Genomic DNA, 72,089 nt, shown 5'->3' with positions numbered 1-72,089 from the left:
TATAAAGTGTGGGGCATAAAGATACCCAATGGTGAGTTAATGCGCTGAAATGTGGATGGACAGGGTTAGCAGTAAATGTAAACTCACATTATATTATTTGTATGCAATAGAATATTTTAATGAAGTGTAATAAAAAGTTATTAATAAATATGAAGCCGTATTTTCAATAATAAATATATTTAAATACAAACTCAAATTGAATTAAACACCGACATCTGTTTTGTTCCTTTTAACAATCCAAAGGGTTTCTTCAATCCTAGAATTATGGAAAATGTCAAGATAAATCATGTGAATAAATATCAGTGATTTCATTTAATATAGCAGCTAATGATTTATGCACTATGCATTCAATGAGTCCATCTGCAGTAAGCCAATCATAAGTGACTTTACAGTGCTTCTGACAATCATCATCATTATTTTGAAAGTATGTTTAGAGCAGTTGGGGGATCCTCTGTCCTCAGGATCCCCCAACAGTTCATGTTTTCCAGGTCACCCTGCAGGTGCACAGGTGCTCTTATTATTCCCTGACACATTCTAAAAGATCCACAGGTGGGGCTAATTACTTCACTTGTCATTCTGTGTGGAGACGAGGAAAACATGAACTGTTGGGGGTCTTGAGGACCGAGGTTGAGAACCATTTATTTTAATATAATATATATATATATATATATATATATATATATATAATAGAGGGGTTTCAGGAGTGGAGGGGGCCCTCTCCTCTCTGGCGAGAAAGGGAATCCCAACAGGGGTCTAGTACGTCTACTTATCTTCCCCCTGCCTCCTAACCCTTGACCCCCACACAACCGAACCCTAACTCTACCCAATAGGGCCTAGGCCTAACCTTTCTACCCCACAGCCTAACCCTAACACTCTGAAGCCTAACCCTAACCCCCCTTTCTTTGTGCCTAACCCTCCTTCCCCGCAGCCTAACCCTAACCACCCTTCTAATACCCCTTTTCCACTTGCAGTCCTGGGTCATACCCGGGAATGTGTTCCAGGATGCTTCCCGGGACACTACTCGGGAATATACCCTTTCACATTGCATTCAGACCCGGGATCGACCCGGGACAGCCCCATTCACACATTCCCAGGTATGAACCGGGACTGCAAGTGGATCAATACATGTAAAATAGACACCAGCACATACGAGCCTCTTGGGTCTGTCCGTCTGCGGCGGCGGCAGCTCCGGGGGGCTGCACTCTGCCTGTGCCCTGGACGCGCTTCCCCTCGGGGTGGCTTCCTCGGGGTCTGAGGACGCGCTGGTCTCCTCCACCAATGTGAAGTGGCTGCTGCCGGAGGTGGCCGGGTCGGAGGGGACCTGCTGCTCGCTCTTTTCCCCATGGCTCTGGGACTCTGGGGAGGAGAGGGGACAGCTGGAGGTGGCTCTGAACCTGCTCTCCTGGACTGGGAAGCCTCCCGTGCTCTCTCTATAGTGGCTGCTGGAAGCGGCTTCCCGGCTAGCAGTAGCGTAAAGTCCCGTGTACCCGATCGGGACCATTCACACTGACGGCATCCGTGTCAGGACCTGGGTAGAGATCCCGGAATGCTGAACACGGGATATTCCTCAAAGACCCTTTCACACTGCACTAAATCCCGGGTTGATACGCGTTCATGTGCAAAAACCCGGGATATTTTTGCAAGTGGAAAAGGGGTATTAGTGCGTAACCTAACTCTACTTACCCCTCCAAAGTTCTGCGATGATGGCAGTAACACTGCAGAAATGTTCACCGCATCCCTACAGTACTGCAGTACATCATCGCCCCTTACTCAGTCCCATCATTATCAATTATAAAGTGTTATCCATTAAGCAGAAGGTTTCATACAAGGCCTGATGTACTAAAAGAAAATGTTTTCCCAGACATGCATCATTGTGATTGGAATCTATTACAAATGTCCTAAAATGATGAATGAATGAGAAAGTATGTCTAGAATATGTAATAAAAGTCAGCAGAATTAGTCAAGAAGGTCAAATGAATACTACATTAAATTTAGCAAAGATTGCTCAATCCTTGAAACAGACTACAGGGCTTTTATATTTAATTAAGTTTTAACTGCTGTTTATGTCAATTCTGCTTGAAATCTTTATCAAAGGACTAGCTAAAGACATTCACACCTACAGCTAATTCATTCTGCCACTGACATTCCTGGAAAATAGCTGATTATAGTAAATTTAGCTGTGCTTCATTTGCAGTGTCTAATCAAATTGTTCTTATACTATTAGCTTATTTGATGCTAATAAAAATCAGCAACTGTCATATTAGATTTCCAGAAAGATTGTATTGCAAAAAAAATTTGCAACAGTTAGACTACATTATGCAATTCTTCAATAACAAATGATATACAGTGTGCTAACTATGTAGCTGTTATCCTGTTTTTGTATAAGAAGCAATATAATATATATGCCAGGATGTACTGGTTGTGAAATATCCATTGTTTCCCAAAAATCAGACATTTTACAAAGTTGAATATTATAATAGCACATACCTTCCAACATGATCCTCTCCTGGAGGGACACATTGCTCTGCTCCTACACTTCACTCAAAATGGGCGAGATGTACAAAGCCTTGAAAAGTGATAAAATGGAGAGTGATAAACCACCAGCCAATCAGCTCCTGCCAGACATATTTCAAACACAGCCTGTGATATGACAGGTAGGATCTTTTTGGTTGATGGTTTATCACTCTCCATTTTATCATTTTTGAAGGCTTAGATCTGGCCCAATGTATGATTGGCATCACCTGTGGTGAAGCACCTTTCTTATCAATTAACCTGTTCAACACAGATGGAGGTAATCATACAGTAGGAAGAAAGTCCAGGAGCAGAGCATTGTGTCCCTCCTGGAGAGGGTCATGTTGGGAGGTATGGTAGCATCACTAAAAGTCGTAAGGTTTCGGCTCTGAATAAGAGCTACCGCTAAAAACTCAGATCCAGATGCTTTCATCTTGTTAAACATACAACTCAGCCAAGTTTAAAAGTTGGACACGAAAAAGCTCTATAAAGTCAGACGTAATTAGAGCTGGTTTGTATGGATGAGTTCTATTTGGCATTGTTCACAATAAAAATATAGGTAATTAATGCATATTTGTAACACACATATTAAAAATGATATCTAACCTTAAGTAAAAGTGGGAGTGCGCATTGTTAAAGATATTGAGCATGCGCACTAGATGGGTGGCCCAGCAACACTACAACTTGGCCACAGATTGTTTACAAAACTACACACAGCTGATGTCCAATGAGCTCTGAGTGGGCTCAGCCAGGAGCTGACCTCATGTTCTGTTTGGAATTACTTGGCACTTTTCTAAGGCCCTAAATACCAGCAAGCAGGAGCTGTGGTCAAAAAGGGCCCTAAGGAAAACCAACAGCAAGTTGGTTGAAATGATCAAGGCTGATGCAGCTGATCCCTGTATTTTTCATGGACTAAATGTGAGTTTTTGAAAGTAAAAGCTGTATAAACATGAGTGCTGGTTCTTTTTTCATGAAAGTGTGTTACTAATCTACCCACCTAAGTAGGTTTGAATAAATACACAGCAGTTTTAATTGCAAATTTGAGACTAGTGAGTGCTTCCTAATATTTCTCTCTCTCTCTCTCTCTCTCTCTCTCTCTCTCTCTCTCTCTATATATATATATATATATATAGATAGATATATATAGATATATCTATATATATATATCTATATATATAGATATATCTATATATATATATATATATAGATATATATATATATCTATATATATATATATATAGATACATACACACAAGCATCACAAACACAGGGTCTCACAACTGCAGGTTACAGCATAGCAGGTTCAATCCCCATGCAGTCAGTATTACAGGCAGTAGCATACAGGCTCTCTCAGTATAGCAGACTCCTAAGAGGGTCCATTGGTCCCTAGGCTAACACCCCCGGTCTATCACCCAGGAAGATTTCCACCATCGAGAGCAAGGTGATTCTGCCCTGGAAACCCTTATATCAGGAATTCCCAGGTGCTGCTGATTACAACTGGGATTCTGTTACTGCTACCAAAACCTGGTCTGTATCCTCCACATAACTTTAATGTGGTGGAATGCTGGCTCTGCCACAGTGGACACATCTGTATTTCCCAACTTTAATTCCTAACGCCATTAATGAACAAAATTTTCTAATTTGTTCTTGGGGGGTGATAATTTATGTGTTGATTATACATAAGTTTTTCTACTATCCATTATGAGGAGACAAAGTATATTCTGGGTGAAATGTAATAGGATGAGAGATTCAGAAAGTGAGAGATTTGGTAAGAAATCTCCAGTTTTTTTAAAGCGGCAATCATTTACACTGCAAAATCAGTTTGATTTTGAAGTGTAACTAATTGCCCCTTTAAAAAAACTGGAGATTTCTTATCAAATCTCTCACTTTCTGAATCTCTTATCCTATAAAATGTCCCCCTCTGTTTCTGTCAGTGTGCTCATTAATAATTGAAATGTTATTTTAAACTAAGGTTTTTTTCTTTGCATACAAGTGTCATCATGTTCTTGATTGCTATTACAGCTAAATGTGCATAAAAGGCACCCTCCTATTGAGAACACCAAGAATGAATGTCACTGACTTCAATTTTGTCTTTCATCAAAAATCTTAATGTCACTCTAATGGCTTATGCAAAACTGTGTTAGGCGAAAAGTAAGTTGATTGTCTTTTAAGATTCAATTTTGCTGCAATAGTTGGAAATCATTAGTTTTACATTGGTAAGAAACAAAAAGTTTCATTTTAAATCACATTACTGTTATTTAGTATTGCAAAGGATACATTATTTAGCATTACAAATTTCACGTTGCTAAGGACCAATACGTTATGATGTAGGGGATACCTCCATTAGGTATTTGCCATATATATATATATACTGTAGTAACAGTGTAGCTTGTCTTAAAATCCTGTAAGAATAAAATTACACATTTATCGTTAAATAATGACAAAATATTGGTTCCGGTTAATAGCAGTACCGTGTCTGTATAGACAGTCGATAGGTCTTCCCCAAGGTCAACATGCAATAAGTTGACAGGGTCAAAAGGTCGACACGCAATAGGTTGACAGGGTCAAAATGTCGACAAGGTCAAAATGTCGACATAAAAAGGTAGAGAAATAACAATAAGAACAAGGCGCCCTATAACTACAGGCCGTAAGGCTATTGGTTAACTTTTTTCTACAGAGAAATAACAAGGTCAACATGACTTTTACTGTTTTTTTTCTTTTACGCTTGTCCTTCACCATCAATGTCAGCATAGAGGGAAAATATAATAGTGTGCCGAGATTTTGACCCTGTTGACCTTTTGACGCTGTCAACTTTTCCAATTTCGACCTTTTGACCCTGTCGACTTTTTGACCCTGCGGACCTATTACACGTTGACCTTTAGGGGGTAGATCTATTGATTGTCTATCTAGACACTGTGGGGGGAAATATACTAAGATGGGAGTTCTATTTCACATGGGATGTTGCCAGGGGCTGGCTGGCAACTTTCGGCCTAGGGGGCATCTACAAGCAAGTGGCCCTGGGGTTGAAGTATTCACACACGGTGTGATTTGGCCGCCGCCAATATCAATTCGATACTGGCTGCCGCCGGGGTTCTGGCATCGGCTGACAGGGAGAGAGGGATGGCGTGTGGGAGAGCAGTTGCCCTCCTTTAAGACTAGTAGAAATAAATTGTGCTGCACAGTCTATTTCTACTTTCAATTCCAATGCTGCGTTGCTGCGCATCTGGATTGAATGTGGCCAAACACATTGTGATTTTCACACCATGTGTACATACTTTTGGGGTTTCCTTTATTTACAGAATGAAAAAACTGGGCTCTACCATCCTGCAGTGGCCCCTCCAAATCCAATGACTGGGACAGTTGTGTGTCCAGAAGGCAGTTATTGGAACGGAAGGTCAGAAACAGGTAGGATTCTGGGAAAACTGGGATATAGTAGAAGAAATTGCTGGGGAAAGCAAGAAAATGAGAGAGACTGGAGGGGATAAGAATATAACGGGAGAGACCGCAGGAGAAGGGGAGATAAAGAGAGACACTGCATAAGATGGGAGACAGCGAAAGACCTTAAGGGAAAGAGAGACAGCTGGAGAGACCGCAGGTAACAGGAATATAATAAGATACACCACATGAGACAGCAAGAAAGAGCACAGGGGACAAAGAGACAGCTAGGGAGGGCACAGGGGACAGAGCGAGAGAGAGAGATAGTGAAGAGAACATGGAGAGAGCAACAGAGACTGCAAGAGACACGGACAGAGCGAGACCACAGGACACACGGACAGAGCGAGACCGCAGGGGACAGGGAGAGAGAGAGAGACTGCAGGAGATGCAGAGAGACCACAGGAGATGCAGAGAGACCGCAGTGGATGCAGAGAGAGCAAGAGAAAAATAAGAGAGAGTGAGAGAGACCGCAAGGGAAGTGGAGAGAGCAAGACCATAGGGGATGCGGAGAGAGCGAAAGAGACCACAGGGGAAGCAAAGAGAGAGAGGGAAAGAGACCACAGGGGACCTGGAGAGAGTGAAGAGACCGCATTGGATGCAGAGAGAGGTAAAGAGACCATAGGGGATGCAAAGAGGGCAAAAGAGACTTCAGGAGATGCAGAGAGAGAGCAAAAGAGACTGCAGGGGACATCGAGAGTGTGAAAGAGACTGTAGTGGATGCAGAGGGAAGGAAAGAGACTGTAGTGGATGCAGAGGGAAGGAAAGAGACTGTAGGGGATGCAGAGAGGGCGAAAGAGACTGCAGGGGACAAGGAGTGCATAAGAGACCCCAGGGGACATGGAGAGTGCAAGAGAGAGTGCAGGGGATATGGAGAGAGCAAGGGAGACTGCAGGGAACAGGGAGAGACCACAAAGGACTAGGAGATAGAGAAACTGCAGAAGACACTGACTGGGATATAAAGAAAGATACTGCAGGGGACAGGTGGTACCTTTTCTGTTGTGCTCCGCAGCTGGCAGGCAGAGTGCCAGGCCCAGCCTTCTTCAGTACAGGCCTGCAGGGCCAGTAGTATCAGCAGGGAGGAGAACTGAAGTTTCAGAAACTTTCAGGAGGAAGGGTTGGGGGCGGGGCTACTGCTCAGCACGGAGAGATGGAGAGCAGACCTAGTGCTGGGGGGTCCTGAGGGGGGATCCTGCCTGTGACAGGGCCTTTCCAGGGTAGGGAAGAGTTCTCATAATCTGGCCCTGCAGTAACTTCTGTACCTCCTTTATGGTGGCCCCATCCGGATCTGCCTTCTCCTACTGATGCTGGACACGCAGCAGCGTGCAGCCTCACATGACAGCCGGATCACAGGAGCAGCCTGGAGCCGTCCAGGCTGTCAGCTATGTGCAAACACACAGCTAACAGGCGGCCCTGTTACTGTAAACCTGCACTTGCCTGGGGGGCAGATGGCACACTGCCCCCCTGCCCAGCCCGCCACTGGATGTTGCTATGGGCAACCATCAGATACTACAGTATCTTTTATCTTCTAGGAGGTGCTAAGTAAATAAGAAGTAGATTCTGCATGGTTGCCATAGTGACATCCCATGTGAAATAGAACTCCCATCTTAGTAAATTTCCCCCTGTCTATCTATTATTCCACACCCACAAAATATAGATTTGTACATATAGAAATGGTCAGTATTTTTTTTTAAGAGATTAAACTGTATTTTTGTGATACCTCGTTCCACCAGCCTGTTGCTTTGCGCTATTGGCCATTGGGGTCAATCCAATTACGAGAGCATCGCATTGTGTCCACCAACATCAACAGATTGTAAGCTCCGCTGGGTCTGGGGCTGTAGTAAATGACTGAAATATTGGTAATATGTGTTCACTCTATGAATAACTGTTAATACATAAAAATAAATAAATGTTTGTTAGTACCATTCTACAATGAAGAGAAAGATAATGTGTAAGAGGAAGATGTTAAAGAACATTCCTTATACCATTTGAATGATAATATTATTATAATTATTTAGTTTAGTATTGTACTTATGAATATGCATTAGTATTTACCATTACTTGCCCCTCCGACAAGGCCACTAAGGTCACCATAATCATCTTCATCCTCCACATTGTTGCTGGCTGCCTGTTACTGCGTCATGCGAATGCGCGACGTGCAGTCTGCGCATGCGCATTAGACTTTCACATGGCAGCAATGCCGGGAAGGCTTCACTAAAGGTGGGAAGGCAGTTGCTAGGTCAATATTGCTGGAAATAAACTTTATTTAACATAACCCTTTAGCAGGGACTACAGTATGCTTTTTAATGGGGTCTTAAGCAGTGGCGGCTGTTTCCTATGCGGAGGAGGGGGGCTGCTGTGATGCCAGCCCCCCCCAGCTGCCACCGCTGCTGGTCCCTGCCACCGGTGTCCGTTGGTCCCAACTGCCAGTCCTGTCCCCCGTCACAGGGTAGAAGCTTCTTTAGTACTGCACATGCGATGGCTCCCAGCCTCTATGAGCTGCCTCGAGAGCAGTCCATAGAAGCATATTCACTGTCCCGGCACATGCGCAAAACCATATTTATGGGCTGCCGCCATAGAGGCGTCCCGGAGGGAGGGAACACCTCCCAATGGGACTGACTTGGGTGACTGACAGGTTGGACCTCCAGTCACAGTGAAGCCAGTTCAGTCTCACAGACTGTATTTGGCTTCTTAGTGTGGTGGATGTCACCTGGGGGGGGGCCTGCAGCCTTGCAGCCAATAGGTAAAAACCGCTAATGGACTCTTAAGTAATGTACTGTACCCTGAGGTCAATCATAAGTTATTGATTCTCTGTAGTCCATAACTGCAACATGAAGCAAAGGTATTGCTTTCAGAGTCATTACATAAAAAAATACAAATAATGACATACTGTATAGTAGCTATATTTCTCTTACATGTAGCTTGTGCAATCAGCCAGCAAGATTAGTACAAGGTGCTAAAGTGCTTTTGCAGAATGACTGCATTCTGCACCTTGAAAAGCTGTGTCTTTATTGTTTATACTGATATATTCTAAAATTAGGCTCCGTTCACCTCAGCAGACTACTAATATCATTCTGCGTACCATAGCTGAAAAACTGTCCAGCAGGCAAATTCTTCAAATTGGTTTAAGATCTGAGTGTCATACCATTGCAGAGTCTCATATATAATCACATGTTGTGATTAATAATCCTTTGAAAGTTCCCTACAAATAAAACAATTTTCTGTTAATGGTTCTACAAATGCATTCACAGATAAGTGCAGAGTTCACAGCAAACTGTCAATTCAGCATTCTATATTGTGCAGCATTTGTTTAAAGGATAAACTAGTTTAGTAGCTGTACCACTTTTTTTAAAGATTTTACTTTATTCTTAATTTATTTTATTTACAATTTGTGTTTCCATCAACATGAAATAAAAACATAATAATCACAGAGTGGGCTCAAAACAGAAACCTAAAACAAAAAGCTGAAAAGCAGCCCCCATCACAGTAGGGGTGACAAATGGACCTGTTGCATAGATGATGACAAACAAATACAGAAAGACAGGGATGAAGGAATACTGTATATGGAAGGAAGGCATGAGAACGAGAGAAAATGCACCTCTTCTGGTTAGAGATGTGCAGGTTCTGATTTACTCTGATTTGAAATCAGAATATTATTGGCTATCCCACATCACATGACAGCTGATAGCCAATGAGATCCTGCTTTGAAATCAGAATAAATCAGAACCTGTACATCTCTACTTCTGCTTCGAGTAACGGCCTGAGTTCGGCGGCAGTGCGGGATGCCAGCCAAACGGATGTTTTTTAAAAAGGCAATCACTTACAAAACCATGCCTTGTAAGTGATTGCCCCTTTAAAAATAAGTCCAAGTTCGGCCAGCATTCTGCACTGCCGCCAAAGTCGCCGGCATTACATTCCACCCATTGTCTCTCTAAAGTGAAAAAAGATTAAAAAAAACAGAATCATAGTATATAAATGTATAAACCCCAAGAAATAATGCCATGAAAAGGTCAACACAAATGCAGATCCATAAGGCCCCCAGACAGAGTGAATGGTAAACGGCTGATTTCTTAAACAAAATTCAGACCATAGGCGAATCTAGGGGGTGATCCGGACCACCCATTAGTCCATTTTGTAGCTAAGGGATTGGGCTTTCCAACGAGCCCAGCCCCATGTATCTAGCCCCCTGGGAACTAGAAATACTGCCAGGCAAAGCTGGAACGTTTTCCCTATAGGATAACATGGGACCCGCTAATTCTGACCCCCACCCAGTTCAACGGCTGCCAGTTCACCCTTCGGCATCACTGAAGCTCGAGTTTGATCTCAGTCGAACCCAAATCGCTGGGCCTTCAATCTGATACCAGGCTGGATCCATATGGGTTAATTGGTTCCAGGGATATTGAGGTTAAACCGTTTTTTTTTTTTCATTTCTTAAATGTAATTTCAGGACTGTTTATGTTCTTTGAGGGCAGATTTCTCTGGAACCAAACAGCCCAGTTTCACGGGACCAAAATCATTTGAAGCCAACTCCAAAGTTCTTCAATATGATACTGGTCTCATGTAAATGGGTCAGTTGGTTCTGAATATATAGCTGGTTGGTTAAAGGGGGGTAGGGAGAGGGGAGTGGTTGTCTCTCCCCCCCTCACACCAGAAAATGCAGGGACTAGGCTGGTGTAAAAGGGGTCAGCCTGGGAATGTCCCTGCATGATCCTGGGACCATATTCCCAGGTTAAACCCTGCATTTTCTGTTGTGAAAGGGGTATTATTTCAAACAGCCGTGACCTGCAGTGCTCTGAATACAGCCGGGCAGCCCCCTGCTCTCTGCCCACCTGCAAATGACTGTCACCCCTGCAGCTTCCACTCCAATTCTTCTCCCCGCTTTCACCTCAGCCCGCCCCCCTTTAATCATGTGGTGCCGGTGCCCGGCGTGCTCCCCCGACGTCACGTACAACAACAGCGCGCACAATATTTCAAATGTTCACTCGGCTAGAGGGGAAACCAGGAGGGGAGTGGGAGCGTGCTCTGCGCTGCGCTCTGCTCCTCTCCCCATAGAAGCAGCTGCACCGCTCTCCATCTCTCCCTGCAGCAGCAGCGAAAGCCCATATAAAAATTTACAGTAAGTTGCACTTTTGGGGGCATTGCTTAAGGGACGCTTAAGTGACAGTATGTGGGGGCATTACACATAATGTGTGGCTTAATGTGTAAGGGGCATTATGGTGTGCAGCATCATGTGTAAGGGGCATTATGTGTGCAGCATCATGTGTAAGGGGCATTATGTGTGCAGCATCATGTGTAAGGGGCATTATGTGTGCAGCATCGTGTGTAAGGGACATTATGTGTGCAGCATCATGTGTAATGGGTACTATGGTGCGCGGCATCATTTGTAATGGGTACCATGGTGTGCGGCATCATGTGTAATGGGTACTATGGTGTGCGGCATCATGTGTAATGGGTACTATGGTGTGCGGCATCATGTGTAATGGGTACTATGGTGTGCGGCATCATGTGTAATGGGAACTATGGTGTGCGGCATCATGTGTAATGGGTACTATGGTGTGCGGCATCATGTGTAATGGGTACTATGGTGTGCGGCATCATGTGTAATGGGTACTATGGTGTGCGGCATCATGTGTAATGGGAACTATGGTGTGCGGCATCATGTGTAATGGGTACTATGGTGTGCGGCATCATGTGTAATGGGTACTATGGTGCTATCAAGCAAGAACCCCCTAGCAATAAACACGTAGGTAAGCAGCACTTATGTGGCAAATATGTAATGGGCATTACGGTTTGTTATATAGTATGTAATGGGCATCATGATTTGTGGCACAATGTGTAATGGGCATTATGGTGTGTGGCCTTATGTGTTATTGGCATTACGGCGTGCGGCTTTATGTGTAATAGGTATTACGGAGTTTGCTAAAATGTGTAATGGGCATTACTGTGTATGGTCTAAAGTGTAATACCACACCCCTTTTTGTGATGCCACGCCTCCTTCCCATGAGGTCACGCCCCCTTTTTGCCACGCGGCTTAGCCGCGCAAAGGTCCTCCTGCTGTTATGTCTAGATCTGGGACCACCCATTACCATAATTCTAGATTTGCCTATGATTCAGACATACAGTAGAGGGAATGGGTATGGGTCATTAGGTTGACCAAACTAAGGTCGACATACATTAGGTCGAACACTGAAGGTCGACAGGCCTTAGGTCAACAAATTAAAATATAAACATGGCTTTAGGTCGACACGGTCATTAGGTCGACATTGAGAAGGAACTGCAAGAATCTGGGGACAAATAGTTACTCTTCCTAAATATTAACAGTCACAATTACCAAAAAGTGAGACACTCCCATTGCATATGAAGTGGTGTACCTACAGTATACCTGCATTACATCTATTGGGAGTCCCAGGAAACATCTTTGCTGAGATGATAGGACATCTGTACTAGCAGGGTTAAAGGTTATTCCTAATTTATATATATATATATATATATATATATATATATATATATATATATATACAGGTTGAGTATCCCGTATCCGAGTATCCGTTATCCGAATTATTCCGAAAACCATACATTCCAGAAAGTGAAAAAAAAATATTTTTTTTGCTAAAAACTCACTAGGGACATATGTAACAGCATCACTGGTGACATGATATGTAACTGGCACTATATATGTGCAAGATAATGATTGCTTGGCCTTCAAATTCAATATCTGAGATAGTACACAAATTTTGTTTCATGTTTTGAAACCTTGTTTTTTGAACAAATAAAATATATTTGTGTGTATTTTATGTGGTAATAAAATATATTTGTGTGTATTTTATGTGTTTATACAGCATACATGCAAGATACTTCAAAATACATCATTGAAATATTAAAATATTCCGAAATACGGAATAATCCGTTATCCAAAATTCTCCTGGTCCCGAGCATTTTGGATACGGGATACTCAACCTGTATATATATATATATATATATATATATATCTGCAGAAAAGGTACAGAGGGAAGCGCTTCTTAGTGCAACACCGTTTTTTATTTTAAAAGGCAGACTTCCAATTTATAAAAGATTCAATAAAATACATATGCTCGTGTATTTTATTGAATCTTTTATTGAATCTTTTATCAATTGGCAGTCTGCCTTTTAAAATAAAAAACGTTGTTGCACTAAGAAGCGCTTCCCTCTGTACCTTTTCTGCAGATTGTTTTAATCCCTTTGGATCCAGGGATTCCCCATGAGTTGGAAGCTGCGGTTCTAAATGAGAATCTAGTGAGGACTGTGAACTGTGACTAGACCCTAACACTCAGGTGTAGTGGTTTTTTAGAAAGACTTTGAAACCTAAAAAAACCAGCGCACCTCCCTCCTCCAATTATATATATATATATATATATATATATATATATATATATATATATATATATATATATCATAAGAAAATAATTTTCTCTCTTAATAAAAACCTGGAATTTTTTTTATAGATAATGAAAATGTATTTTAAAAATGCATTGAATAAAAATGTTGTATACTATTGCTTTTTATGATATCTTAATACAGGTATCTCACTATTGAATAGTGTATTAAGGTGCCCATACACGGTACAATTACTGGGTGCGATAAGATGCGTGCTCCCATCACAAATCTCATTGCACAGCTCAAAAAGTATGTGCTGCACATACTATATGTACTAGATCTCATCTCATTGCATCTCATTGCATTGCAAAACCATGTGATGCGATGAGATGCTATCTAGTCCAAATTGTATACAATAATTGTACCGTGTATGGGCACCTTTAAAATAATTACATTGTATTACACTGTTTTCTTTTCACAGAAATACAAACATGTTTTTTTTTAGCTCATAACATTCAGGGGAGATTTATCAAAGCTTGGAAAGAGATTTAGGTTCAGATTTAATATCACCGCCCAATTAGCTCCTAACTACCATTGTTCAAACCCAGTATGTGACAGTTAGGGGTTGGTTGTCAGGGGATACAGTAACAGCTACTTTATCACTTCACTTAGTATATCTGACCCAACCAGTCAGCTTATAACTGTCATTTTACATTTTGTTTGACAAATGATAGGATTTAATTGATTGGTATTGTTTCTCTCCCTGAGGAAGATGTACTGAGCCTTAAAAAGTGATAAAATGGAGAGCGATAAACCACCTGCCAATCAACTCCTAACTGCCATGTCACAGGTTGGGTTTGAAAATGACAGGTCGGAGCTGATTGACAGGTGTGTTATCACTCTCCAAATTTTCACTTTTCAAGCTTATTGCATTTGGCCCCCTATTTCTAAGCTGTGTTCCATCTTCCCCAATACTGTATCTGTTTTCAGAATTGAACGAAAATATGCACACGATTTGTACTTATTTAATTGATCTGTTTAAAAAAAATTTTGCCTCAAAACTATTTTTCAACGAATTATGAAATTGCAAGTAAGTAACTCTCGACCAGAAGCACAAACTTGTCTTGACCATAATTAGCTGTCTTGTTTTATATGCACAAATGTAAAAAAAAAAGTGTAAAATCCCCTAAATAAAAAAATACTCTAATAATTTTTCTTCTTCAATAATATTGAATGAAGGGTGAATATCTTTTTTTTCAACCTGAAACAAGTTTGTGCATTCCATTCCTATTTTGTTTTGAGAACTATTAGCATTTGTATTAGCATTTCTGTATTTGCTCCTAAAATAGGACAGAGCAATGAACAATCGAACTTACATTCTTCAAGAATTCCAAATCAGAATTCAGGAGACACTGTTGGCAAAACTGTTCAACTGGACACAAAATCCTCAGTATGGTTCTGAAACCCAACTCAAAACTTACTGCTCAAAATGTAATTGTTCATACATTTCCATGCTGAATACATAGCTTTGTTTATATAATTGATTTTAAAAGTTATGAGTCACAAAAATATAAATGGCAGATTGGCATTTTCATGAAATATTACGGGTGAATAATGCTATCATACTGTACATAAGTTTTGAAATTGTGGTTCATATAACCTTAGCCACTGTGGGTGGTATTTAATCCTGGCCAATATTTATGATCCTCGGAGATTTGGGCCATTTTAACAAAGAATAGATCAAATTGGCAATCGATCTATCCAATGTTCTTTTTTTTTTTTTTACTTTCAGAAACATCACGAAAGTTGAAAAAGATGTGAATTCGCAAATCCACATAGTTTTTTGCAGAAACTTACGCTAATTTACGCTTGATTTGGCTTTTCAAAGAGCCGAATTTGCAGCAGTGTGTTCCGGCCATTCGTATTCAGGGCCGCCAATAGAGGGGTGCTATGGGTACAGCTGTACTTGGCCCCAGCAGCTCATTTTGCACACTGCAAATTACCGACTGACTCCGCTGCGCTGCACTCAGTGCGCTGAACAAAGCAGGTCCTGGAGCACAGGCTTATTTAACCCAGGATGCCGGCGGGCAATTAAAATGCTGCAACGGCTTTTGAGCCAATCAGAGCTTGCTTACCGGCAGCCAATCAGAGGGGCTGCCGGTATGTGAGCTCTGATTGGCTCACCAGCCTGTGCTGCATTTTAATTGACCGCTGGCATCCTGAGTTGAAGAAGCCTTCGCTCCTGGACCTTCGGAGATGGGGGAGCAGGAGCCGGGTTACGGTAAGTCAAGTGAGGAGGGGGGCCAGGGGCCGGAGCAGAAATGAGTCCTGGCCCCAAAATTCCTGATGGTAGCCCTGCTGGGATTGTATAGTTACAGGCGGATATTTCCGTCCAGCGGTGAAGTTTGAAAACCTGCCTCTATACTTAATGCAATAGCAAATAAAAAAGATTAATATTAAAGCCATAAATGTTATTTTCAGTTCATTTAAATTTGACAAAAATGTACATAACTCACACCATTGTTAAATGTATACTTAACTGAACCCTGACGGGATTCCCGCCATCGGGATCTCATCATCGTTTTTCTGAATGCCGGCATCCCAACTGCAGCTCTTACGTATCCCTGAAAACAGAATGCTATACAGAAATACAGACAGAACTGTATTCAAGAACAATGCTTGTTTAATGAATGTAAATAATAAAAAATGCAAGTTATGTCTCTACAAAATTTTAGATGCTGGAAAAATACTTTTAATATCTATGGGAACCCCAGCGTAACGAATGACAGCGACATACAGTAATGGATGATACGTTTTCAAAGTCCACAGAAGAAAGTGAACTAGTAAGACCCACACAGCGACTTTCAGAATAATAATTACTATAATTAATTGTATAACGCATACCCACTGCAGTTATCAGAAAAGAAAATAACTTACAGTGTATAAAAAATTAAATGGAACAAAATAACAAGACAGTCAATGGGGTTTTATTAGACAAGCCATTTTTCCCAGCAGCACCAATATTCCCTATAGAATTTACTATCTAAAAGCCATGTACAGTTGTCAGCAAATAGCAAATGTCAAACCAGCTTCTGACAGGAATTCATATAATTAAATGGCAAAACTTATTATCAGCAGTAATGGAGTCTTAGATAAATTGCAACAATTTATTCTGGCATTCAAAGGGAAATATAAAAGTTGGAAAGGTTTAACAGAAGTTAACACGTGAAGCTGAAAGTACCAAACATCTACAGTGCAGAGGATGAATCTTCTATGATCTGTAAAAAAAAAAAAAAGTCCCCAAAGATTGAAGATGCTGTTACATTTAAAGAGCTTGGACGATTACATCATATAATACTGTCAAATGAAATTGAATGCAGGACATTTTTGGGGATGGGTAAGAAGTGAAATGATGGGATCAACTGATGAGCAGCTTAACCTCTTTAGGAGTCTATTTATCAAATAACTACTGTCCTTATAAAAAAATCAATGGTTTTATACCTTTTTCAAGGCCATCAGGCCCCACAGGTAAAAACACATTGACACCCACAGGAAAACAAACAAACCCATTGGCTGGACCAAAAAACAATGACACTGGTCCCCACAGGCAACCAAAATAAAATATAATGTCCCTCACATGAAAACAATAGACCAGTGAATAACTGTTGGTGGCTGTAAACTAGTGAGAACATCTCTAGCTCTGGTGGCACAATTGATAGCAACTCAAGGCACAGTAGTGCGCCACGGCACAGTAGTTAAAAAACGCTGTAATATATGGAAATAGCAGTTCCCACGTGTTTAAGGGCATATATAAGTGTTGCTTGAATGTAATAACATAGAAAGCAGTAATTTGTTTACTGTAGTACGTTCATATTCTGCAGTGCTTTATAGAGAATATTTAGCCAATCACATCAGTACCTGCCCCATTGGAGATTATAACCTATATTACCTGCCACAAACTGGAGGTTGATTTTTGTGTCTGGAGCAAATTAGCTTACAAGTATATAATGGAATGTGGGAAGAAATGGTATGACCCAGAGGAAACCCAAATAAACAAAAGGAGAATATATTATCTCTGTACAGTTAGAGCTGTGGTGGAAATTGAACCAAAGCCCTCAGTGCTATGGGCAGTATCCATTAACCCATCCATGCTGCATCGGAGATCTTCTGGTTTCTGGCCACCAGCCATCCCATTATGATCCATCCACATAGTTTTCTATGGGGATTGTATTTATCAAGATTCGCAAAAGCATAGCTTTCTGGATCTTGCATGCTCAGGCTAAAACTATTTTCTGGGCTTTATAAAGTACTTGGACATGTACCACAGATGCACCAAGCTCTAGAATGTAATGCATGCCTTGTTTAGAAGCCTGCTGTATGGGCTTGTTTCATGTTTGTACAATCAGATCCCTACTAACACCCCCAGTGGTGCATATATAACTAGGAAAATGTGCAAATGGACTCACAGGTCTTAAACCCAGTTAGTTTATTCAAGCATATTGCATTAATCAATGCTGTAATTCTTGTGACGAGTGGCAGGATGCATCACATTCAAAATGCAATGTGCCAAGCATTCCGCCCACTAACTAGGAAGTAAAGATGAGCAGGTTTGGTTCCTAGACTTACCTGATCTGAGGCCAGCTCAATGAGGGTTCGATCTTCCGTGCCATTTTCCAGATGGTGTATTTCAGGTGTCCGCTAACACGCTGCGGGAGGGGTGGCTACTGCTGCTGCGGCCTCTGATCTCAACCACAGGGGAGGGGAGGTTGTTACTACTCGCGCCCTCTACACTGGGGAAGCAGGCGCCACCCGTGGTTGCTGCTGACCTGCTCCATGTGGGCATGCGTGTGGCCGCCGCTGACCTGTTGCAGCGGGGGTGGCAGGTCAGAAGTTGGGGGTGTGCACTAGTCGCCACTGACCTGCTTCAGAGGGTGGGTGGTCGGGTTCTGGAAGTGTAAGGGACTCGGAAGACCTTAACTTTCCCTGCTCCTCACATGCCGGGCACCAGTGCTTTCCTGTATCTATAGAATTCTGTACTGCCCTCTAGTGGCCGGCACCCACAGGCAAATGCCTAAAGCTGCCTAGTGGTGGCACCGGCCCTGGGAGTCAGCAAGACATTTTCCACTGGGTTCCAGAAGCCCACTTGCAGTATGTGCAGCCTCTTTCATACTGGGCGGCTATATGGCTGCCCAGTGGGTGGTAGCATAGAGGAATCACCTGTTTATCCTGACGCACATTTACACCTGTGCCACCAGCCAAGGCGGGGTGGGGGTAGTGTGGGTGGAGTGGTTACCGCTTCACCCATATCATGCACTCCAGCCTGGATGCACTGATCTCAACGTGCTTCAGGCTCAGTATGTGATCCCAAATTGGCATAGCAAGATCTGTATCAATATGCCACACAGCAGGAGATACCTGGCGTGCATAAGCTGACAGGTCCTTTGCAACTAAGGAGTCTTTTTTGCCAAAATTTCATCTTAGGGGGAAATTTACTGATATGGGAGTTCGGTACTTATGTAGTATCTGGGCTGCCGATTTTGTGATTGTATGCCTTACCTTAAGGCATACAATCAGATGCGATGCGATTTTGCATAGGATTCAATGTTAAGAAGGTCCTGTTCATTTCCCCACTATCCAAGTGGGCATAGAGTTGATTTTATATAGCGTGGCGAGCGCAGCGAGCCACCGAGCACGAAGCGTGGCGAGCGAAGCGAGCCCCGCGAGGGGACGCATATTTCTTAAAAAGTATTCTGTGTCCCCTCGCGGGGCTCGCTACGCTCGCCACACTTCGGGCTCGGTGGCTCGCTACGCTCGCCACAGGTTTATATCCAACTCCATGCCCACTTGGATAGTGGGGAAAGGAAAAGGACCCCTTTTTCCCATTGAATTCTATGTTAAAATGGACTCAGACCATTTTAACATTGAATCCTATGGAAAAATCTTGACCATCGCATCGCATACGATTTGGTCGCATGCGATGCGATGCGAAGCGATCCGATTTCTAAATCGGACGCCCAGATACTACATAAGTACCGGGAGTTCTATTTCAGATGGGATGCTGCTATGGGTAACCAATCAGATGATGGGCGGGATGTTCTAACATCCGCTGCCCTGTATCGCCGGACATCGCATTATTAATAACCACGTATGCTCTAACATATGCGCTTATTAACGCAAGGGACAGCTCTTGCGATAAGAGCTGTCCCTTGCGATGCTGTGCCGGCACTGGACTTCCGGGTCAGAGACCAGGAGTCCGTCTGCGCATGCGCAGAGTGACGGCGATGGCGGGGGGCATGCCGGGAGGGATCCGTGACGGATCCCTCACAGCAGCACTGCGGTAAGAAGCCCATAGGCTTCAACAGGTAATCGCCAGCTTTTGCTGGCGATTCCCTCCGCAGTGCTGCCACGGAGGGGCCATAGAGCATACAGATATGCGGTAAAAGCCCCTATAACTGGGTTCTTACTGCATTTCTGCTTTAGAGAATCTCCCCCGATATCTCTTATATTCTAGAAGGTGCTAAATAAATAAGTAGATTCTGATTGGTTGCCCATAGCAACATCCCATCCTAATAAATTTTCAGGCATGTCCAAACAGGGGCCCTCCAGCTGTTGTGAATCTACACATCCCAGCATGCATTTTCATAGTTTTAGCATCCCCTAATAACATAACTGTTGCAATGCATGATGGGACTTGTAGTTTCACAACATCTGGAGGGCCACAGTTTGGACTTGCATGCCCTACATGATGTGTCTTTTATGCACCTGCAGTGTTTGAGAATCCACCTTCCATACTTTTTGTATTTTTTTCCCACAAAGGTAAGATCAGCCAGCGGTACTGGTGGGGAAAAGTGAAAACTCCTCTCCCGACACCACTGGTTTCAATTACAAATTCTATCCCCAAAGGGAAATATCCAGTAACTGCTTTTCTAAATTTACAACTAAACTCTTCTTTTTTTCATTGTTCTATCCTCTGGTTCTAAAAAAAATTATCCATTGTTATATTATAAAGCGCATTTATTTCTGAATCAATGAACACAGTAATGTGCTCTTTTCTAACAATTACTTGTGAGTTAATGGCCCGGGTGAGCTTTTACCTAACTTTAGTTCTATTGATTGTTCCAGTGCTTATTACTTTGTAAAATAACAGGAAAAATATTTGCAGAGCCCATATGGATCTTTATCTTATTTCTTGTCAGATTTCTGCTGGTGAGTGCAAAGAAATGACAATGCAGTGAGCAAGTACACAGAACAGAAGATAAACACTAGGAGGACAATTGCACATAAGTTAGGATGTGGGTGAAGTAGGTATCACTGCGGAAACAGCAGCTATGGCAATGATACTGTAACGCAGAGGGAGGCGTCACACCTCCTACTTGCATTAGTGATCCGAGTAGAGATGGGCCGTTCGCGAACGAACCGGCTCTTTTGAACGGATCCCATTCAAGAACGAATGAGCCGCCGATCCCAAAAAGGTGATCCGTTTCAGTTTACAATGTATTTTCCTGATCTCAGTGCTGCCACCTGTGGCAGCTGAGATGTACTACCTCCGTAGACTGAGTACAGTGCTGTGACTACAAGTAATAGAAAGATTAGCTGCTGCTGCTGCCAGGGATGGCCATCGGTGCAGACATCATCGATGGTTGCCATCGATGGCGATTCTGCACCCAGCCATTGATCAGTGTTTTTACTCGGTCATGTATATTCCCCCTTTTTTTAAAGCGAGCCAAGGATTCGTCTAAAAGATACGTATCTTTTCACCGCGAGATCCACCGAATCCCGGCTCAGCTTAATGATCCGGTTTGCCTATCTCTAGATCCGAGCTGCATCCTAGGACTCATAGGATCATCTGCCACATGATCGCACGGCTGCGTGAGCCATGGCATTGCACAAGCCGGCTGCTGCAGATGCAACAAAGAGGCCAAAGAATCTGTTCACTAGCTGCGGGAAAGGGATCATTTCAGATCCCTCCCTGCTATGTCCTCCAGGATCTCTGCATAGCCCAGCCTGTCTCACCTGACCTCAGTGAGGGGTAGATTTATTATAGCGGCGCCTATCGCGCCGCTATAACAGTTCCTGCTTCGCCTCATTAGCGAGGCGAAGCAGGAGGGGACACCGACAAGATCTATCTATTAAGATCTTGCCGCCGGAGTGGAGGAGCGCTAACTCCCCCCTCCGGTGATGTCCTTCCTGGAGACAGCGCATCAGTTAATACTGATGCGCCGTCTCCTTCCCCCCCGGCCGGCTCACTGCGCATGCGCGGGATCTCGCTAGTCTCAAGATCCCAGCGCAGCTCAGCGCCAGCAGCAGGGACAGCGCTGTCCCTGCTGTTAGGTATAGGGCATCGCCGCCTGCAGCTGGCGAAGTCGACAGCTGCAGGCGGCGGAAGGGTCAGCGATGCTGACCGTTCATAAATCTGGCAGGAGGCAGGGGCGCAGTGCAAAATATCGCCCCTGCGCTATGCCCCACACCGCCGGCGTTAGAGTAAACGCTCGGCGGGTGTGATAGATTAGGGGAAGCACTATCCCCTGCTATAACGCACGGGGATAGCACAGATTCCCCTGATCGCCTAGTAATAAATCTACCCCTGAGTGCCTTATGTTGCCTGGGCCTCTACTAGCACCAGTGTGCAGGTTTATACACAGCAGTGTGATTTATGGCAGGGGCGTCACCGTGAACAGACACTGGCAGTGGGCAGCTATGACTGGTGGTGGTTGGTTTACAAACAGTGGCAAGGTAACGGAGAAGGGTTGCACAGACTCCAGCCATGGTGGCAGGAGGTCTGCAGTTCTGGGCAGGGAGGAAGGGGGAAGCCACCAGAATTCAGAAATCCTTGCAAAAGTGACATTTCCGAAGAGCTGACTTTTCACAAAAGAGCAGCTATGCAGAAGTGATAGTTTAGTTAGTCAAGCATCATAATGTCTCCGAAAAGGCTTTTAAACTTGTGTGTCCTTCCTCATTTAGATTCCAAACACAATGAAACTTGGCACACTGGGTGCATGAAATCCAGCCAGCTCTGAGCATCTTAATCCTCCAAAGTGCATCTTATTCTTATCTCTATGTGAATTAGATGCACTAGCACACAATGCAGAATAAATGATATGCAGCATGCATATATGCTATGTGTAACTGCAGGTGCATCTGCAAACACAATGCAATATTACATTGTTTTCTTGGAAAATACTGTGATGTTTTGTTTGCAGATACTGCTATATTTGCATATACAATATATATATATATATATATATATATATATATATATATATATATATATATATATATAAATATATATATATATATTAGAATATAGTGTACTTCTTAGTGTTACTATTTGCCATGCTTATCTTAAAAAAAGTGAACACCATCTAATGTTTTGCAGAAGACACATAACAGCGATGCTGCTCTACTGGTGTTACACTTAACATTAATCAATTAATTCCAGCAAGTAGCTCAAATGTCATTCTCATCAAAAATGACAATGTGATTGCCATGTGGGGAAACAAACTAAATCTCATTTATAGTTAAATTGTCTTATTTATTACATATTTAATTGGAGAGGAAGCAAACAAGGGCACAAGTCATTAATATATCGGAAAATGTCAAGAATTGGCATACACTTAACATTTACTAAGACGTAAAGATGTTAATGAAAAATAAAATTGTCTAACAACTGCATTGTTTCATGAATCGTGCAGATGTACTTACCTAGTTATGAAAATATAATAGTTAAAGTGCATTCCCCATCCAAATAAGCGATGAACTAACATGGGCCAACTTCGAGAGAGACACAAAAATGTGTCTCACCAACTGGTCTTAATTTAGTTTTACTGCCCTTTGCAACTGCAAGGAAATACAATTGTAAAGGGTCTCTTTGGCAAAGACTGGCATTCTTCCTCTTCTTTAAGGAGCTTTTTAAGGTTGTGCTTATAAAACTCCTGCAAAAAGTATGGAAAATACTATCAATGCTTACAAGACTTAAAAAAATGACTCAATGTTAAAAGTGTTATTGCGTTTGCAATGAAATCAAAGTACCTGGAGTTTATAAACATACTGTATTAATAAGAGATTTGCTTATGATGTGATTTTGTTTTTATGATTTCCTGGTTTCAAAGTGGGAAAAAAATGTGGTTGGTGCCCTTCAATTAGGCTTGTTTGAAAAAAGATAATCAAATATTTTTACTGAATGTTTTGAAGTTTGAACATGTATTATATGTATTAAAAACTTCACAAAGGTGAGAGCATGAAAGATTCTAAAAAAAGTCTAAAAATGAAATAATACCTAAGTATTAAAGTGAGTGGCATAACTATAGGGGGGATGTATCTACTCTAGTGCCCGGCTGCTTGAAGGCCACAATGCCTAGCAGAAAATCTCACCCTCTTGAATTTGTTTTCAAGAGGGTAAAGAACAGATTACCTCCTAAAGAACAGATCACCTGGAGGTAATCTGTTCTTTAGGAGGCTTGTGCCTCTTCAGCAGTGCTGATCTGTGCTTGCTCCTGTTATAGTCACAGCAGACCTAGACGCTGATTCCGGTTATAGCATCAGCTTCAGTTCTGTTCCCAGATGCTAGCTTCCAGTTAGTAGCTTCTAGTTTCCCGTTACCTACTCTCAGCTTCCAGCTTCTTGTGTACTGCTTCCAGCGGTCTGGTTAGTTTGTACTATTTGATGTCTTATGTCAGAACTGCTTGCTGCCACAGCTTGCAAAAGTCAATGAATACATCCCTGTGAGGTGAAGTACCTGCAATGACCACTAGAGGCCACTGGACAGACCAAATTACTCCTTAACAGTGCAGGGACACTGATCTGTATTAAATTTGGTGGATAAAGAAAGAGGGAGCTGTGAAGACAAAGATTGGAGGCATTTGGTATAACCCCAACCCATCATCTGTGGGATTCTAAAGATACCTCTATGCGATTACAACTGTGATCGTACATGTGAGTACGGTACGACCCTATTCCAATCATCCAATCATACACGGAGGTGTTATGTCAAGCTCAAAGATACCTTGATGTGTTTGTACACCCATTACTCTGTGTGAGTGAGGGTACGATACCTGCTTGGCAACTAGTCATGTTATATTCATTACAATAAGTGACATAAATATCCCTTTATGATACCCTGAAAGTATACTGTATACATTGTAATGAACATAGGCGAATCTAGAATTATGGTAATGGGTGGTCCCAGATCTATACATAATAGCAGGGAGACCTTTGCGTGGCGTAGCTGCGTGGCAAAAAGGGGGTGTAGCCTCATGGGAAGGAGGCGTGGCATCGCAAAAAGGGGTGTGGTATTACACTTTAGACCATACACAGTAATGTCCATTACACATTTTAGCAAACTCCGTAATACCCATTACACATAAAGCCACATGCCGTAATGCCAATTACACATAAGGCCACACACCATAATGCCAGTGGCGTAACTATAGCTCCGGCAGCCCCCGCGGTGGGGGGGGCTGCGGGGCTATAGTTACCCGCGGTCTGACAAAAAAAAACCTGACAATTAGAAAATGGCTGCCCCCATACTGCAGACAGTTTTCTGTCTGCAGTATGGGGGCAGCCATTTTCTAAGAGTCCGTTTTCATTGTAGCAGCAGGAGCCGGCCGGGACCGTGACGTCAGGAAGGTCCTGACAGAGAGCCGGGCAAGACGCAGACCGCGGGTAAGAAGGGGGGGCAGGTTAGGTGTGTGGGGGCCGCCGAATAAACATGCGGCGGGGGGGGCGATAAATAGTTAGTTACGCCCCTGCATAATGCCCATTACACATTGTGCCACACATCATGATGCCCATTACATACTACAGTGGGAGCCACTGCCATCTATCTCTATAATAGGATTAAGTGAGTAATTGGATTACTATGCTAATCCCCTACTCTATTGATCTATGTATTGTATTGCAACTGAGAACAATAGGATAGCCATGGTGAGCCACGGTGAGCCATGGCCTAAGGAAGATAGATGAGATGGGCTCCTACTGTATATAACAAATCGTAATGCTCATTACATATTTGTCACATAAGTGCTGCTTACCTACGTGCTCATTGCTAGGGGGTTCTTGCTTGATGGCACCATAGTACCCATTACACATGATGCCACACACAATAGTACCCATTACACATGATGCCGCACACCATAGTACCCATTACACATGATGCCGCGCACCATAGAACCCATTACACATAACGCTGCACACATAATGCCCCTTACACATGATGCTGCACACATTATGCCCCTTACACATTATGCGTAATGCCCCCACATACCGCCACTTGTAGCATCCCTTAAGCAATGCCCCCAAAAGTGCCACTTACTGTAAATTTTTATATGAGCCTTCGCTGCTGCTGCAGGGAGAGATGGAGAGCAGTGCAGCTGCTTCTATGGGGAGAGGAGCAGAGCGCAGCGCAGAGCATGCTCCCACTCCCCTCCTGGTGTCCCCTCTAGCCGAGTGGACATTTGAAATATTGTGCGCGCTGTTGTTGTGCGTGACATCGGAGGAGCACGCCGGGCGCCAGCACCACGGGGGGGCGAGCTGAGGTGAAAGCGGGGAGAAGAATTGGAGCGGAAGCTGCAGGGGTGACAGTCATTGACAGCTGGGCAGAGAGCAGGGGGCTGCCCGGCTGTATTCAGAGCACTGCAGGTCACGGCTGTTTGAAATAATACCCCTTTCACAACAGAAAATGCAGGGATTTACCCGGGAATATGGTCCCAGGATCATGCAGGGACATTCCCAGGCTGACCTCTTATACACAAGCCTAGTCCCTGCATTTTCTGGTGTGAGGGGAGAGTTAACCACTCCCCTCTCCCTACCCCCCTTTAACCAACCAGCTATATCTTCGTAACCAACTGACCCATTTAAATGAGACCAGTATCAAATTGAGTTTGCTTCAAATGATTATGGTCCCGTGAAACTGGGCTGTTTGGTTCCAGAGAAATCTGCCCTCAAAGAACATAAACAGTCAAGAAATTACATTTAAGAAATGAACAAAAAAAAAAGTTTAACCTCAATATCCCTAGAACCAATTAACCCATATGGATCCAGCCTGGTATCAGATTGAAGGCTCAGCGATTTGGGTTAGACTGAGATCAACCTCGAGCTTCAGTGATGCCGAAGGGGAACTGGCAGCCGTTGAACTGGGTGGGGGTCGGAATTAGCAGGTCCCATGTTATCCTATAGGGAAAACGTTCCAGCTTTGCCTGGCAGTATCTCTGGTTCCCAGGGGGCTAGAGACACGGGGCTGGACTCGTGCACCCCCGGACCACCCCCTAGATTCGCCTATGGTAATGAAGTGTATCTACCAAAGTGTCCCATGTATTTACTTTGGCATAGTCTTTCTAAAAGTTTTTCATTCAAACTAAAAGTTTTCGTCTAGTACAATAAATGGCACATAAAGTACAAAGTCCAGAATCATGGAGTACACTTACTGAACAGTATCAGCTGCCTCCTGACACTTATAGGTCATATATTAGAAGTAGCTGCTCTTTAATAACACTCAGAGTATATATATATAGAGAGAGAGAGAGAGAGATGTGGAAAAGACTGCACTCTCTCCCAATAAAGCAACAGTGGGGTGCCCGGCAAGGGTGCATGCAAAAGCATGTACCCAAAAATAGTCCAGATTATCCACACACAACTGTGCGGAAGCGGAGCACTCTCCGAAATCACAAATCAGCCTTGTGATAAAAAGCAAAGGGGTATTTTAATCCAACCGCAGGAACAGCCTGGGTATGGACAGGGTCAGCCAACCTGGCTGGCTGACCCTATCCATACCCAGGCTGTTCCTGCGCCGCTGACTGCTAGATGCTTTAATGGAAAACGCTCCTTGATAAAGATCCATGTTGGGACCAAAACGTTGGAGCATACATACCTCAGATGTATATTACCTTGTTGAACCAGTTGGATTAAAATACCCCTTTGCTTTTTATCACAAGGCTGATTTGTGATTTCGGAGAGTGCTCCGCTTCCGCACAGTTGTGTGTGGATAATCTGGACTATATATATATATATATATATATATATATATATATATATATATATATATATATATATATATATATATATATATATATATATATATATTCTGCAATCTATGCATTTGGAGGTTTTTCCCTCTGAGGCGAGTTATATACAGATGGAGCCATCCTCGTCTAGCCCTTTAATAGGAACAGCAATTGGCATGAGTAGTGCCGGACAAAGTTTTACTGTTTATATGTGTGTGTATATATAGAGAGAGATAGATAGATAGATAGATAGATAGATAGATAAATAGATAGATCTTTTTTGTATATATATATATACAATATATATATATATATATATATATATATATATATATATATACAAAAAAAACAGTGTTGTAGATGAGCAGATTTTCATGGATGGGAATCTAATTTACTTCTTCTACACCATTATTTCCAATTACTTGGACTACGGTGAACTGCTTAGGAATACTTTAATGATCTATATAATCTAATTATAATCAAACCAGAAATGACATCGAAAATGAGAATATGTAGAAAATTGAATTGCAGGTAATTCCAGCCTTGCCATAAATCAGTTTTATTAGCCTCCAGCTGGTAACCACTGTAGCATTTCTAGGACAGAGCTTCACTTTAAATGGTAAAAAGGAAATAGTGAATTATGCCGTCCACATAACACTTTTATAATCATAGGAGACGGAACAACTTCCATAGATCTTACAAGATCTATATTATGAAAGGAGTGCTGGATTGTACATTATACATGGTCCCAATTACATGAATGATTACACATTTTTACAGCACTGAAGAATTTACCTGAGTGAAGCATTCTGTTCTGTGCCGATCAAAGCGATATTATTTACCTGAGTCCTTATAAGTGTCAGTCATTATATATATACAGGGGCTCAACACTCACCTAGGGGTGCTAAGGGTGTCTTACCCCCACAGTGTTTTTTATCCCCAGACAAGTCATATGTGTACCAAGTTTGGTGTAAATTGCTGCAGTCATTCCGGAGTTATGCTGGAGGGATGCAGTTACCATCCCGGCGGTCGGGATCCCGGCGTTCAGAATCCCGATGCCGGAATCCCGACCGCCGAAATGCCGACACTTTCTCCCTCCGTGGGTGTCCACGACACCCCTGGAGGGAGAATAAATTAGTGTGCCGAGCGTAGCAAGGCACCCCCTTGTCGGCATTTCGGCTGTCGGGATTCCGGCGTCGGGATTCTGAACGCCGGGATCCCGACCGCCGGGATTCAATACTGAATCCATGCTGGAACATACATATGAACGTACAGCAAAAATGGTGGTTTTTAATTAATAAAAAATGGACAGTAATCCATTTTGATTTCGAATTTTTCGGCTGTGTTTTAATACGCCTGTATGTAAAATTTCACGATCTTCCCTTGTAAACTATTGTATCAGTGGGTGTGATCTGTTATCTGTGATCTTGGTAATCGGAATGAGTGGAACGCAAAAATTGTTTTTTTTTTTTATTATTTAAAAATGAACTGTAATTTTGATTTTACATTTTTTTTGCCTCAACAGTGTTTTAATACGCTTGTATGTAAAATTTCATGATCTTGCCTTGTAAAATGTAGATTTGTATAGAAAGACAGACAGAAGCACACATTTTCACTTTTATACAGTAGATATGTATTGTATGTATTTATACTGTGTGTGTGTGTGTGCGTGTGTGTGTGTGTGTGACCCACTTGCATTGCTGCAAAACCCATGTTAGCCCCTGAAGCACTAGTTACTGTCTAACTATTGTCATTCAATCACTGTTTTCCCAATCTGCTGTCTGCAATTAACAACATTAGGGATGTTCAAGAAAAGCAATTGGAAAAGTCAACAGAAACGAGACCCAATAATAAAGTTTGGCTGCAATAGAAAATGTATTGCAAGAAAAATACAATCTACATTCCAGAAATTGTATATATGTGTGAGGACCACGCGCTGTGTGAGGAGCACGCGCTGTGTGAGGAGAGACGCTGAGGGACACGCTGTGTGACGCGCATCCGCTCAGCCGGAAGCCGGAAGTGCGGGGGGACGCGAGTCAGCTGCACGCTGCTAGCTGCACGCTGAATCTCGCTGTAGAGGGGGTCGTACAGCGGTACCAGGGCTTCGGGGGGGGCCGGGCAAAGAGCACCGGAAAAAGAGTCTGTACACGGAACCGACTGTACAGAGGCAGCGGCACCAAGGGGGTGTACGAGGGGCTTGCAGTACAGTACAGTGCAGTGCTGTAAGGGGGGGACCAGGCAAGGAGGACTGGTCTAAGGGGCTGATCAGTGGCACCAGGGGGACAAGGTGAAGCCCGGACACCCTCAGGCAGGAACCAGGCCAGGCCAGTCCTTCACTTCACCTTCACTTCACTGACAAACAGGCGCCATCAAACAGGTGCCTAACCAGGTTACCTAAGAAGAATCATCAGGGAGCCGGAGCAGGACTCACGTGTGCGGAGGAGGCGGTGAGGCGAAGAAAAGCAGGTCGGTCAGGGGAAGCAAGCACCAGGAAAAGGACGCGGTACGCTGCGAAGCAAGGAGCTGCACGATCAACTGAGGAAGCATAAAACCGCAAGTATACTGCATCAAACTGTATAAATTGTCTCTCTTGTCGTCTTTTGCAACTTATTGTACTGTTTTTTTGTTTTTTTTTCCCCTTCTTCTGTTTCTCAATTTGTTTGGTGCTTTTTTTTAATTATTGGGTTGCTTAGAGTTGTTTAGAGTTGTTTGGGAGTATTCTTTTCTTTTATTCTATAGGGTAGGTTCTGCATAGGATCACTGTTATAAGCAGTACATTTTTGTCTCCTTGTCTTTTGTCTCTTTTCTTCCTTCACTCTACACTACATATTTTCTTTTTTTTGTTCTGACTAAGGTATAGGTCCCATTAGTTTCCCCCAGTAACATAGTCCACAGATAAATAGTACTGAAATAAAATAAAAATAAAATTAAAATAATATAGCATATAGCACCCCCGTACGAAACAGCAGAACCCAAACTAATTAACCATGAGTGGGGTCGGCAATCTCACTCAGTGCGTGTCTTGCCAGATGTATGCGCATTTGGATCAAAAGATCCAGAGAGAATACATCTGTGTGAGGTGCGTAGAGATGACTGCTTTGGAAGCCCAGATTTCTGATCTAAAGCAGACCATCGAAACTCTGAGGGACATTGCCAAATTAGAAGAAAGTTTCCGCCTCACGGTGGAAACTTTGGAGGATCAGGGGGTTTTAGCAGTAGATGAGGAGGTAGAGCCAGCTAGCTGGGTAACAGTCAGAAGGGGTAGTAGGGGGAGGAAGAGGCAGGCCAGTGCTGACTTAACCAATCCCAGTAGATTCCCCAGACTGGATGAAGCTACTGCGGATGTTACTTCAATACTGGTGGGGTCGGATGTGACATGTACCTCTAGCAACCAGAGGACAGGCACATCAGACACAGCGGGGGCTAGAGAACCAGGGACCACAAGACAGATGGTGGTGGTAGGGGATTCTATCATCCGTAAGACAGATAGGGCAATCTGCTACCGGGACCGTGATTGTCGTACAGTCTGTTGTCTTCCGGGTGCTCGGGTACGGCATATCGCGGACCGGGTAGACAGATTACTGGGAGGGGCTGGAACAGACCCAGCGGTCATGGTGCATGTTGGCACAAATGATCAAGTCAGCGGCAGGTGGGGTGTCCTTAAAAACGATTTCAGGGACTTAGGACGTAGATTAAAAGCAAGGACATCCAAGGTAATTTTCTCTGAAATTTTACCTGTGCCACGCGCTAGTACAGGAAGACAGAGGGAGCTTATGGAGCTAAACGCGTGGCTAAAGGGATGGTGTAGGAAAGAGGGGTTTGGGTTCCTAGAGCATTGGTCGGACTTTTCAGACGGGCGCCATCTATACAGCAGAGACGGATTGCACCTGAATGGAAAGGGGGCGGCAGTGCTGGGAGGCAGGATGGTTAGAAGGTTGGAGGAGTCTTTAAACTAGATATAGGGGGGAGGGATGCAGATATAAACTATGGGCATATTAGACAGTACAGTGATGAAGGGGCATTTAAGAGATTGGAGGGTGGAGAAGGGGGTTGGGGAAAAAAACTAGAATCAGTAAGAAATCAATAGAGAAACGAGATCCCAATGTAACCTCAACGGTAGCATCTAATAATAAACACAAACTCAAATGCATACTGGCTAATGCAAGAAGCTTAGCAGGAAAAATTGGGGAACTAGAGGCAGTGGCCATTAGGGACGATTATGACATTATTGGTATAACAGAAACCTGGTGTAATGAGTCACACGATTGGGTGTTAAGCATGGAGGGATATACACTCTACAGGAAAGACAGGGAAAATAGAAGGGGCGGGGGGGTGTGCCTTTATGTAAAAAACGACTTAATATCTTGTGGGCAAATTATGATCTCAGATACAGAAGAAGATAACTCGGAGGCCGTGTGGGCAGAGATAATTGATAAAAATAAAAAAACCAATAATAAAATTTTATTAGGGGTATGCTACAGACCACCAAACGTGAACGATAGGGATGAGTCTCTACTCCTAAACCAAATAAAAAAATCATCAGATCAGGGGCAGGTAATAATAATGGGGGATTTTAATTTACCAGATATTGACTGGAAAAATGAGACATGTAAATCATCTAAAAGCAGTGGGTTCCTAAGCTTGCTCAAGGATCAGTTTATCACTCAAACGGTAGATGCTCCAACCCGTAATGGGGCACTATTGGACTTAGTATTAACTAATAACATAGATTTAGTTTCAAACAGCAGAGTAATTGAACACCTAGGGAACAGTGACCACAACATGGTCTCACTGGAAATCAACTTCCGAAAACCTAAATATAATACAGGACCGGGTAAAGTACTAAACTTCAGAAAAGCTAATTTCATTTTATTCCGGGAAGCTCTAAAAGAAATTAACTGGGGAGAGTTATTCGAAGGAAAGAATACAGAGGAAATGTGGGATACATTTAAAAATGTACTAGAATCACTAACTACTAAATACATTCCAAAAGTCAACAAGGGTAAATTTAACAAAAAAAAGCCAACATGGTTGGACAAAAAAGTAAGGACAGCGATCAACAATAAAACAAAAGCGTTTAAGTTCTATAAAAATAACGTAAATGAGGAGACGTTCATCAAGTATAAAGAAACAAACAAAACTTGTAAAGAAGTAATCAAAGTAGCTAAAAGGGAAAACGAAGAGCGTATAGCCACAGAAAGCAAAACTAACCCCAAGAAGTTTTTCAAGTACATAAACAGCAAGCGAATAATTAAAGAGAACATAGGCCCACTAACAGATATCAACGGTAAAAAATTTGCAGAAGATATTGAAAAAGCGGAAGTGTTAAATAAGTTCTTCTCATCAGTATTTACTAGGGGAGAGCAGTTAGTGGAAAGCACAGATACCTCAACTGGGACAAACAAACCGGACCTCAATATGGATCTCTCGACCGAGGATATAATTTTGAGGCTCAGCAAAATAAAAACTAACAAATCACCAGGGCCAGATGGTATACATCCTAGGGTACTAATGGAGTTAAGGGAGGAACTTGCGACCCCTCTATATTGCATATTTGATAATTCACTATCAACAGGTATGGTACCAAAAGACTGGAGAATAGCAGAGGTAGTGCCAATATTTAAAAAAGGTAAAAGGGATGACCCTGCAAATTACAGGCCTGTGAGTTTAACATCAATAGTGGGTAAAATATTTGAGGGCATTTTAAGGGATGGTATCCTGGAATACTTAGACCTTCATAGTTTACTTAGTAATAACCAACATGGGTTTGTGAAAAATCGTTCCTGCCAGACAAATTTACTGGGCTTCTATGAGGATGTCAGCAAAAACCTTGATAATGGAAGCGCAGTAGATGTGGTCTTCCTTGATTTTGCAAAAGCTTTTGATACAGTACCACACAAGAGGTTGATAAATAAAATGGTGGACCTGGGACTAGGTGCAAATATCTGTAGATGGGTAGGGAACTGGCTGTGTAATAGAGAACAAAGAGTGGTGGTGAACAGTGCAGTATCAACTATGATACCAGTACTAAGTGGAGTGCCACAGGGTTCGGTACTGGGGCCCATCTTGTTTAACATTTATATTAACGACATAGGGATGGGGATTCTCAGCGATGTATCCATCTTTGCTGATGACACTAAACTGAGTAGAATTATTGAATCAACAGAGGATGTGAACATACTTCAAAATGATCTTAACAAACTAGATGAGTGGGCTAAAAAGTGGAAGATGAGGTTCAATGTGGATAAATGCAAGGTTATGCATCTCGGGAGACGTAACCAGTGTGTAAGTTACAACCTAAGCGGGGAGGCATTAGGTACTTCAGCACTTGAAAAGGATCTAGGAGTCCATATAGATAATAAGCTGGGGTGCAGTGTTCAATGTCACATTGCAACAAAAAAGGCCAACAGAATTCTAGCATGTATTAAAAGGGGCATGGAAACTAGGGACTCAAAAGTAATTATGCCACTGTACAAGGCATTGGTTAGACCGCATCTTGAATATGGAGTACAGTTCTGGGCCCCACACTATAAAAAGGACATCATGGAATTGGAAAAAAACCCAAAGAAGAGCAACAAAGCTTATCAGGGGAATGGAGAATTTAAGCTATGAGGAGAGATTAAGCAAGCTAGGACTATTTACACTTGAGAAGAGACGTTTAAGGGGGGACATGCTCAACATGTACAAATATATCAGGGGCCAATATAAGGAACTCTCAAGCACTCTTTTTACTGCAAGAAAGGAAACTAGGACACGAGGGCACGAATTTAGATTAGAGGAAAGAAAATTTCGTTCCCTCAAAAGAAAAAATTTCTTTACGGTCAGAGCAGTCAAACTTTGGAACTCTCTTCCTGGAGAGGTGGTGTTGGCGGATACAATAAATACGTTCAAAATAAGGTTGGACAAGCATTTATTGGATAAAAATATCCAGGGGTACTAAAAAGAACCATAATCTGTCTTTTACAAGGGATAAGCTATTAAAACGTAGGTTGAACTAGATGGACGCAAGTCTTTATTCAGCCTTATCTACTATGTAACTATGTAACTATATAGAAAGACAATCTCAACTGCACCAGAAGCGAATAAAGAGGGGTAGATCCAAAATGAGATCACCAAATCTCTTAAAAATTATAACAGAAAGATTGGGAGTGTGATATACTCTTCAATTGCGCTCCTACTATTTTACCACATATAACAATCTGTACAGAATAAGTCTGTCGCACACTGCGCTCACAGCCTAAGTGTGGACCATAAATATGTGCACACAATGTTCTATCTACTTTCCTTTTCCAGGTATTTCTTATATAATTCTGGATCCTCTTTATTTCTCAGTAGTCTAGTATATGAAGGGAGCAAAAATCCAAAATGATGGCTCATGATCTGCTCACGATCTGTATCCAGCAGAAGGGATCGGTGACAAATCATGACTGCAGCAGGTAGGATCTCCAAAATGACCAAATGACCAGCGGGGATGCGCATTGGATCGGAATCAAATCTAAAACATGTCAAAACATGCCCAATTTATATACAAACGTCAAGTTTAAAGTTTTGTAGAGAGGTGGAGAGTCTGATGGGGAGAGGTAGAGAATTCCAGAAGTAGGGAGCTGCACGTACGTAAATAATTGTGGAGTGAGAGGAAATAAATGACAGCAAGTTGACGACGGACAGGTTGGAAGATATATATGGCATGGACCACAAATGTAGAGAATGTAAGCAATGGTTCTGGGGGTAGGAGTTAGTAGGAGTAGCTAGAGGGTAAAAGGACACCAACACCAGCAGAACCCTGTGGGAGCAGTGGGAGAATTAATGCCAGTGGGAGTAATTCAGGTTTCAGAAATGGCTAGGTGATGCAGTGAGTTAGAAATGCATGGGCCATGAGTAGGGAGCAGTTTGTTACAAACATCTGGCATTCCATAGGGCACAGAGTAGGGGATATGAGTTTGTGGGAGAGATGAAAATGGGATTACCAGTGTTGCTGTAGCAAAGGGTGTATTAATAGTGCTGGCTCCTAAATTAGGAGGGGATACTGCAGGAGTTGGGCATGGCTCATGTACAGTGTGATATTGATAAAGGTGATGTGAGGAGACAGGGAGAGGAGGGAGGGAGCAGGTCAGAGTGGTGGGGTAGAGGGTCTGTTGTGAGGCTGAAGTGGATGACTGTGAGCAGGGGTTAAAGTGAGGGGGAAGGGGGAGAAGGATAGATGGGCAAAATAAGGGATTAGGTAGATTGATGGTGATTGATGTCAGACGTTGTCCTACAGAGGTGTGTGAGGATTCCTCTTGCCACACACAAGAGAAAATAAGCAAAACAACCTATACTTAGTGAAAGTGGAGCTTTTAATTCCTGAATATAAATTCATTGGGGGATATTCAAATGTTGGTCTGTTCTTTTTTTCACCCCTATTTTCTCTTTTTTTCCACAACATTTATATGTCGTGATATTAGTTTGATATTCAATTCTTCCCCGTCTTTTAAAAGTTGACAGTTTTTTCAACATCTTTTACTTCACAGTCATTTTCAATGTACTTCGTATTGAAATGTTTGGTGATAAGTTTCAGGCCTTTTAATAGTTGTCTAAACTTGGTCATTTTCTCATTTTATTCACCTGGGTGTCGGGTGGTGATAAAAGTGTTACTGTTTTTTTTTTTTTTTTTCAATGAATGTTTTATTTAATGAGATTCCCTTTTTTATAAGGGGTTAAGGATAAACTTTAAAAAAAAAAAAATACAATAGAGCAGGGGTTCTCAAACCTGGTCCTCAGGACCCCACACAGCTCACGTTTTCCAGGTCACCCGGCAGGTTCACAGGTGCACTTATTACTCATTGACACATTTTAAAAGACCCACAGTTGGAGCTAATTATCTCACTTGTGATTCTGTGACACTAGCAAAACATGCACTGTGTGGGGTCCTGTGGATCAAGTTTGAGAACCTGTGCAATAGAGTATAGGCACACATCCCCCTATAGAGTATAGGCACACATCCCCCTATAGAGTATAGGCACACCTCCCCCTATAGAGTATAGGCACACCTCCCCCTATAGAGTATAGGCACACCTCCCCCTATAGAGTATAGGCACACATCCCCCCATAGAGTATAGGCACACCTCCCCCTATAGAGTATAGGCACACCTCCCCCTATAGAGTATAGGCACACCTCCCCCTATAGAGTATAGGCACACATCCCCCTATAGAGTATAGGCACACATCCCCCTATAGAGTTTAGGCACACCTCCCCCTATAGAGTATAGGCACACATCCCCCTATAGAGTATAGGCACACATCCCCCTATAGAGTATAGGCACACATCCCCCTATAGAGTATAGGCACACATCCCCCTATAGAGTATAGGCACACATCCCCCTATAGAGTATAGGCACACATCCCCCTATAGAGTATAGGCACACCTCCCCCTATAGAGTATAGGCACACCTCCCCCTATAGAGTATAGGCACACCTCCCCCTATAGAGTATAGGCACACATCCCCCTATAGAGTATAGGCACACATCCCCCTATAGAGTATAGGCACACATCCCCCTATAGAGTATAGGCACACATCAACCTATAGAGTATAGGCACACATCCCCCTATAGAGTATAGGCACACCTCCCCCTATAGAGTATAGGCACACCTCCCCCTATAGAGTATAGGCACACATCCCCCTATAGAGTATAGGCACACATCCCCCTATAGAGTATAGGCACACCTCCCACATAGAATGTAACACACTGTCAAAACTCGTATGGGTCATTGGGTTGACCACTGAAGGTCAACAGGACTTAGGTCGACACTTGGAAAAGGTCAACAAGGCTAAGGTTGTCAGGGTCAAAAGGTCGACATATGCATTAGGTCGACAATGGGAAGGTCAACAGTCAAAAGATTGACATGAGTTTTTCACTTTTTTTGTCCCTAATGTTGACATACAGTAGTCGACATAGACGCCGAAAAAGGGCCCTGCGAGCACTCGCCATGCCCTTAGTACACTATTATATTCTCCCTTCACGCTCTAGTGCAGGGGGTGGGGATACTTTTTTATGGCAAGGGCCATTTGTAATGTAAAAAAATCCTTTGGGGGCCATATGTAAAATAGCCACTTACAAATTCCCCGGCTTCACCCGTCCCATGCTGCTCTGGCGGCTACCGCTGAATAAGAGGGCTCTCGCAAAAACTCCCGACCTCTCACGAGAACTCTCCCTTCCTTGACTCCCGGGCAAGCCATCGGGCGGGTGGGCGGGCCAGTCGGATTGGCTACAGAGGCCGTTTACGGCACGGGGGCCGGGAGTTCCTCACCCTGCTCTAGTGGATGGTATTGCATGAAATACCACCTAACCATGAAAAACCATGTTGACACTTTAACTATTGACCTTCCCATTGTCGACCTAATGCTTGTGGCAACCTTTTCCATGTCACCCTAAGCCCTGTCGACCTTCAGTGGTTGACCCAATGCATGACGACCTTAATAGTGTCGACATAATGATTGTATACCGACAAACCCCACCTTCCCCCAACTCCTTCACACACAAGTCTCACAAGTGTGTGTGTGAGACAGACCCTGGTTGGTCAGTGGCTGCCAGTTATGGCTCTCTGCTCAGAGCAGCGGCTCGTCTTCTCTCCTGTGGGCGGCAGGCTGCAGCACACATTCTCTGCTCTTCGTCTTCCCTAGCGGCTCCCTGAATGTGGCATCCGCCTGCTCGCACATCTGCTTTTCAGAATCACAGTGCAGGACACATCAGGGTGTAGTTGGGAGAGGGCCGTGTGAATTAAATGGCATCTGCTTAATGGGGGGAGGGGCACCTCTTATAATGGAGACAAACTTGTGGGGGGCACAATTGGTGACACCTTCTGGCCACTGACCATTAACCTGCAGGGGGGCACGCTGGAGTATACTATTCCAATCCAGTGATACTGCCTCAATTTGGGAATGTGTTAAATTGCCTGCAGTACTCTGAGAAAGGCACAATTGCTGCACCTGCCGCATTCATTCACATATAGACAAATCTTGAAATCCCGTCAACTTGTGGATAATTATTTAGTGTTGTTTGCGGCTACCATACCTAGCAGCTACCCCAGCCCTCCTGTTAAAGGTTATACGTTTTCTCAGTGATCTTTGACTTAGCAAATAGCTACAGGCATATTGTGGGTCATATACTGACACCCTGATTAAGTGTTATAACCACCCTAAGGGCTACCCGATAGTGCCTACATAAAGTAATGTTGACACATTAGTCGACAGGATAAGATGACTCTTGATTTACATCCACCATAGTACACCAGCCACAACTAGTAATTGTTAAATTGTCACATTGATGCTTCTTCTACTAGATGTAATTCCAGCCAATACACAATATACATTGATAATTTTGTATCAGATACAGCTATCTCCATTCTGTGTGACACTGTTTCTACTGACAGGAAGAAGTCATGCACATGTCCTTGAAACACTCAATAATTGTATAGGATGACCTCCTAAATTAAATACAAAGGTATAAAAGGTGCAATTTTCCCAGTGGGAGTTAATTACTATTGGTGTACATCTGTGTTGACCTTTCTCAATAATTTCATACAAGTTTGTGGATTTTTGGTGATCTATATATACATATCGGGCCCACTAAATAAGGGCAGTCACCGATTGATCTACTTGGTGAGAAACTACTGACACTGGTCGACATCAGTGTCAACTTAATCAAAAAAGAGTCTTCTTTTCACTTGTCAAAGATCAGTAGCATCCCATGTGGATACCCAGACAGCCATTGGGACACTACTCCTGGGCCAAAGGAATTGTTTGTGGCCTGCACCAATATAATGTGTCAACCACACTAACCACCACACTATTATTAGCCTCCTGCACCTACGCACAGGGGAATGTAGCCAATAAGACACTAGCATATTGAACTCTATATATATATATATATTATTACAAAGAGTGTTGGCTAACAATACCTGTAAAAACGTATACTTACCTACAGTCAATATTTGTGTGGAGTCGGAGAGCCACCGTTTTTTAAACACATTTGCGTACATGTTTTGTCTGTGTGTTCTTATATTTCGCTATTTTAAAATTGTCAATAAAAGTCAATTTTTATTAGTTTGAGTCGCAGCAGGTGCACCACACCAGGACATACTTTTCTGTTTTTTTGTTACTTGTGCATATTTTGATGTCCAGTGGTAGCACACCCTTGATAAGAACCACTTAGGAATATATTTAGTGTATACATTTACTGGCGGTCCACCCACTATCCTCAACACCAATGAGGGTCCTGTGCGAATAGCAATCTTCTCTGTGTCTCCAGAGTGTAAAGTGCCATTAACGATTGGTGCCCTACGGCACATGTAACAGGGCCTCAGCATAAACATTGATGGGGCCCCTAGGCTCCAGCCTAGTAAGCCTTATCAATAACACAACCCTGTGTGTGAGTCGAGGAACTTGCCAATAGGCCACTTTTCTTGCAACCTGGCACCTGATTTTCAATGGTTTAGCTGCAGGATTTAGAGGGAGGATTATTTTCAATAAAAAAGCATGCTTTCTTTTTGTTTTTTAATACAATTGCTGAATAAGAAAACACAAAAAGCTTTGAAAAGTGCCACTTAATACATTTATGCTGTGTACACACGGTCCGATTTCCTTTCCGATGTTGACGATATAGTCAACATCGGATCGGCATCGGATCAACATCGGATGCAGATCGCAAGGGTTTTAACCCTTGCGATCCCGATCCGATCCCGATGCGCGTTCACGTATCTGAAGCCAGAAAGTCTTGGCTGCCTTGTCTATATAGTGCAGATCTGCACTATATAGTCAAGATAGGATGCAAATCGGATGTGCCTTAAGATCCTATCCACGATCCTATCTGATCAGATCGTGGATAGGATCTTAAGGCACATCTAACGTGTGTACACACCATTATAGCCTATGTATTTATTGATTGTAGTATTTATGTAAATACATTTTTGCACTTACTGTATAACAAAGTAAACATTTTTTTGTGTCAATGAAAAATTACCTTTATGAGAGGAGAACCATATTGCTCAAAGTAAGCATACATGTAAGCACCTTGGAAATATTGGAAGAGGATCACGAGGTGTAGGTGTGTGGAGTGGACACCCCTAAAAAAAAAAAACTTGATGAGTATTGCATCCATTTAATACATGTAAGCATACATGTAAGATAAAATCCCATCCTGGTACACGTGGTGTACCTTAAATAACATAGAAGAGCATCCGGGTTAAAGTGGAGGAATAGAATACCATCAACAATCCCCTTGTTTCTATGGACTCTATTTTGTTTGTCTAGATCATACTACTCATTGTTTGGTATACTTTCTTTGTTTAATTTTATGTCCATGGAGTACTGGAGGAAGGAAAGGCCAAAAGGGACATATGAACATTCAATTTATAGAAGGCTCTAGATCAGTGGTAGCCAACTCCAGTCCTCGAGAGCTACCGACAGTTCACATTTTCCAGACAACCTAGCTGCTGCAAAGGTGTAATCATTACTCACTGACACATTTTAAATGATCCACAGGTGGAGCAAATTACTTTACTTTATTATTATTATTATTATTATAATTTTATTTATAAGGCACCACAAGTGTTTTGCAGCGCCGTACAAAGGAACAATACAGGGAGACAAAACTTGGCATAACATTGAATAAATAACAAAAATACAGTACAAATAAAGAGCACCACAGTTCAATACACATTACAGCTTAAATGTAAGTAGTGAGGACCCAATCAACATACAACTAGAGGCTTGTGATTCTGTGAGAAGATCTGGAAAACATGCACTGTTGATAGCTCTCGAGGACTAAAGTTGGCCACCCCAGCTCTAGATGGTATGGTTGACCTTGATTTTTGAATTTTCCTCTCCATACTACCTGTGCATACTCCTAGTCCTAATCAATCTAGGCCCTCGATTGATTGATTGATTGATTGATTGATTAACAGAAAACCAATTTTTAAACAAGTAATTTATGGCCATTCAAGTTAATAAATGCAATTATACAGATAAATAAGACTTTCTATGTAGCTATGTATGCTCCAAAGTTTAATGTAACATGTTAGAAAATTCAGATAAACATATAACCCTAATTGAGAATGTGGTATATATTCCCTATAATGTTTCTGTGTATCGTAGATTTATGTAGAAATTGTACATGTATCAGAATACGTTGTGATAAAATATCCTTTTGGTTATCATTACTTTTCTACATACAGTACAGTAAGTAATGTTGTGATTTCTGTAACATGTACAGCTGTTAAAGAATGTATTTAATAAAGGAAAATGTTCAAAGCGTTATTATACAGGTTGAGTATCCCTTATCCGAAATGCTCGGGACCACGAGCATTCCGGATAAGGGAATATTCCGGTTTTTGGAATATTTTTTTTTTTTAGCCATACTACCTGCCCCTGGTGGGTCCCCGATGGTCCCTCGGCATCCATGGAGTCCTCCGGCGTCCACGGCAGGCCACCAGCACCGTCTCCGGCGTCTCCAGCGGTCCCAGGAGTGCTTTGCGCAAGTTCCCAGGCGCGCCGGTGACGTCACCGGCGCGCGTGCGAACTCGCGCAAAGCACTCCTGGGACCGCTGGAGACGCCGGAGAGGATGCTGAAGGCCTGCTATGGACGCCGGAGGACTTGGTAAGTATTAAAAGAGGGTTGGGGGGGGAAACAAAAAAAAAATTGAATTATTCCAAAAAAACGCGGTTTTTGGAATAATTCGGATACGGGATGCCCGGATACGGGATACCCGACCTGTACCACATTATTTCAGATTTCTGTAGGCAAGACATTTTATGTTGCTGATATGTATAATTACGCATAGTTATAGCAGTAAAACCTGCATTTCTCTACCGTAACTTAGCATGTGAGCACCTGTGTCCTGAGAATTTAGTTACAGTAATAAGAAAAAATGTGCCAGCTCCAGACCAGTGTTCAGTGTTCATTAAATCAATCCCCAGGGAAACACATAGTGAAATAAGATCCCATAAGTCATCCTTGGCCTAGGCGCCATTTATTACAATCGGAAAAATTCACACAATGCATGAAAAATTCAATTTATCATTCATAGCATGAGACATGAAAGTTTATATGGTCCATTGCTTCTATCCCAGGTTTATTTTTTATTCTCTTCAACACCTCTCTTATTTGGCTATGATGTCAGTCACTGTGAATGATACTACTGAAGGGCATTGTGGGAGATTTTGAAAAAAAAAAAAATATATATATATATATATATATATATAAAAGTATAATAAACCCAGACTTATTTCCAATGGCATCTTATGAAAATTGCAATAGTTTTATTGTGGATGTACTTCCAAGAGGCAAAGAAACAGTCATTTATGCTAAAATATACAGTGACTTGCAAAGTATAAAACTGTCACATTTTGCTGACTAAAAAAACATCCAGAACTTTTTGTATACTTTATATTTTCGCTTGCATCCAACATTCTGAAAATGACAATTTAGTTTAATGTAAGAAAATAAATTATTTAATATATATATATATATATATATATATATATATATATATATATATATATATATACATAGTTTGTGGAGTCGGCCTGGCACTCTCCTTAGTAGGCAACTGCCCGGGTGCCTTCTGGAACTGAAGAATAGCTGAAGTCGAAGAAAACAGCAGCGGCACTCAAGCGGGAACTTTTCAAAAAAAATATATTTGTCACAGCAAACGGACCTACGTTTCGGGGATTACACGCAATACTTGCTTTTTCACCTTGACAAAGGGGCGTGTAATCCCCGAAACGTAGGTCCGTTTGCTGTGACAAATATATTTGAGTGCCGCTGCTGTTTTCTTCGACTTCTGCTATAAATATACATATATATATCATATAAATTCAACAGTATAACTGCTCCAGAGCCCTACTCAATATATATAGATAATAAAGGCAGCACTTGAATGGGAAATTTACTAAGATGGGAGTTCTGTTTCACATGGGGTGTTGCTATGGGCAACCAATCAGTACCTACTTCTTATTTATTTAGCACCTTTTAGAATTGGTTGCCCATAGCAACATCCCCAACATAAATACATATATAACTTAGTGAGCCAATAGAGATTAGGTGGGTATTCTCTGATTGCGCACCTCGCTTACCTCCACATGAGGGGCGAGAAAGCTTATAATGGTTTCTTTAACCTCAAATATGGAGATATATATATATATATCTATATATATAGCTATATATATCTATATATATATATAGCTATATAGATATATATATATCAGCATGCAATGGATATGGCGTACCCCGCTCACAATAGGCCCAGTTAAGTCCCCTCACGTAGCATTTTCTTTACTTTCTAAATTTTCAACCTTCTAAAATGTACTGATGATAGATGTGCAACTTTAGGGTTAAATGCCGCGTACCATTACTCACACGGTGTATAGTGGTATAAAACACATCAAGGTTTCTTTGTCTCCAAAAGTTATCCCTTCAAGGTGTATCGTTTCCCAACAAATTATATGATGTCTCCAAATCAAGTAAAAATGAGTATTTAATGTACAAAAAAAATCCAGAAAAACACAGAGAAGTTCTTGCAGCCAAATTTAAGTAAAATTGGTGATATTGGCTGCTCACACGCTGGATCCGCTGACGCGTTTCGGTCTATGACCTGCGTCTTGTGTATTTATTCACTGTCAAAATGGCTACCAGGATGAGGAGTTACAGCAGAGCCGAGCTACTCATTCCGGTGAGATGCAGAGACATGACCCTGCCTACAAACAGGGACAAGAAACAGTGTATAAATGCCCAAAAAATTGATAACAAGTTATCAGGGAAAGTACGCTGTGTATAGGATGGATGGCATTGCCTGGAAGCAAAAAAAGACACACAAACTAACCCCTTTCCTTTACACAGAAGCAGCCCCCATATCCTCACACATAAATACTGTCCCCATATCCTCACACACATGCTACCCCCATAGCCTCATAAACACATGCTGCCCAATACACTCACACACACAGGTGCTGCCCCCATAGCCTCATACACATGTGCTGCCCCACAGCCTCACACATACACACACTGCGGCCTCCATAGCATCACACACACACACATGTTGCCCCCATAGTCTTACACACATGTGCCTACCCCATAGCCTCACACACAAATACACACACCCATACACACTGACCCCATAGCTTCACACACATGCACACTTGCTGCCACCATGGCCCAGCATGGAAATTACCTCCTCCTGCAGCCCATCCACAGCCTGAAATGCATAGTTAGGTGGGGTTGCAACCTAATAGCTTCAGAGTGGATGCCGGGTGGCCTCTGGATTCCCTGATGCTGATGGGTGGAACCAAGTTTGAACTGGAAGTTGAACCCTTGTATGTACTAGACTGTCCAGTCAGTAGCTGGGGGCGCACGGCTGTGCCACTCCGGGGTCTGGTGCTCCAGGTGACGGCCGTCACCTCTCCTGGATTTCAGGAATTCTTCTGGTTCTTGGAATCCGGATGACTGGAAAAGCCTGGACAGCCTCCTGCTGCAGCACTGTTACTGCCTGGCTTGCATTGGTGGTCACCAACCGACAGCATGCCACAGGCACATTCTGTCAGTGGTGGCCCATCCAAAATGGTCACCTTGAAGGAGACAGAAACTAGAGGTATGGGCAGACCTCTGATGTCTGTCTCTTCCAAGGTGGCAGCCATTTTTGGAGGGGCCGCCAACACAATGTGCATGCGGCCCGTTCTGCTGTGAGTTGAAGGCTGCCACTGGATGAAGATCAGAGAAGTGCGGGTCACTGACAGTAGAGGAGTGCGGCTCCATGAGCAATGTGCATATAAGTCCCCCTCTCCAGTGGTAATGTGAGTACCCCTCCCCCTACAAATGATGTGAGTAGTGACTGATCCATGTCCATTGAAGTTGGTTCATTCTTCTTAAAAGGGTTTAAATAAAGTTGCTGTGTATTTTGTATTGTGGAGAATGCAACAGGCATTTATGATGCTGCAAACTTTTTGCCGGTGAATATAAAAGAGCACCGCCGGAGATGTCTACACATCGGAACCGGCTTTTAGGAACACCAAAGGCACGCTCAATTACAGCCCTTGATGTTAACTGGGAAATCAGTTAACTGATCGAAAATCAAACAAACAGCGAAATCATATCGATAATCTATAAAACACACTTTGAATAGGTGATAAGATAAAAAAAAAATCTTTACGAGTGAAAACGGCAAACATTTTGTCAGTTTACACTTTTGGAACTACATTTAATATTGTCCTAAAAGTTCTTTCCATGTACTATATAGTTTGGAGCAGTCAAATATACCAAGGGTTTTACATTATTAAACACACATGGGATATGCATATGAATAGCCTTACAAATGAAAAAAACTAAGGATCAAACAAGGTTGAGATTACCTAAAGTATAAAAAGGGACAGACTAGGGGCCAAGTGCTATGTTTCTATGAAGCCCATTATTTACTTCATGTCAGATTAAGTCAAACATTGTTTAGAAATATACTGGCTTCCTCTGGGTTGTATTATTGCACTCTAATCACAATAATACAGGACCAAATTGGGGTATAAAGTCTTTCAGGGCCGGTGTAAGGCTTCTCAGCACCCTAGGCAAAACTTCAACCTACTGGCGACCCCCCCCCCCCCCCCATACTGCCACCAATAACCATTTTCCAACCCCTTAATGCATACTTGCCTAACATTCTGGAATGGCAGGGAGCCTCCCAAAATTCAGTGGTTCTCCCAGCCCCCCAGGTAGGTGGGCAAGACCCCTGCTTTCTCTGGAGGCCCCCAGCACCCTCCCCTTTGCCACCCACAACAGAGTACAGGAAGAGAGGGCAGCAAAATAGGGAAGTATGCCTCAAGAGAAAGGATGGAGATGAGGTTGTAGAGGTTTCACAGCAGCCGCCTGCATTAAGTACAACAAGGATCCTCACAGACATCCTTGATTTTTTGGTAGGCAGACTTGGTGGCACCCCCCTAGATCCTGGCGCCCTAGGCAGCTGCCTAAAGCTGCCTAGTGGTAGAGCCGGCCCTGAAGTCTTTCATTCATAGATTTTTCTTATTTCATTCAGGTAATGTTTTGACACACTGCCAATGGGATCAAGTAAGTACCATTGTGGTCACCAAATGCCAGGAGACCATATTTACTTACGACAACATCTAAGTACAGTACTCTTCTTGCAATGCTTGAAAATAACTATATAATGGAGTTGGTCAAAGAATTTGTCTCAATTACTATCAATTTAAAGTATTGTGAACATTTGTTACAGACTAGGGGCCAGATGTAGTAAGCTTTGAAAAGTGGTAAAGTGGAGAGTGATAAACCACCAACCAATCAGCACCTCTGTCATTCAGCCACTGTCACCAGGGGCAGCCTGCACATCCCGAACCTCCTGAGTGACAAATATGGGGAGTCAGGATGTGAGGCCTGTTTGTTTGTTGTGCACTATTGGCGTGCTTAATTGTTCTTGCTGTTGCAGAGGCTAGTGACTTCTTTATAGTCACTGTAATAACATATCTCCTTTATCCTTCAATCTCCTCTCTTTCTATTGAGACAATCGCAAAAAGGAGAAATCATATTAGGGCATTTTTATTAAAAAAAAAAAGAAGATATATATAAGTTAAGATATAAGGCAGGCTTGGAGAGAGATTCAAGTAACAACCAATCCGATCCAAACTGTAATTTTACAAACACAGCCTGTAACATGGCAGTTAGAACTGATTGATTAGTACATTATCTCTCTCCACTGTATCATGCTCCAAGGCTAGTATGTCTCCCCTGGCCTGGTGACCACATGTTATTCACAGACAATCACACCCAATATGAGACAAAATATAACATTTTCAACAAAAAAGATATAATGGGTGGAATTTAATAGGATGAGAGATTCAGAAAGTGAGAGATTTGGTAAGAAATCTCCAGTTTTTTAAAGTGGAAATCATTTACATTGCAAAATCAGTTTGATTTTGCAGTGTAAATGATTGCCGCTTTAAAAAAAACCTGGAGATTTCTTACCAAATCTCTCAGTTTCAGAATCTCTCATCCTATTAAATGTCCCCCATGATGTCCAGATCCTTGACTGCTTAAATCAGTGACACAATACTGTAGATTATTTTTCTCTTTAAAATGGTATGCATTATTGGGCTTGCATTTTATTCGGGTGTGGATCGTTTTGTCTACAGTACTTTGGTCGAGAGTCATTAGGTCAACACCGTTGGGTCGACAGGGGGGAAGGTCGACAGGGTTCTAGGTCGACATGGGTCAAGGTTGACAGGTGTTTAGGTCCACATTGGACAAGATAGACTTGGGTTTAGGTCGATATATGCGTTACGTCGACATGGGTTAGGTCGACAGGTCGTTAGGTCGACATTTGTTTTTTCACAGTTTTTTGACACAGTCGACATGGACACAGTTGGAAGTGAACCGCAGCCCCTCGCATCGCTCGCTTCACTCGCGATGCTTCGGGCACGGTGCCTTGCTGCGCTCGGCACACTATTTTCTTCTCCCACCACGCCCTAGTGGATGGTAGGGCATGAAACACTGCCTGTCGGCACATGACGGTTCAAAAAACAGTGAAAAAACCCATGTCGACCTAACCCATGTCAACCTAACGCATATGTGGACCTAAACCCATGTCGACCTTGTCCCATGTCGACCTAAACACCTATCGACCTTGACCCATGTCGACCTAGAACCCTGACGACCTAGAACCCTGTCGACTTCCCCCCTGTCGACCTAATGACTGTCGACAATACGACCGTATGCCATTTTATTTCTACATTGCACTTAAATTAAGCCAAAAATTCTGTATATAACAAAATAAAAAGCATTATTTTTATGAGCATTTTTTTATGTAAACTGACATGCTTCTTGTGTGCTGGTGGAGTAATGCCACAACAAGAAATACAAAGTATTTGTGATAGATAGATAGATAGATAGATAGATAGATAGATAGATAGATAGATAGATAGATAGATAGATAGATAGATAGATAGATATTTCTATACATTTGAAAGCACTGGGAAAGGTCTATAGTGTCCAATTTGAAAAGGTTGAAATCACGAGCTGTGCAACCTTCTGGATAAAAAAAACTACCTTAAAAATTACCTTCAAAACCAATCCTTTGAAATATCTGTCAGAAGGAACGATTATTGTATAAGGAAGTTAAAGAAAGTAAACTTTCTACCCTTCTGTAGGTACTGTTATATCTTTCCTCTAGAGATGTTTTCTTTATACTTCAAGATAAAAAGTGTGTCACCTTTTCTTCAGATTCTAACCAACTCTTCCATAATCAGTGTTGTTCAAGAAATCAACTGTATCCAATATATCTTTTTTGACAACTGTCTTCTTTCCCTCATAAGTACATTATTCTTTCTCTTCTGACTTGTCAGCCATGCTTTTTTCAGTTATTAATACCTCTTCCTCAATCATTTGATGATAACTCTAATCAAGGCGCATTTAATTACATCTTGCTCTCAAAATTCAATGAAATTGCTGCTTTTTTTTTCTTTGCTCCTTGAAGTCGTTAAACCTACCATCATATTTCTGTCTTCAGATCTTTAAACAAAAAGCACAATAATTACTTGACTTTATCATTTATATTGTGGTTACTTTATTGCATGTAAATTGTTTTATAATTGAAATAATTTAATAATAATGTTATGAATTTTTAAATCTGTATACATGGTGGCACTAACATATACAGGTGGAGTCTCCCATATCCAGAGATCTCTTATCCAAAATATTCCAAAAACCGTGTTTTTTTTTTAGAATATTTCGGATCTATTTTTCCCCCTGCCCCTTTTTTCATACTTACCAAGTCCCCCCATGTCCACATCGGCTTTCAGGATCGTCTTCAGCGGTCCTAGGAGTTCATTACGCGCTTGCGCGGGCGCGCTGGTGGCATCACCAGTGCACCTGCAAACTCACACAATGCACCCCTGGGACTACTGAAGAAGGTCCTGAAGGCCGCCGTGGACACCGTGGGACCATCAGGGGGACCAGGTAAGTATGTAAAAAAAAAATCCAAAAAACGTAAAACTCCCTTATCCAAAATGCTTGTGGTCCCGAGCATTTAGGATAAGGGATACTCAACCTGTATTTGGTATTTTAGGATCCCAAAGACAGCGCACATACAGTACATGACCTTTTCCATACAATCCTGCATAATGACTATTGCAGTTTAGCTGTTGCACTGTATATTAAGCATATCATACCGTGCGATATATTGTTTTATTGTCTCAGCTATATTGCCATTGTGAAGGCTGCATTCAAAGGATATTGATATAGAACTGGTGTTTGTAATACATTTTGGGATTCAGAATTTGGTCTACTCTAGAATCTCAACATACATTTGATTTAAAAAAAACTGCTACCCTTCGCAGTACCCTCAAGATGGCTGCCTTGACTGGTACATCTGTGGGTGAGATGAAAAATACTTTTTGCTCACTTTACCATTTTGTCATCTCTTCTAGGCATTGTCTCTTCCAAAAATGGTAACCAATCACAAAATGGCTGCCTTGCCTAGTACCTTTCATAGGTTGGTTATGTAATCTGTGGAAATTAGAACTCAAAATGGCTGTGAGCAATGCTGGCATTTTTAGCAGATATTTTGAGGATCTCTCACAGCAACATTTGGCACTCAAAGGGTTAATGTTTAAGGAATAATGGTTGAAGGGATATGTAGTGATAAATTTAATAGGTGGTTAGTGGAATTCCTGCAGGTGAAAGATGGTAATCAGAGAGCAGCCAGGCACAGGTATGTCTTACCACCTAATACTAAATAATACTAAGGCCAGTATTCAATGCTCCCGATTTACTATTTTTTTTCGGTAAATCGGGCTGATTTCACTCCTTGCAGTGAATATTTTTCACTGAAAATCTGATTCACCCTATTCAATGTTCACAGTTCACCGAAAGCGAACAGTGAATGCCGGCCAGTTCTCCGTTTCATGCTCGCTGCAATTCGCTGGTGTATTTTATTTTACGAGTGGGACCAGTGAAGCGGCTCCCTACCTCTGTCCCCTGCCAGCTCTCCGGGGGGGGGCAGCTTCTGCTGCCTGTGTCCCCTTAAGCTCTCCTCCCCCACAAATTCTGGGGCAGGCAGGGAGACTTACATCAGGGGTTAAAATTTGCCGTCAGGGGCAGCGAGCCCCTGCGGCTTTGAATAGGGTGACAGGGAGGGCTGGCAATGAATGCTGCAGCCCTCTGGAACCCTGCGAATGTGCCGCAAATCCTAAACAGGATTCGCTGCACATGGAGAAAAAAACTAATTGAATACTCCCCTAAGTATTACTTATGATTTGTATTGTAATTTTTTTTTGTAATATATATTTATTAACCCCTTCACGACATTTGACGTATATATACGTCATGGCCGGGAAGTACTTCCCGACACATGACGTATATATACGTCATGACTTTAAACTGTCACTGCGTCTCGAGACGCAGTGACAGAGGGACGATGTCTGCTGTCCCTGACAGCAGACATGTCCCTGCATGCCCAGGGGGGGCTGCGATGCCGCCCCCCCGTCGGCGATCGCTGTGATTGGCTGTTCAGTGTGAACAGCCATTCACAGCGTTTTCCTGTGTTACCAGCGAATCAGACGCTTGGTAACACAGGTGTCAATCACCGCCGGGCGTCAGGGGGCATGAGGGGGTCATCGGTGACGATGACACCTCACCCCACCCTCACCCCACCTGCCCCCAAGGCTGTGATTGGTCCGTGGGACCCACGGACCAATCACAGCCAAGGCGCGACATTTAAACTACCGGTGACTGCGCTGCAGACGCCATTCCGGTCTGGAGTAGCGTGCAGAGCGGTCACCGTGCCTATCTGCCGTGATACTGACCTGATCCTTGCTCATACTTACCTGATCCTTGCAAATACCTTACCTGATCACTTGATCACTGCTTGTAGCGTGCTGGACGCTTCCTGGATCTGACTTCCTGAGACTTCCTGCTGCTGCTGCAGTGTGATAGAGAGATAGAGAGATAGAGAGAGAGAGATAGAGAGAGATAGAGAGATAGTGACAGAGAGAGCTATATTTTGTGTCTGCTACCCCCCCTTTTTGGGGGTGCAGGGTTTTTTTATATATAAATAACTGTCGCTGCTGCTGCAGTGTCATAGTGATAGATAGTGATAGATAGTGAGAGATAGTGATAGATAGTAATAGATAGTGAGAGATAGAGAGATTTGTGTCTGCTACCCCCCCTTTTTGGGGGTGCAGGTTTTTTTTTTATATATATAACTGTCAGTGCTGCTGCTGCAGTGTCATAGTGATAGATAGTGATAGATAGTGAGAGATAGAGAGATAGAGAGAGATAGTGACAGAGAGTGATAGAGAGTGTATATTTTGTGTCTGCTACCCCCCCTTTTTGGGGGTGCAGGTTTTTTTTTATACATATAACTGTCAGTGCTGCTGCTGCAGTGTGATAGATAGTGATAGATAGTGATAGATAGTGATAGATAGTGAGAGATAGGCCCTTATTCTGATTCGGTCGGTACGGCCCGCGTGCGGCCGTACCGCCGATGTTTGGACTCTGCACATGCGCAGAGGTCAATCTGCGCATGTGCAGCCCCCTTCGCCGCAGACGTATTTCGTCCGCCGCAAAGGGGGCGTATAGGGGCGTGAGAGGCTTCATGCCCTCATTTCCCTATGTGTACGCCCCGCGTTTCATGGGCGTTCCCATGCAAACGCGGGGCGTATGCATGGTAATGAGGGCATGACGCCCTCATTACCATGACATGGGGGCGGAAAGCTGACGTCGCCGGATGTCAGCTTTCAGCCCCCATACAAGCTACCACACGGACGATTGTCCGTGTGGTCTTAGCTTGCGGGAGCTGCCGCGGCGTGCGGGCCTGCCTTCGATGGTCGACGACCATCGAATGCAGGGGGCAGCTCCCACCATGGTGGAGGCGTAGCCTCCACCATTTTAATGCGGATCGCCAGCCGTCCGTGTACGGACGGCCGTGGCGATCCGTCTGGTGGGCGGCCCTTGGTTTGTGCGGTCGGAGCCCCGTGTGCGGCTCTGACCGCACCAACCAGAATAAGGGCCATAGAGAGAGATAGTGACAGAGAGTGATAGAGAGTGTATATTTTGTGTCTGCTACCCCCGCCTTTTGTGCTGATCACTATATCTGAGGTGATCAGCAACTTTTTGGGGGCGCAGAGTTTTTTTTTTTATATATACCTGCCAGTTGCTGCCAGTTGCACCAAAGGTTGTGCACATGCTGCCCCTCACTGGTAATCAGTGTCGCATCACTGATCACCTTTTTTTTTTTTTTGTGGGTGCTGTGTGGTCTTTTTTTAATTTTTTTTTTACACACACTGTGATTTTGTGGGTGTCCTGTGGCCACTGTGCGCTGATCAGTGACGTACATCACTGATCAGCTTTTTCGGCACAGGGTTGATCTATTTTTTTTTTTTTTATCAAATTCCTGTTGCCTTTGAGCGCTGTTCAGTGACAGACGTTACTGACCAACATCTGTGCTCAATTTTTGGCGCAGGACCTTTTTTTTTGTTTTTTTAACCCCTTCAATTTTATTTTTTTTTAACCCCTTCAATTTTTTTTTTTTTAACCCCTTCAATTTTTTTTTTTTTGTATAAAGTATTTTTTTTTCTGCACTACATACACACAACACACTACATACCCCCCGGGTTGAAATAAAGTTTGTACCCCCCCCTACACTATACACGTGTTGAAACATTTCACTACCAGTAACACAAAAATAAAAATGTCATCCCAAATGTCATCCCAAATGTCATCCCAGTCATCCAGAAGAATGTATTCAGTGGAGGAGGCATATGCCATGCTTGCTTCTGATTCTGACACAGCCAGTGAGGCAAGCGGGGAATTTGAAGGATTCGTCTTAAGCTCCTCTTCCTCCTCTGGTGATGAGGGACCCCCTCAAAGACGCCCCCGTAGAGCAGCTGAGACCCCCCCCCCCCAATAATTGATCTCGTATGGACCCCACCACCAGACAATTTTGAGCCCCAGGTTCCTGAGTTTTTGGCCATGCCAGGAATCCAATTTGATTCCACAGGTCTCAGAGAAATTGACTTTTTCAAATTATTTTTCTCTGATGATTTTATAAATTTAATGGTGGACCAAACTAATTTATATGCCCAGCAGTTTATTGCTCAAAACCCCACGTCATCATTTGCTAGGTGGACCCCTGTAGATGCAGTAGAGATGATGACGTTTTGGGGTCTGGTGTTTCATATGGGCATAGTAAAAAAGCCACAAATTAGGCAATATTGGAGTACAGATGTTCTGTACAGCACCCCATTTTACCGTATGGCCATGACTCGGACTCGTTTTGAGGCAATCCATAAATTTATACATTACACCGATAATGCACAGTGCCCACCCAGAGATGATCCCACCTTTGACAGGCTATTCAAAGTCAGGCCGGTCATTGATCATTTCAGTGCCAAATTTGCAGAGCTGTACATCCCTGATAAATGTATTAGCATCGACGAGTCCCTTATACATTTTAAAGGAAGGGTTAAATTCCGCCAGTACCTTCCCAGTAAGAGGGCAAGGTATGGCATAAAAATGTATAAGCTGTGTGAAAGCACCACAGGGTACACCCACAAGTTTAGGGTATATGAAGGGAAGGATTCAAGAATTGAACCGCCAGAATGCCCCCCCTCCCTCGTAGGTGTTAGTGGCAAAATTGTCTGGGATTTAATGCACCCCTTCCTGGATAAGGGTTATCACCTCTATGTGGATAACTTTTACACCAGCATCCCCCTGTTTAAGGCCCTTGGTTCAAGAGGTACAGCAGCTTGCGGTACTGTGCGCAAGAACCAAAGAGGCCTCCCCAAAACGCACATTGCCCAAGTAATGAGAAGGGGTGAAAGCAGGGGAATATGCACCGAAAATATGTTGTTGGTCAAATATAAGGACAAGAGGGATGTCCTTATACTGACAACAATTCATGGAGACAGTACCACCTCCATCCCTGTACGAGGTACCAGTACCCACACCTCAAAACCAAATTGTATCCTAGATTACAATAAGTACATGGGCGGAGTGGATCTTTCAGATCAGGTACTGAAGCCGTACAGTGCCCTGCGGAAAACAAATATCTGGTACAAGAAGCTGGCTGTGTATATCATCCAGATGGCACTGTATAACGCTTACGTGCTATTCCGTTCTACCGGCCAGAGGGGGACATTTATGCACTTTCAAGAGGAAGTCATAAAGGGCCTAATATTTGGGAACCAGCAGGCAGAGGGCCCCAGTACTTCTAGTACTGGCCCCCGTATTGTACCAGGGCAGCATTTTCCCAACGAAATCCCCTCCACTGCAAGAAAGGGCAGGACACAAAAAAGGTGCAAAGTTTGCTATAAAAAGGGAATAAGAAAGGAAACTATTTTCCACTGTGAAACTTGCCCCGACAAACCCGGCCTATGTATAAAGGAGTGTTTCAAAATATACCACACATCGATGGATTATTAGGTTCATCATTTCACCGTCCATCGGGGGTCTTGCTAATGCCACATAGCACCCACCATTCATTCCACCAGAATCTGAGCTGCAAAATCCAAAAATTACTCCTTCCCTTCTGAGTCCTGCCATGCACCCAACTGGTATTTTTTGTTCTCATGTGAGGCATTGCCGTACTCTGGAGAAATGGGGGCACATATTTTGGGGTGCTTTGTCTCCTTCATTCCTTGTGAAAATGAAAAATTTTGAGCCAGAAGTACATTTTTGTGTAAAAAAATGTAATTTTTCATTTTCACAGCCCAGTTGTACCAAAATTGGTGAAACCCCTGGGGGTTTGAAATGTACACTATACCCCTAGATGAATTCCCTGAGGGGTGTACTTTGCAAAATGGGGTGACTTGTGGGGGGGTTCCACTGTATTGGCAATGCAACATAGCACCCACCATTCATTCCACCAAAATCTGTGCTGCCAAATCCAAAAATCACTCCTTCCCTTCTGAGTCCTGCTATGCGCCCCACTGGTATTTTTTGGTCACATGTGAGGCATTGCCGTACTCGGGAGAAATGGGGGCACAGATTTTGGGGTGCTTTGTCTCCTTCATTCCTTGTGAAAATGAAAAATTTTGAGCCAGAAGTACATTTTTGTGTAAAAAAATGTAATTTTTCATTTTCACAGCCCAGTTGTACCAAAATTGGTGAAACCCCTGGGGGTTTGAAATGTACACTATACCCCTAGATGAATTCCCTGAGGGGTGTAGTTTGCAAAATGGGGTCACTTGTGGGGGGGTTCCACTGTATTGGCAATGCAACATAGCACCCACCATTCATTCCACCAAAATCTGTGCTGCCAAATCCAAAAATCACTCCTTCCCTTCTGAGTCCTGCTATGCGCCCCACTGGTATTTTTTGGTCACATGTGAGGCATTGCCGTACTCGGGAGAAATGGGGGCACAGATTTTGTGGTGCTTTGTCTCCTTCATTCCTTGTGAAAATGAAAAATTTTGAGCCAGAACTGCATTTTTGTGTAAAAAAAATGTAATTTTTCATTTTCACTGCCCAGTTGTATCAAAATTGGTGAAACCCCTGGGGGTTTGAAATGTACACTATACCCCTAGATGAATTCCCTGAGGGGTGTACTTTGCAAAATGGGGTGACTTGTGGGGGGGTTCCACTGTATTGGTGCAACATAGCACCCACCATGTATTCCACCAAAATCTGTGCTGCAAAATCCAAAAATCACTCCTTCCCTTCTGAGTCCTGCCATGCGCCCAACTGGTATTTTTTGGTCACATGTGAGGCATTGCCGTACTCGGGAGAAATTGGGGCACAGATTTTGGGGTGCTTTGTCTCCTTCATTCCTTGTGAAAATGAAAAATTTTGAGCCAGAACTGCATTTTTGTGTAAAAAAATGTAATTTTTCATTTTCACTGCCCAGTTGTACCAAAATTGGTGAAACCCCTGGGGGTTTGAAATGTACACTATACCCCTAGATGAATTCCCTGAGGGGTGTAGTTTGCAAAATGGGGTGACTTGTGGGGGGGTTCCACTGTATTGGTGCTTTGGGAGTCTTGATAATGCAACATGGCACCCACCATTCATTCCACCAAAATCTGTGCTGCCAAATCCAAAAATCACTCCTTCCCTTCTGAGTCCTGCCATGCGCCCAACTGGTATTTTTTGGTCACATGTGAGGCATTGCCGTACTCGGGAGAAATTGGGGCACAGATTTTGGGGTGCTTTGTCTCCTTCATTCCTTGTGAAAATGAAAAATTTTGAGCCAGATCTGCATTTTTGTGTAAAAAAATGTAATTTTTCATTTTCACTGCCCAGTTGTATCAAAATTGGTGAAACCCCTGGGGGTTTGAAATGTACACTATACCCCTAGATGAATTCCCTGAGGGGTGTACTTTGCAAAATGGGGTGACTTGTGGGGGGGTTCCACTGTATTGGTGCTTTGGGAGTCTTGCTAATGCAACATGGCACCCACTATTCATTCCACCAAAATCTGTGCTGCCAAATCCAAAAATCACTCCTTCCCTTCTGAGTCCTGCCATGCGCCCAACTGGTATTTTTTGGTCACATGTGAAGCATTGCCGTACTCGGGAGAAATTGGGGCACAGATTTTGGGGTGCTTTGTCTCCTTCATTCCTTGTGAAAATGAAAAATTTTGAGCCAGAACTGCATTTTTGTGTAAAAAAATGTAATTTTTCATTTTCACTGCCCAGTTGTATCAAAATTGGTGAAACCCCTGGGGGTTTGAAATGTACACTATACCCCTAGATGAATTCCCTGAGGGGTGTACTTTGCAAAATGGGGTGACTTGTGGGGGGGTTCCACTGTATTGGTGCTTTGGGAGTCTTGCTAATGCAACATGGCACCCACTATTCATTCCACCAAAATCTGTGCTGCCAAATCCAAAAATCACTCCTTCCCTTCTGAGTCCTGCCATGCGCCCAACTGGTATTTTTTGGTCACATGTGAGGCATTGCCGTACTCGGGAGAAATTGGGGCACAGATTTTGGGGTGCTTTGTCTCCTTCATTCCTTGTGAAAATGAAAAATTTTGAGCCAGAACTGCATTTTTGTGTAAAAAAATGTAATTTTTCATTTTCACTGCCCAGTTGTATCAAAATTGGTGAAACCCCTGGGGGTTTGAAATGTACACTATACCCCTAGATGAATTCCCTGAGGGGTGTACTTTGCAAAATGGGGTGACTTGTGGGGGGGTTCCACTGTATTGGTGCAACATAGCACCCACCATTTATTCCACCAAAATCTGTGCTGCAAAATCCAAAAATCACTCCTTCCCTTCTGAGTCCTGCCATGCGCCCAACTGGTATTTTTTGGTCACATGTGAGGCATTGCCGTACTCGGGAGAAATTGGGGCACAGATTTTGGGGTGCTTTGTCTCCTTCATTCCTTGTGAAAATGAAAAATTTTGAGCCAGAACTGCATTTTTGTGTAAAAAAATGTAATTTTTCATTTTCACTGCCCAGTTGTACCAAAATTGGTGAAACCCCTGGGGGTTTGAAATGTACACTATACCCCTAGATGAATTCCCTGAGGGGTGTAGTTTGCAAAATGGGGTGACTTGTGGGGGGGTTCCACTGTATTGGTGCTTTGGGAGTCTTGATAATGCAACATGGCACCCACCATTCATTCCACCAGAATCTGAGCTGCCAAATCCAAAAATTACTCCTTCCCTTCTGAGTCCTGCCATGCGCCCAACTGGTATTTTTTGGTCACATGTGAGGCATTGCCGTACTCTGGAGAAATTGGGGCACAGATTTTGGGGTGCTTTGTCTCCTTCATTCCTTGTGAAAATGAAAAATTTTGAGCCAGAACTGCATTTTTGTGTAAAAAAATGTAATTTTTCATTTTCACTGCCCAGTTGTATCAAAATTGGTGAAACCCCTGGGGGTTTGAAATGTACACTATACCCCTAGATGAATTCCCTGAGGGGTGTACTTTGCAAAATGGGGTGACTTGTGGGGGGGTTCCACTGTATTGGTGCTTTGGGAGTCTTGCTAATGCAACATGGCACCCACTATTCATTCCACCAAAATCTGTGCTGCCAAATCCAAAAATCACTCCTTCCCTTCTGAGTCCTGCCATGCGCCCAACTGGTATTTTTTGGTCACATGTGAGGCATTGCCGTACTCGGGAGAAATTGGGGCACAGATTTTGGGGTGCTTTGTCTCCTTCATTCCTTGTGAAAATGAAAAATTTTGAGCCAGAACTGCATTTTTGTGTAAAAAAATGTAATTTTTCATTTTCACTGCCCAGTTGTATCAAAATTGGTGAAACCCCTGGGGGTTTGAAATGTACACTATACCCCTAGATGAATTCCCTGAGGGGTGTAGTTTGCAAAATGGGGTGACTTGTGGGGGGGGTTCCACTGTATTGGTGCTTTGGGAGTCTTGATAATGCAACATGGCACCCACCATTCATTCCACCAAAATCTGTGCTGCCAAATCCAAAAATCACTCCTTCCCTTCTGAGTCCTGCCATGCGCCCAACCGGTATTTTTTGGTCACATGTGAGGCATTGCCGTACTCGGGAGAAATTGGGGCACAGATTTTGGGGTGCTTTGTCTCCTTCATTCCTTGTGAAAATGAAAAATTTTGAGCCAGAACTGCATGTTTGTGTAAAAAAATGTAATTTTCCATTTTCACATCCCAGTTGTACCAAAATTGGTGAAACCCCTGGGGGTTTGAAATGTACAATATACCCCTAGATGAATTCCCTGAGGGGTGTAGATTGCAAAATGGGGTGACTTGTGGGGGAGGTTCCTAACTTTTAGCACTTATGGTGCCTAGAAACCTACATGGTGCCTAAAAAAAAATCTCATAAAAAGGAGGCTCCAAAATCAAGTAGGTGCTCCTTCTATTATGAAGCCTGTGGTTTGGTCAACGTGCACACTAGGGCCACATATAGGATATTTTTGAAAACAAAAGAATTGGGGGAATCAATTTTTAGTCACATTTCTCTAGTAAAATCTACTGTATTCGTTAGAAAAATGTATTAAAATTGAAACTCTGCAAAAAAAAAGAAATTTTGAAATTTCACCTACACTTTGTTTTAATTCCTGTGAAACACCTAAAGGGTTAACAAACTTCCAAGCTGCTGTTTTGAATACTGTGAGGGGTGCAGTTTTTGAAATGGCATCATTTATGGGGGTGTCTTACATACAAGTCCCTCAAAGTCACATCAGAACTGAACTGGTCCCTAAAAAAATCAGTGTTTGAAATTTTCTTGAAAATTTGAGAATTTGCTAGTCATATTTGAAGCCTCCTAGTGTCCAAAAAAATGAAAAGGAAGTTGAAATAATGATTGCTACATAAAGTAGACATATGGTCTTTGTTAGTTATTAACTATTTTGAGTGGTATGATTATTTGTCTCACAAGCAGAAAATGTGACATTTTGCATATTGCTAAATTTTCCATTTTTTCACGATATTTTGGTATTTTTCACAAAAAAACACAGACTGTATCGACCCAAATTTACCACTAACTTGAAGTACAATGTGTCACGAAAAAACAATCTCAAAATCACTGGGATAAGTAAAAGCAAAAAAAAGTTATCCCCACTTAAGTGAGACATGTCAGATTTGAAAAAAAGGGCTCTGTCATGAAGGCACAAACTGGCTCTGTCATGAAGGGGTTAAAGATTTTAGAGATGCAAAAGCAGTGTAACTGGCAAGTCACATTGCAAAAATGATTTGAGAGCATAAGATCCCACATTTGAATCGTGGGGAAAAGACCAAGTTGTACAATCACAAAAGAAAGTAAGTACATGATTCTACAAAAATACAGTCATTAAATAGAGTGCTTGTTCCTTACACATAGTGACAATAAGACAAAGCATTAAAACATAGTAATATAAATCAAACAAGAAGTCCTTGCATGAATATGACATCGTTAATACCACATTATAGCAAATAAACAATATAATTCAACATTAGGGAGGGAAAGACATTAGGGGAGTAGACTGGAATAGACAATTTAGAAGAAACAGAGTATAAATAAATATACGATATAATTGGAATAGTGCAGAAAAATCATTGGCCATCAGACATTTTTCCAAGAGGCCACCATTCAGTTTCAGACACACAGAATATCTGATTTTGAAGTGAGCTGTCTAAGGTGTCTATATAGGGGCCCCATTTCTTATAAAATAAAAGAACACCTCTCTCAACCTTGGTTAGTGTAGATTATCTATCATAGAATAGAAATTTCAATAACATCATATGAACTTCATCTAGGAGGGGTGTTAAGGAGGCAGAGCCGGCCTTAGGCATAGGCAAACTAGGCAATTGCCTAGGGCATTTGGAATGCCTAGGGGCATCAGCAGCTTCTGCTGATTAAAATGATATGCAGCATGCCTATATTCTGCGTGCGAGTGAGGTTGTATCTGCATATGAAATAGTGTATTCATGAAAATCACTGTAACATAGCATTCCGTATTCAGGTACAGCCACAGTCGCACACAGAATATATTCATGCCACATATCATTTTAATCATCGGAAGTGTGGTAAACCGGAATGACCAGGTCAGGGACCCCTTTACCTTGCGCTCTGTGATTCTCTTCTTCTTCGTCTCTTCTTGCTGGACACGGGACAAGAACCAGACCAAGGAAACGGTGCAACGGAATTTATTGAAGATTAAATAAGATACTTGAGGTCGGGTAGCCGGCAGGGCTACCTAAGGCGTGGACAACACTGAAAGGGGTGCACCGTAATACCATAAAGTCACCATAATACTATAACAGAATAAAATCACTTTGTACAACGGTAAAATAATTGGCAATTACATTGACCTATACGACATCAATGGACTATTACCTTCACAGTGCAAAACCATGCAACACAATAATACGGTATGGTAAAGAGAACTATGCTACTGGGTACCCAGTTCCTATCCTGAACACTGTCTCTAAGACAGACCTGTGCACGAGGGTTAACAGTTCACTGAAGGCCTCTATTCTCCACTGCGCAGTATTTGTGAAACTTAGAACAGTCCTCCACGGTCCGAAGGGCAACCGTTGGGTTGGGCAATGTTCCGGATAAAAGACAAGGTTACTGGGAATGTTCCTCTAATCATAACTGGCAAAGGTAATTCTGGATTTCAGCTACACGATGGTGCTGTGGGACTACTTGTAAAAGAGCATGAGCTAAATCCTCTTAGCTGAATATTCCTATTCCACGGCGCAGGGACCAGGTCCTCATAAGGGGGTGAGCAAGGGGCTCGCAATGACTACGGGTCCCTGCGGCAGTCCATCCCTAGCTATATTACACAATCCGGGGCCACTTAGATAACAGGAGAGTTCTCAGCCAGTATGGGGCAATGGTGTCCCTGAGACGGGAAAGTCAATGTGCAAGGCTGACAGGAGGGCACGTGTAGGGGTCTCAGCCAGGAGGGTAGGGTGTCAGTCTTTCTTGTCTGGCCTGTGGTGAGCCTTGGGTAATGTCCCTGCTGGGGCCACCACTGGAGGAAGGTGGGCGACGTTAGGGCCCCAGTGTGGTGGGGCTCAATTTGGGCGTCCCGGGGTCCCCATGCGATAGGAGTTAGCTGGGGAATCAGGCTGCTGAAGCTGCTATGCAGCACTTACTTTTAGCGGTGGCGCCTGCCGTTGGCGGTACACTGCTGGGCTCTGGTGGCTGGAAACGGGGTCTCTCCCCTCTGTGCTGCGGCTGGGCTCTCTTTTCCTGGCCAGGTGCAGAGGCGGCAGCTGTCGCTGGTGAAGGGGATGGTGGCCAAGCCTTCTCCCTGGCGCTGTGGCTGGGCTCGCTTCTCGCTGTCGGGTGCTGGGGCGGTAGCTGTCACTCACCGCACGCGAGCCGCCGGGAGTCTCTGCCGCTGGACACCGGGTCTTCTCCTCTCCTGACGTCACGCTACCTCCGGCGCTTCTCCGGTTCCCGCACGCTGCTCTCTTCTCTCCAGGCGTCACTTGCTGCTGGACGCTGGGGACGGTGGACGCTGCTGTCACTCCGCCAGGTGCCACTGCAGGCTTCCGGTCTTCTGCCCCTTCTACCTGCGCCGCATCCGCCTTCTTCCCGGGGCTTCTTTGCGCCACCCCACTCTGCTTCGCGCTCTTTCTGCAGGCACCAATCACGGGGCACCCTTTCTGCTGACTGGATTCCTGCACCTTGGGTAAGTGCTGGGTCCCAGTGCCCTTCGCCTCTTCTCCAGCCTGTGTGCTTCTTAGACAGGGCAGTTGCCTAGCAACCCCCTGTAACGTCTGGGTAAACAGGGTGACACTGGCCACCAATGTAACTGCTGGGCGGTGGAAGGGGATACCCAGTCCTTTTCTGGGGTGTCACAGAAGCTCCTTGTGTGTGCTGGTCATAACAATGCAAATAAGATGAATTTTCAGCAAAAAAGGCACCCAACGTTAGCAGAACTGACCAGGAGCTGCATGGCCTATTGAGGAAAGATGTATGAGGAAACATCTGTATCCAAGCAGAGGCAGAGGTCACAGTGTTAGCGGCTGTGTGAGTGCTGTCTGCGGGTGGGTTGGTTGTGCAATAGTGTTCGGCATATATGTAAAGGGCATTATGTGTGTCATGTATAAATGCATTAATCATGTGCAACATATGTGAAACAGGCATTATGTGTGTCAAGTGTATAAGGGCATTAATAATGTGCAACATATGTGTAAGGGGCATTATTTGTGTCTTTATGCGTATGAAGGGCATTAATAAAGGTTGGCATAATGTGTAAGGGGCATTATGGTTATAAGGACATTAATAATGTGTGTTATGTGTAAGGGGCATTACTGTGTGGTATTATCAGGGGTGCCGAGAGAAAGGGGTAGGGGGTACAAATTACCTAGGCCAAAGTCTGATGAAAGGGCCCAGTGGGGGCCCCGGGGCCCCTCCCCTTAAGTGACAGCAGCAGCTGCAGCTCTTCTCCTCTGCCCAGCACACACTGCTTTGTGCTTGGTTGCAGTGTGGCCATGGAGGTGCTTAAAATACAATATTTTTTCAGGATTTTTTCTAAGGGTATAATGTGAATAATGTGAGGAGTAATGTACATAAGGTAAAGTGGTACTACTGTGTGATGTAACGTGAATAAGGGACACCATCGCATGATATAATGTGAATAAAGTTGCACTACTGTGTGGCATAAGTTAAATTGGGGGTACTATTGGGTGGCCATGCCCCTTCCCAGCAAGAACAAACCCATGTTTGGGCTGCACACCGAATGTTTCTATTTAAAATATTGCTGGTAGGAGCACCAAAATGATGACTGCTATGATGAGGGTTGATGGTGCTGGGAAAGAGGAGAAGGGTCAGAGGCGGAACTAGTGGCGGTGCTAGGGGGCACCAGCCAAAATCTTGCTTAGGGCATCATTTAGGCTAGGGCCGGCTCTGTGAGGAGGAAATCCAGTGTTTCAGGATAACTTTTTTGTTTACAGTCACCATAATTGTTAGAATCGGAAACAAATTTTTGTCCAAACCCTTCTTCAACCAGTCCTCAAAGTTAACTAATAAGAATGCATATGGGTCTAAAGAGACCTTAGTTTTAAAACGTGGTATTTATATAGTTACGTTTTTTATACCAAAAATGTCTTATCTTTCCACAATCCCACCAGTGATGTATATATGTAGCAGAGCAACAATTGCATTTTGGACAATTAACCAAATTATCAGTCATGAAATGTCTACATTGGGACTGTGAAATATAAGCCCTGTGAAGGGCTCTAAAATGTACCTCTTTTAAGAAGAGCGTAAGATGCTTAATGTACGGGGAAGGTGCTGAGTGATCGATTTGAGAGAAGTAACAGAAGGGTGGTCTCGGTTCCAGACTATAATTGTGTGCGACCATACATCTGAAAGAGTAGGGGCCAGTATATCGCAATAGAGGTAATGAGTTCTATAAAAAGTCCTGGTCAAAAAATTTAAAAGCCTTTGAATAGGGTCTACTTGGGGTGATGCGAAGCCTGATGGGGGAAGTGTAAGTATAAAGTGTCTAATTTGGAAGTAAACAAATAGACAGCTAGTGGAGAGTTTAACTTTATCTGTAAAGTCAATAAAAGAAAACATATTACCCCCGGGGTCAAAAAACATCTGCCGTAGCTCTGATACCTTGAGTATAGAGTTCCTTGTAGACAGAGAGGGATTCAATGGGGGGCTTTGGGGGTACATATCCCCAGGCCCCCATCTTTGATAGGGCCCCCTGAATACCCGCCCTTGCCAGAAGATCGAGCGAGATAGCTGCCAGTACTTTTCATCTCCAGCAGACCTAGGTGAAAAACAGGGAGGAAGCTGTGTATGTAATGCTGGGCTGCCTGTAGGTGGCGCTGCAGCGCATAGCTCCTTGGCTCTCAGACAACAGCTCTACGCCACAAGGGGGGCTGTCTGATACAGTAGGTGGAGATTATGCTAGAATGGACGGGTGACTGAGGCTGACTCTGCAGGTGTGTGTCCCTTGTTGTGGGTACCGGGGGCATGGGCATGGGCAGGGGGGTGAGGTCTGTGGGCACCATTACAGTATGGCCTCATTACTGTGTGCTGGCCCAGTGAGCACTATGATGTCTTGGCAGCTGCAGTGAGGGTGGGGTGATATCTATGATTGCTGTGAGTGGGATTATTTGCTCTAGTAATGGTGTTTGAAAGTGTGCTATGTGTTTGTACTGTATGTATACTTTGTATGTGTATTTTCTGTGTGAGTGTATATGTGTGTGTGTGTGTGTGTGTGTGTGTGTGTGCTATGTGTGTCTATAGCTTGTGTATGTTTATAAATATGCTGTGTGTATGTATAGATGCCTATATGCCATGTGTGTTTGTATAATATATATGCGTGTCTGTAGTCTGTATGGTATGTGTGCATGTACAGTATGTGCTCTGTGTGTATGGTATGTGTGCGTGTATATCCTGTGTGTATTTATGTTATGTGTGCATGTATGTCCTGTGTGTATTTATGGTACTAGCAACATTTCTGGGTCACGCAGGATTTCTTGACAATAATATATGTGTATATACACACTACATATATATACACCTCAGGGCCCCATTTCTTAAGTTTCCTGAGCCATCTAGAGCCTTAATCCAGCTCTGCTTGTAGATGTGATTGTCCATACCTGGGGTAAACAATGGATTGCCAAATAGTGAAATATTATTAGAAACACAGGGATTGCGTTTGTACCAGGCACAATAGGTGTCATGAAAAAGAGGGTTAAGGAGGACATATGGGGGTATTTGTGAGCTGGGAGAATGCAGAAGGGCGTTAGTAGAATAAGGGGCATTCAAAGCATCACCATCTGGTTCAATTGGTGTAATTTAGAGCAGGAAATTCTCGGCTTACCACTTTTCCACAAGTAATTTAATGAATGGCTGAAAGAACTCTGTACATATTAACTACGGATTTCCTAACAATGATGAAGTCTGTTTGATCTGAATGAATAATGTGCAGGAGATATGCTAGAGTCTGTTTGCTAACATGTTCGTAAAAATATTGTAATCTATATTGAGTAAGGAAAAGGGTCTGTAGGAGCCAGGATTACTAAGATCTCTACCTGGTTTGGGCAGAACCTTAATTATCACAAAGTTAAAATAACGAGGTGTTAGACCATAATCCAATATATATTTTTAAAAACTAAAGTCAGTGTCGGAATTGTGTGGGAGGATAGCAGTTTGTAAAATCTATCCGTAAACCCATCAGGTCCAGGGGCTTTACACATTTTAAGACGTGAAATGCCTGTACGGACTTCTTCCTCTGTAATAGCAGCAATCAATATATCAAAAGCAGGGCAAGGAACAGAAGGTAATAGAGATCATCCCAGAAAGTTAAACATGTATTTTCCACAGTCGTGCATTAACTTTGCAATTTGTTTGCTGTTGGTAGTGTAAGTACCATTAGGTAACAAAAGTGGGTGGACAACCATCGGAGGTGATTGGTCACGCAAAAGAGTGGTCAATAATTTACCAGATTTATTTCCAAACTTAAAAAATCTATAGTCTTTTTGAAACGAGTAAGCAGCTTCCATTTTAGTGTAAACAGTGTCTAAGGTGGCCTTGGCTTGATGAAATGTTTGTGATATTACTGGTTTGAGCCTAGAGGTGTAAGCATTGTAGGCATCATTTAGTTGGTTTTAGGCATGTAAATTATCTTGTGACATCATTTTCTTCTGGGAAGAAACGTATGACCTAATTTGACCTCTGATAATGGATTTGGAAGCCTGCCAAATAATCAGGGGACTGTCCTGTAAAGAAGATTCTTTATGAAATGCATAATCTACCCACATAGATTCAACTTTACTACGGAATTTCAAAAAGTTGGAAAAGGCCAAGGGGCATTTCCAGAAAATAAAAAGGGCCAGTCTCTAATTCAGTCTGTAAGGAAAACCAAATCAAGGCGTGATCAGACATATAGTAGAGATGGATTCCATCTTTACTTGGGTCACTCTAGAAAACAACACAACCAAAATAAACAAGTAATCGATCCAAGAAAGGGTACCCTGGGCTGCTGATAGGCAAGTAAATTGTTTACTGAGGCATCTTAGAAAAGCAGAAATGCCAATTTTAGGTCATGGGCATTTTAGCATGAGGGGTAAGTTGTCTATCCAGCCTGTGGGATATAATTAAATTGAAGTCACCATTGGCAATCAAGGGGATATGTGTGAAGGGTTGGAGTGCTGCTATCAATTGTTGGAAGAACAGTTTGGAATAGATATTTGTTGCATAAGCATTGTAAAGTAAATAGTGCTTGATAACAATTTTAACCTCCTAGAAGGTATCTACCCTCACGGTCAAAATAAGAGGAAAATAATTCTGAGGCTGAGGTCAACACCTTTCATTGTAGAAGGTTAAGTTTAGATGCCTACTCAGAGTAAGAGGACAATAATTCTATGGGCACAGTGTTACGTACTAGAATTACCACCCCTCTCTTCTTAGAAGAGTAAGAGGCTGAGGACAACACCTTTCATTGTAGAAGGTTAAGTTTAGACGCCTACTCAGAGTAAGAGGACAATAATTCTATGGGCACAGTGTTACGTACTAGAATTACCACCCCTCTCTTCTTAGAACAGTAAGAGGCTGAGGACACCTTTCATCGTAGAAGGTTAAGTTTAGACCTCTCCACCGAGGAGAGGTGTATTTCTTGTAAATATGCAACATCCATTTTACATAAATACAATAATAACCTTCTTCTGATTTTGAGGTGAATTCATTCCACAGACATTCTAAAACAGTCATTTAAAAGTTTTGTGTTTTGGTATCCCAAACTTTTTACACAGCCGTTTTCCAAATTAAAGATTTCATACCTGTTATGTGAATAATAAACTATATTATACATCCTGACTTTTAAGACTTTCTTAAATATTAATATGTATTATAACCATTTAATCAATGGGTGCCTGATAACCAGACAAGAATAAATTACAGCAGATAAAAGTCATACAAAAATATAAATTAAACAATATTCAAATTAAGCTATTTGCATAGACATTAAGATCAACCCAATTCTAGAATAATACATATCACAGCAGGATTTAAAGGTGGTTAGCTTCACTTGTGCACTTGTTTTGCACGTTACTGACATAAGTTTTAAATGGCCCTGTTGGATCTCACCACAGGATAGCAAAAATTTCCATATGCATAGACTTAAGAATTTAAAAGTCTATAATACAGTATTATGCATAGTATCAACGTTTATGTATTCACTATATCGTATCCTTAACATGCCTTTTATGTTAAATAAACAAAGAAGTGCAAAATTACCATACATCTATTTTAATATGCAAAAAACATACATATACCTTTTAACTCAACAATATTTAAAACCACTTTAATATATATTGTGTGTTTTGTTAGTTTATTATTATTCTTGGTTAGTACTTTAAATAGTAAAATAGTTTCTTAAGAAATAAAGTTAGATAAAGTAATATAATGAATGCAGACACGGCACAACAAATAAACCTTCTGGGCTTTATACCCACTGTTACCCTGAGCAGTGGGATACCATCTGCTTTGTTACGTTTCTTTTGAGTTTGTTAACTATTAATTGCAGGTAGACATCTGGAAGTCTGATACAATTTGCCTGAGAATTGTTTGCAGCAAAGATATCACAAGCTTTTATTAATCACAGCAAGATGAATCTCTTAACTAACAATAAGCTAGAAGAAAAGAAGAAAAGTTAATTATTTACATTTCTATAATTTTTCTATTCTATTTACCCTGGGAGTCTAATATGAGTAAAAATACATAAATTAGCATAATAAATGAACAAACAAGCCTTAGGAGACCATTTGGAGCACTTTTTATATACAGTTAAAACAAATGCTTATTCTGGTATTATTCAGGGGTGGATTGGGCAAAAAGCTCACAGGGATGATTCCCGGTAGGCCGAGGCACCTGTGAGACCACCTGTCAGACAATGATTTATTTTATGGATGTGCCCCTGCTCAGAGTAGTGGCCCCGTTTCCCTCATGTCTCCCACACAAACAACCTTTATCAGTTCACAGAGCAGAGTTCCTGACCCTGCAAATACTCATCTAAGGTGGGCACCCATCTGTATACATTATGACATCTGTTAAAGGGACAGGAGTGGAGGCTATATGGGGGTGTGACAATTTCTGGTGGTGTTGCTGGGCTCCACTTTGGGAGGGGTGAGGACATTTGTGTTATTCAGGGTATTATGGTAATGAGTTGTCTGTTTAATGAAGCTTTTGGGGTCTGTGGTCAATCTTAGTGGGGGGGAGCAGGGCCGCCATCAGAGGGTACTATGGGCCTGGTTCAGACCTGTTCACTAGGCTGCGTATACTCACAGCCTAGCAAACAGGTCAGTGCCACCCGACGCATCGCCGGCATGTGGAAGTGTGGATTCTGTGAGCGCTGGGTGCAATATTCCCCAGGCAATAGGCAACTAACTCCCCCTGGGCAATAGGCAAGTAACCCCCCCTGGGCAACGAGCATATATTTCCACCATGGCAATGAACATGTAACTCCTTTGATGACAATGAGCAAGAAACTCTCCTAGGCAATGAGCATGTAACACCCACTAGACATTGAGCCAGTAGCTCCCCCTGGGCAATGAACAAGAAACTCCCCCAGGCAATAAGCAGGTAATCCCCCTTTGGCAATGAGCATGAAACCCCTGGCAATGAGCATGAAACCCATGGCAAGGAGCATGTAACCCCCTGACAATGAGCACTTAACGGACCCCCCCCATGGCAATGAGCATGAAACCCTTTGCAAGAAGCATATAACCCCCAGGCAACAGGCAATGATTTTTTTCTTCACCTACTACCGTGTGCCGGCTCCAATCCTTTCTGCGAGGGGGTAAGTGCTTTCTATTAACCACATTATGTGCCTGGCACCGGAACAGTTTTATCTTTAACCAGAGTGCCAACCTGAGAACCAAAACTGTCTATATATATATATATCAGAAAAGGAATACCCAGCGCAAAAGTCCTTTAGTATAAGGAAATGAAGTCCACAATGATCTCCACCATGTGTGCAGTTTTTCTCAACGGATCCTACCAAAGATCCAAGGATAGATACTTGCAAAAAAAGATGGAGAAAAACGCACCAATGAGCCAGATATAAACAACACTTTTACTTGTACTTATGCTCACATACATAGGGGTTTAAAATCATATGCTTGCCAGCCACATGTAACATCCGATATCTGCACGAGATGGTATGCCGGGTACACAGGAAAGGAAGCCGCTCAGCCGCCGACCAAGGACCACGGACTCAGCGCTCACCGCTCTCTGGACAACAGCCGCACATGCAGGATACACCGGTGGACAGATGGACGTCTCCACGTCGGACCAAGTTAGCCACGTGGCTAACTTGGTCCGACGTGGAGATATATTTGATATGCTGATATACTGCTGACCGTTCATTATTATCCTTCCATTGTTCATAGTGTGATTTTTATATGTCTGTCTTGTCCTTTACCTAATGTGTCTTTATTTCCATTATGATATTTCCTTCACAGGTACGTTACGTATCTGTGTATTCTATTGCCATAGTAACCCCTTCTGACACATCCGGCCTGGTACCTAGGAACCAAAAAATCGTCCCCGCTAGCTGGAACAGGAAGGTTGGCGTCTGACGTCACTTCCTGACACCCGGCGAGACGCGAGACGGTGATTGTGGTTTCCCGGTGTGCGGTAACGACAGACAGGTGAGTGAGTAGCTACACGCTACTTAAGGCAGTCTCCCAGTCAGCACATTGTGCAACACAATTCTCATTCCCTTTTGAGAAAGGCGTGAGTAACGCCGAAACGGCCCGTTAAGGGATCCTCTCTGTGGCCAATGAAGCCGGATACGTAACGTATACCTGAGGGTGTTTTTCTCAAATACTGTTATTGCCATGTGATGTTGGGACTTTGGCTACTGAATTTCTGATCCTCATTATGGATTAAAAAGGAACTTTTTATCTGCAAAGTGTTTTCTGGTGCTGGTTTATCTGAGGACCTGTAAACTACACTACTTGGATATGGAAATATATTATAATTAACCTGGCACAGAACTGTCCGTTGGAAGCGGGTGCGGCATAACTCTATATTTGTATATTACCAACACCATAGTTGGATTATTATACTGCACCGCCATTTTTATATACGTTTTTCGATTTATATGTTATATTGTTTGATTTTTTTGTGTGTGTATTTATTACACTATTTACATTTTGTTGCGGGTTGTTACCATTCTCCTATTCTTGTCATGGAATTCGATGCAGGGGATATCTCAGGAACTAAACGATTCCTGGATAAGGATGTACATAAAATTCTGTTTGCCGGTACTGAGTCATTAGCATTCGATATCGATAGCCCAAACGAAGTGAATGCAGATCTTATGAGATTGAGGAAGCGCCTGGTAGAATTAGAGCTACACGGGCTTACACTTTCTCAGTATCATAAAGAGGGTCTTATCCCTCGAGGGTTTCGGATCAAAAACCAACCTACATTGGGGCGTACCAATAAGGAATTTTCCAGACAATGGTGCTTGATCCTAAACCAATGTAGCTTTGACTTAATGATATCGGTAATTCAACAAGTTAACTCTGACATCGAAATGGTGAGAAAGGAAATCGCATTGTGTGAGGCTAATGGTTTGGATATTTTAAAACAAGACACCAGTTATGATTGGGTCACTAAACTTGAAGAAAATATAGAATCTTTCAGAAATGACCTTTTGGCTTTTAAAAAAACTAAATATCGAAAGGTAAAAGATGACTACAGGGAAATGAGGGTATATCCTTGGTTAACAGGACATCCAGCACGCCGCACTTGGCGTGACTATCGTGGTCCTAATCGGAAGAAAAGAGAAGTAGACTTTACTGACATTGATTCCCAAACATCACAAAGTGACTCAGAGCAGCCCCAACGCAGTAAGTCCTCTTTTTTAGGGTCCAATGCCCGAACAAGGGTAAACCCAACCAGAATTGTAAAAAACCCTGCCGGAGAGGGGGGATCAAACACAAAAGGAAGGGGACAGAAGGGGGACAGCAAGAGGTAGTGGTCTTTAATTTGTCTAACTATACACCCACAGAGGTTGAAATGGCCATATTAAATAAAGGTTTATCTTTTGTAGAGACCTATAAACAAAACAGTTTCGACTGTGAAGTCGAACTTTATAAATTCCATCGCCAACTTCGCCTTAAAGATTTTTTCCTTAAACATCCACCTAAAAGTGTGACCACTGCTGACACTACCCCTTTCAAACCAAAAAGCTTCTTTGATCCACCTTCTACCAGTGCCTCTATAGACACCTTTATGAGGCTTATTAGACAGGATATTCTGCCGATTGTGTCGACCAAAAATAAGAAATTCTCTAATTTAAGTAAGGAACAAAATAAAGCTGTTAAGTCTCTTCGCGATAATGAGGAAATCACAATACGCC

The sequence above is a fragment of the Crinia signifera genome, chromosome 1, assembly GCF_055691185.1.
Source record: "Crinia signifera chromosome 1, ASM5569118v1, whole genome shotgun sequence".
Classification (NCBI taxonomy): Eukaryota; Metazoa; Chordata; class Amphibia; order Anura; family Myobatrachidae; genus Crinia; species Crinia signifera.
The sequence above is the reverse complement of the archived record's forward strand: the minus strand, read 5'-3'. Positions refer to the sequence as shown.